Genomic DNA, 71,843 nt, shown 5'->3' with positions numbered 1-71,843 from the left:
CAAACAAAAAAGATGAAAGTGTGAAGATGAGGAGTTAAAAGTGAGCAATGAATCCCTAGGCTGGATTAGGGTGAGGAAGGTGGTAGGAAATGATCAGAATGTACTTACCTACTTAGTTTCAAGTCTGAAAGAAATTAAAAAAAAAAAAAATAGAGGTCAGGATGAGAAGGTGGATCTTGCTCCAGGTGATATAACACAGACCAGTGTGTGAGAGGGAGGTTTGTTAGGTGATCGCAATAGAACAGAGAACACCAGTAGATAAATGTCATCTGAAGAACATCGTTTTGGGACTCAGATGGGATAATACATGAGAAGTGGCCAAGGCTGTAAACCATTTTAGCAAAGCCCATGTTTTTATCTATCCATGATGATAGAGAATAACTTTTTTTCTTTCTTTTTTTGGCCACCCCACTGCGGGCCAGGGGTCAGATCCCAGCCTCCGTTGGGACCAACTTACATTGCAGCTGCAGCAACACTGGATCCTTAACCTGCTGTGCCAGGCCGGGGATTGAACCTGTGACCTGTGTCTCATGCCCTTGCACCACAGAATAACCTATTTTTGGATCTAAGGTTACTTTTGAGCTTTGAAATTTTATGGTGGAAAGGTGAGAAATTAGCCAGAGGATGGCCATGGTTTTGTTGAAAGGCTCTCTCTCTCTCTCTTTTTTTTTTTGGTGCATTCTTTCTATCTTACCAATTAAAATATTACTAATAATAAACATTAAATATTTATCATTATATTCTCCAGATCCTAATTATCTTTCCAATTTATTCTGAGGAAACTGGGATCTAAAGAAGTCTATTCTTTCAGTCAAAGTCTCCCTTAGAAAGTGGGAAGGTGGTTTTCTAAATCATGTCTCTAGTTCTGTAGCCAGCAGTATATGGAGTCTAAGAATGAGTCTATTCAAAACACTAAAACCACTCCAACCACAAATGAAGCCTCATTTGGGGATGATAGGTATTTTGTCCTATACGCTGTATTTATCGGGGAATATTTTAAAAGTTCTCAGGAAATAGCGCTTCCGTCCTCCTCCCCCCGCCCCCCAAAGCATGGTAAAAGCGAGACTAAGCTTCCCTCTTGTGGCCAATAGTAATATAACTTTTTTGACTTTGAGCATTCAGATGGCTTGTGAAAGAGCCAAGATTTTTATTTTATTTTTTAATTTTTTGGCCTTGCCCATGGCCTGTGGAAGTTCCTGGGCCAGGGATCGAACCCATGCCACAGGCTTGAACCAAGCCACTGCAGTGGTTCAGTGCACCAGGTCCTTAACCTGATGTACCACAAGGAAACTCCAATCCAAGATTTTAAAAATCAGGATGTGTTTTTTTTTTTGTCTTTTTGCATTTTCTAGGGCCACTCCCTTGGCATATGGAGGTTCCCAGGCTAAGGGTCTAATCGGAGCTGCAGCCGCCAGCCTATGCCAGAGTCACAGCAACAAGGGATCCGAGCCCCGTCTGTGACCTACACCACAGCTCACGGCAATGCCGGATCCTTAACCCAATGAGCAAGGCCAGGGATCGAACCCACAACCTCATTGTTCCTAGTTGGATTCGTTAACCACTGAGCCATGATGGGAACTCCAGGATGCTTTAACTAATCTTTTTCCTTATGTGCATACTCAAAAATTCCCAGGTGCGTTTGATCTAAACACATTTGCAATTTAAAACCCTTTAGTAGTTTCTGTCATGGTTCAGCGGAAATGAACCTGACTAGCATCCATGAGGACGTAGGTTCGATCCCTGGCATTGCTCAGTGGGTTAAGGGTCTGGTGTTGTTGTGAGCTGTGGTGTAGGTTGCAGACACAGCTCGGATCTGGCATTGCTGTGGCTGTGGTGTAGGCCAGCAGCTACAGCTCCCATTCGACCCCTAGCCTGGGAACTTCCATATACCTCAGGTGCAGACCTAAAAAAAAGATAAAATAAATAAAATAAAAATAAAATAAAAATCTTTAAGGTATTCTATAATGACTATCATAAAGCCTTTTTGAAGCACGTAAACAAAATATGAAATGTGTTTCTTTTGAATAATTTGAAAAAGGAGTTCCTTGGTAGCTAGTGGTTAAGGATCTGGTGTTGTCACTGCTGTGGCTCGGATTGAATCCCTAGCCCAGGAACTTCTGCATGCTATGGGCACAGCCATAAAAATAAATTAATAATTTGAAAACTAAAGGAAGGTTTGATAAAGGAAAAAGTAGCTGCAATCACTTTCATTCTTCTGGGTAAATATTTAGTACCCTTTTTGCTTCTCCAGGGGAAATTTAATCTTAGGCAAATGTTCTAGCTGTTTTTCAGGAAACTTGAGAAGGGAAGGACATCAGCTTAATTTCTAGGCAAGATTGCTTCTGGTGAAAATGACCTTTGCCTGGTAAACTGAATCTTGGCTAGGAGGAACATTTGATGAAGTATACAAGTGTGGGAACCCACATTTTGGGCACCCCTGAATGCAATGACCCTTGTAACTGGGCTTGCACTTACCAGGGGTCTGGAAGCTGTGCTCACGGACTTGCTACAAGAGGCACCGACTCCAAGCGGGTGCGGATTCTAGCCCAGGGGGATGTCACTTCCACAGGTGTGGAGTCCTCTTGCACCTAAGCGGTCCCCCGGGGGGTGTGGTGGCAGAGACAAACAGCTGCTCTGCATTATGGACCAGATCAAGAACTACTAGCCTGCAGAGAATTATCTCCTGCTGCCCCCTTGAAATGCTTCCATTCTGTCTGTTATTCTTCTGAGTGAATCTAAGAGCCAAGTCAATCTGAACATTCACTTAAACCTAAGAAGATCCCCAGGCCTTCATATGTGGACACGGGCAGTTTTTATTTTATTTCCCGCACATATGTGTGTGTATGAGACATTGTCAGCGTTGTTAGAGACCCCCTCTAAGAAGGGTCTGCTTCTACAGACACAGATAAAGGGTTTCCAGTGTCTCATCTTGCTCCTCCCCGACTTTCCTTCGTAAAACCGTAGCCTGAACGCGTCCCCGCATCACCACTGTCTGTGATCCATCAGGAAGAATGGCGGGGAGTTCCTGTCGTGGCGCAGTGGTTAATGAATCCGACTAGGAACCATGAGGTTGCGGGTTCGGTCCCTGCCCTTGCTCAGTGGGTTAACGATCTGGCGTTGCCGTGAGCTGTGGTGTAGGTCGCAGACGCGGCTCAGATCCCGCGTTGCTGTGGCTCTGGCGTAGGCCGGTGGCTACAGCTCCGATTCGACCCCTAGCCTGGGAACCTCCATATGCCTCGGGAGCGGCCCAAGAAATAGCTAAAAAAAAAGACAAAAAAAAAAAAAAGAATGGTGGAGAGTTAGGGGCACGCAGTTCCCCTCTACGTCATGATTATGTCTAATAACCAGTGGGTTTAGTTTCCATATGACATTTGATATTTGTATTTCTTTTGATTTGTCCCAAGCTACATCATACGAAAACACACACACAAAAATAAAAAACAAAACAAAACAATGCTTTTGCAATCAGCATTTGCAATTTTTTTCTTTTTCTTTTTTGGCCACACTCATGGCATATGGACGTTTCTGGGCCAGGGATCAAATCTGAGCCAGAGGTGCAGCGATACCAAATACTTAACCCACTGCTGGGGATTGAACCAGCAACTCTCCAGAGCCAAGCTCAAACCCACTGTGCCACAGTGGGAACTCCAAGATACTATTTCTATTCTTTAGACATATATATATATGTGTGTGTGTATATATATGTATATATATTTGCATAATGTCACTCTTGCTGGCTATCAGTGCTGCTTTTGGAATCAAGAAATTCTACCACTTCCCTTTGTGAACTGCTTTGCTTCTACCAAGATGGAAAATTTAGGTTTTCAGTAAATGTGGGTTGCGGGAAACATGCTTCTCTGTCCTCTGAAAGCACACACTGCCCAGGAGAGCACCTCTTCCTCTGGGGCTGCCCTGTCTGGGATTGTCTTGATGCTCAATGCCAAGGACAGAGGCCACCACTGCGGCCTCTTCCCCAAGTGCAAAACTGGGACTTTCCTTAAAAGGCTCTCTCAAGCCCATGTCAGAAGGCAGGGGGCAGATGACCCTCCATTCCGCACGTGGACTGATGTTCACCTGGACTCTGCAGACGTCCCTGGGGTTCTGGGGAAAGGGGTGGGGAATAGAGTGAGCAGGAAGTCTATGAAAAAGTGAGAGAAGAGTTACCATCGTGAGACCTTTCGGCGGGCAAGGTCCATGATCTGGAAAACCTAGCCTTGGGCAGATGCTTTTATAACCCTCGGTGTAGGTCCCCGATGGTGACCACACATGGACGGTGGAGGTATGTTCCATCCATACCTGCTTGTACCTTGCCACACATGGGTCATGCACCAGTGTACTTGTGCAAAATCAAACAGCCGGGCCCTGGGAGACACTGTTCCCATGTGTCCCCTTACCAGGCTGGTTTCAGTGGCACTCCTGTTGCAGTTGGGTAGATCTTCTGTCAGGCTCCTGTGAAGGTGATGTCACGTATGGGAAAGTAAGGTATCCAGCTGTAGTGGGACCAGAGAGCAAAGTAACTGATGATAACAGTCAGCAGCTAGAGACCCATACCTGCTTATACACAGCCTGGCAGATATGTCTGGAGACCAGGAGAGAGAGGCAACAGCGAAAATCAGGAACTTGATCTGCACAAAGAATCAGAGCTTCTGCTTCACGCTGGCTCCCACCCAGAGAAAGCTAAGGATAAAGTTCCAAGCGAGGATGGCAGTTTCAAGGGGTGCTGGACAGAGCGATAAGGGCTGAAGGAAAGTGACAGGGCTGCCAGTGACCCTCGTACCCACTCAGCCTGTTCAGACTCCAAATCCAAAATCACTAGGATGGGTCTCCCCAGAGGTCCCGGACACAGCACAGATGACACTGGGAAAAAGGTAGGCGCCCTGGGAATGTGTTTTTCTTTCTTTCGTGAACCCTCTGATACTTTGCTGTGAGTTGCCTTGAGAGAGAGGCCAGTTCTTTGGATCATATTCAAGTTCTGGAGGCATCTTTTGCCCCTGACAACTTGAGAAGGAAGAGGGCACTGCCCACGTGCTCCGCAGGCCTTACGGTGCTGGTTCTGTCTAGCTGGAGCATGGTGGTGCAAAAGGTCAGGGCCCATGAGCCTATCCAATTTGTCTCTCGGATTGGCTCTGAGGCGCTAGGGTGCATGCCAGGTCAGAGAGGGTGCTGGCACTTTCCTGACAAAATTTTTGCCATTCCTCGTCTCTACTTAGATGTATTGCTCCCCAGTCCTACCAGTCTTAGCTTCCCAGTGAGAGTTGTCCATGGGGCATGTGAGTCTACCTATTGCAAAATTATGTGCAATGGGAAAAGACTGGAAACTGTCCTGCTGTCCATTACAAGTCACAGTTCCAACACATAAAGTACAACTGCACAATGTAATACAATGAAGCTGTTAAAAGCAATCGCGGAGGCTGGGAGGAGAAGCAGGGAGGAGAAGCGGGGAGGCCCCAGCAAAAAGGACTTTTGCCCTGGGCTTTGCAGCTACTGGTGATGGAAGCAGCAGAAGCCACACCTGAAGACAGAAGCTGGAACTGGTTACAGAAAGAAAGAATGTCACTGGACCCCACAGCCAGCGACACGGTGATCTGCCCGGTTTCACCAACCATTCCTGGATTTCCTCTCTCTCTGCCAGTATCGGGACTACTTGTTATTCTCACATGCCCACAAGTACTTATTTCTCTGATATTGAAAGCTCCGTGTACCTAACAGAAGATGCTCCACCTCGGCCAGCCTCAGCACCCTTGCTTTCCAGCGCTCAGTGAGGTATCAGCTGTGCCCTGTGTTCCATTCCGCAAAGCATCGCCTCCGCAAAGACTTTCTTGACTCCCTCATGAATCCCTGAACGATTCTAATCCAGTGCCAATGGTCTTTCCTCTGAAAACTATAAATGCCCCTGAGAACTGGACTTATAATTTTTTTCAGCGTTGCTTCTTTAAGAATGCCTGGTAATAAAGCTCCGTAGCAATGAATTAAAGATAAGAAAGCATCCCCTCTTTCCAAAATCTTTCCTTTTTCCTTTCGCATACCCCTTCAATCTCTCTTGCTTTCCCTGTCTTTCTTCCGTTCCCATCGCCACCTGCATCTCCAGGATTGTTCAGTCACCAGATTCTCCTGGGGCCCCAGGAGATCGGAGTAGATCCAGCTGCAGCAATTTTCCTATTCCTCCTCCCATTTCGCACAGATGATGAAAGGAAGAGATTGGGAGTTAGGATCTGGGACCTCTTAGGATCCAGCTCTTAGCCCTCCCCACCTCGTTCAGAAGTCCCTAGGCCTCCCTGAAACCAAGTGCAAGTTCTTGGACAAACCTGCCGCCTACAGGTCACATGTGGAACTGCAATAGCTTGCTTGGGAAACCAAGGACGGCAGGGTGTAAGGGTGAAAAAGGCTTGCTAGATTGGTGTGCTTTTCTTTAACTGTTTTCCCCCAAATTCTGAAGGACCTCCTGTTTCCAGTGTGACGCATGCTTGCCTATCTTTGAGTGCACCCCCTGGGGTCCTGGAGAAGCATACAGGAATTAATGCCATTCTGCCGTCCTCCTAATTCCTCGAGTGAGGCATCCGCCCTGGTTTGCTAGTCCGTTAATACGTGGTTCACCAATTCTTCCCATGAACTTCACTCCTTCAGGCTAAAACCCCACAGTGGAATCAATTTTATATAATTATATCGGTTTTGAAAATCATGGGTAATTAGTGATTGTTCCGAGTTTTTTTGGCCACGCCCACAGCACGTGAAAGTTCCAGGACCAGGGCTGGAACTCCAGCCACAGCAGTGACCACACTGGATCTTTAACCCAATGAGCCACTGGGGACCTCCAATTAGTGACTGTTTTTACAATTTAACTTTTTCACAAAGTAAATTTCAAATTTAAATTTAAACACTTCAAGAATTTTAATTTAAATTTTTTAAAATTTAAGCACTTCAGAGGAATTGGTTTGTCAGATATTGTTTTGGATTCTAAGATAGCATTGGAGCTGACAGTCCAGCTCAGACTGTAGGACCATCACAACTAGAAAGTACCTCAGCCCCCAGCACTAAATGTTTGGGTATTTCAAGGACCACTATACAGAAGTTCCTTTTTTTTTTTTTTTTTTTTGACTGATTGCTGGTAGACAATCTATAAGATTGGGCGTTTTTGTTCAGAAAGCTGGATCTGAATGAGAGTCCCTGGGGCCAATCACATTATCACAGTGACCCTATTTTTGTGGCATGAACTTTAGAAATAACCATACTCTTCATGTCATCCTCAGTCTGCAGGGTCTCCCTTTGCCACCGATTCTTTGCCTTCCTTGGGTTTTGGCCAGATGGCAACGCTGTGCTTCTCTTCAATTTGTAGAAACACTCTCATGGCTCTAAGCCCCAGAAGTCTCGGGAGGGGAAGCCCAATTCCATGCCCATTGTGTCACAGTCTGCTGAGGCCCAGGTGACATGGGACAGGCTGTGGTGGAAGGAGGAGACAGACACGCCAAGGAGCCCTCAGAGCTATTTCCTGAGTGTTTATTATCACATCAGCTCCATGTCTATGGACCTGAGATGTCACGGAGGGGCCTCTGATATAACCACAGACACTGGATAACTTGCTTCTATCCCTTCAGAACTCGAGCTCATCTTCAGGTTGTTTATACCGGGGAACACACCCCCCCGTGGGGTGCAACCTTCGCAGAGGTGGGGTTGCTGACTTGCTCCTGATTGTCAGCTTCCTCTTGCACACAAAGCCCCCTACTGACCCTGTAGTGGGCAAACCGAACTCCTCATTTCCAGCTCCCCTATTACCTTAAAGTGAGGGACTCATCTTCCTCTCTCAAAGCCGGTTATCTGTTATCCCGTGTCAGAAAAACACATTTGCGAAAGGAACAAATCAAAAAATTATTATTTTAAACAATATTTCAGAGCTGTAGGCATCTTCCAAACAACAGTGAGAGCCAGGCTTTTCTTGCCTGTAGTTCCAGAGCATCCAGGGCGAAGGAAGAGGGTGGAAGACAAGGACCAGCTTACCCTTCCTGAGAGGCCAGCAGCACTGGGGTCATACTTTTGAAGAGAGGCCACCATCCAACTCTGAGCATCACTGCTAGAGGAATGGTGCCTATGCTCCATGAAATAAATAATTATTACCTTTCTGATGAGACCACCTAACTCTCAGATTTCCACCAGGCCCCAAAATAGAAGCTGATAGCTATCACCGGAATTTCTCTGAATTCATAGCTCGACTCTTGATGTCCTCTGGCCATGATGTATGTTTTTATTTCCATGTATCTTCTTTATTGTTTTCATCTCCCTTCTTTCCGAGACGCTCTACTCCCTGTAATGAAACCTCATACCTAAAGAGGGTTTTTATGTCATGATTATATTATCACAATATATATTTAGGAATATATATATATCTTTTATGGCCGCCCCTGTGGCACATGGGAGTTCCCAGGCTAAGGGCTGAATTGGCGCTGTAGCTGCCGGCCCATGCCACAGCCAGCACAACGCCAAATCCAGGGCGCATCTGTGACTTTCACTGGAGATTGCCACAAGGCCTGATCCTTAAGCCACTGAGCGAGGCCAGGCATCCTCACGGAGACGTTCAGTCCTTAACCCACCAAGCCACAGCAGGAACTCCTTTTGGGACTATTTCAACGTGAGTGGTGCACGATTTCTCCCTATTTTAAAACTAAGGAAATGGAAACCTCAGAAATGAACAGACTTATCCAAAGAAGAAGCTTGCCCAAATTTATAGCAAAACTACAACTATAGTCTCAGATACCCTAAGCTTAGGACTCCTTTGTCAGCTACTAGCTGAGAGAACCATGAATGTGTGGTTCAAGACTGCAGCGTTTGGAGGAGGAAATGTCTGTACGGAATCAGGTCTTCAACAAAAGCCCTCGAGGGGCAGACCCTGAGCATGTCTCTGCTGCCCTCTGGTGGCCGTGGAGATGCATGACTCTCCTCCGTGGTTTCCTCAGTGCTTCGAACATTTGCCTAGTTTTCCTGCCCCTTTCTCCCACATATCTACACGCCCCCCACAAAATGAACATCCGTAATCCACAGCATCAATCAGGTCACTGTTCTTATTTCAAAACTGGTGTGCCCTTGAAAAAAATGTTCTTAAGAGCTTGCATGCCTACACATTTTTTTTAGTTTTAAATGATTTTTATTTTTTCTGTTATAGTTGGTTGACAGTGTTCTGTCAGTTTTCTACTGTACAGCAAGGTGACCCAGTCACACACACACCTATGCATTCTTTTTCTCACATTATCCTCCATCATGCTCCATCATAAGTGACTAGATCTAGTTCCCAGTGCTATACAGCAGGATCTCATTGCTTATCCATTCCAAAGGCAATCATTTGCATCTATTAACCCCAAATTTCCAGACCGTCCCACTCCCCCTCCCTCTTGGTAACCACAAGTCTGTTCTCCACATCCATGAGTTTCTCTTCTGTGGAAAAGTTCATTTGTGCCGTATATTAGACTCCAGATATAAGTGATATCACATGGCATATACATTTAAACAGAGCTTCTTACAGGATCAGTTGGTGATAATGTGACTGACCGTAAACAAAATGCAAAGACAAGTCCCAAGGTCCTGGGAAATTGAAACATCAAGATGATACAGAATATGCGTAATGGGTAGAATATTTTCATACCACAAATTTGAGTGTGAAAAAATTTCTATATTTTTCTATTGCTGATTCTATGTTTTTGGTCTTTTTTTATTTTTAATTATTTTATTTTATTTTATTTTTTTTAGGGCTGCACGCAAGGCATATGGAGGTTCCCAGGCTAGGGGTTGAATCAAATCAGAGCTGTAGCTGCTGGCCTATACCACAGCCACAGCAATGAGGGATCCGAACCACATCTTCGACCTACACCACAGCTCACAGCAATGCCAGATCCTCAACCCACTGAGTGAGGCCAGGGTTCGAACATGTGACCTCACGGATGCTAATCAGATTCGTTTCTGCTGAGTCAAATTGGGAACTCCATACTGATCCTAATTTTTACATCAAGCACTGTGATGTCTTACAGAAAAGGGGTTAATCATTTTAGGCAGCAAATTTTCATTCCAATAGTTGAGTCTTCCAGGGCCCGCCACTTGCCTTGGGTAGCTTTCCCTTTGCGGCTGCTCCTTGGCACTTTTGTGGAAGAGGGATGTCTGTGGCATCCCTGCTGTCCTAGGAACCAGAGGTAAAGTGGGGCAGAGAGAGAACCAGGGTAAAGAAACTTCTTTCCCCAAAATGTGACATAGAGCCATGAAGTGAGCAAATGCCATTTGGAAAAAATGGTGCCAATGGACTTGCTTGACTTAAGGTTCCCCGAAGTTAAAAAAAAACAAAAAAGCAAAAAACAACATAGCATCTGGGAGGCATCTTAAAAGAAGTTATGCTGAATCGGCAGACCCCAGGGGTACTTGCACTCTGATTCAAGAAAAACTGACCTACGGGGAATTTGAAGGAGAAAATCTAACCTAAACCAACGCACACACAAAACATGCCTATAACCTCCATCATTATAATTTTTGTGTCCAAACATTTTGTTGAGAAGCTTATTAAATTTTTTGGTTTAATGTCTGAGGATAATTAAGTTTTTTATTACCCAGTAAAGGAAGATAAAGAACCAAGGTTGAGCAATAAAACCAGCACGGAAGGGACCTTGGCCCGGCGTCCTGATGCTGGAGAAGATAATTCCTTCCTCTGGGCCACTGTTTTCACATGAGTAAAAAGCGGGGGCGGGGGATATATTTGATGATTAGTCTTGCTTCCAATTCTGTACCCTGCAGTGCATTGTGTTCTGGTGGAAACCTGGCATTTGATGGGGATCCTTGGCAGGTAGGGAGTAGAGGGAAGAATGGTCAAGACAGAGGGCAGGCAGCCAGAGCCTGTGAGGACCAGGGGAGGTGGCCTCCAGGGGTCAGATGGGGCCTGGTTTCCTGGGGAAGAATGAGGAGTGTTAAATGTCCCACTTTTGTCCGTGGGTCCAAAGAACTCATAACCAAACCCAGTCAAAGTTCACTTGGCATCTGAGTTTCACTTTTCAGGGGATCACAGTTCTAGGAGGTGAGCGTGTGCTCCTGATTGGAATCTCATCCTCAGGAACGTGACTCTCCCTCCAGTTGCCGAAAGTGGCTTAAATCCTCCTTCACCCAAAGCCTCGGGGGACCACGCTGCCTCCACGCCATCTGGTGGGACCTCAGTTCTCGCCCCAGTCAGCACCTCAGGCTCTGATTGTCTTTGGACGTCTGCTCTGTGGATGAAGGGTACACCTGAGAGCAGGTGATGAGACGGCCCGGCAGCCCTGGTTTCACCCCTAAGGAAAGAGGGAGACGTGTGAGTGGACTGGAGGGTCTCTGGTGGGGGAGCGGGGAGCCGTGGGGAGGTGGGGGACGTGATGGGGAACAGGACGTGGAGACACCTGGCAGGAAGACAAACTCCATCACTTGTCCTATCACCTCCCGCCTGAATTTTATACTCACCCCACTTTACCCTTTCCAAAGAGCTGTCCTAGCGTGTTTGAGCCTCACAGTAGGGCTGCAAAGCCGGCTGGGTGAGGAAGGGGCTCCAGATTAAGCCTCGAGTTAAACCAGGACCACGTCACTCATTTGTCATGTCCGATGTTGGGCTTGTGCCTCTGAGCCTGGCTTCCCCATCTGTCACAGGGCGATGATCCAGCTGGAAAAGCGTTAGGAATGATTGTCTCCTCCAGAGAGGAGAGGTTCGAGGAAATAGGGAGATTTTCAAGTCACAGGGGAAAACACAAAGTCACTGTGTCTCCGAGAACTCGTTACTTTGCTTTCTCTCCAGAAGAATGTGTTTATATTTTTTTAAGTTTGCAAAGATAAGTTAGATTCGAAATTTATGAATGGACTTAATTTATTCTCATTAGTTAATTACTATGGTAATTGGCATTCTGAAAATTAAATTTTGGAGGTTTTTTAAACTGAAAAAAAAAATCTTCTAATGGTCCTGGACATGGAGAAATTTGTAATTTTCTTTGACATGAATCTTAATAGTGCATGCATAGACCTTGAAATTTGGAGTTATTTACCTAATGCCTGGACATAAACCATCACTATTGCCACATCTTAATATTTGCACTTTATCAATGTAACATGGATTTTTGAGAACTTGATGATACACATGCATATTAGATCATATCACTTGACAATATCAAAGTTTACCATATTTAGTATCAATGGCGGGTCAGAAGATTCATGGCTTATATTTTAATGGTAAAACGGAGATGTCAGAGCTTATGATTAAAATGTTTTGATTTGAAGCTTACAATGTAAGGCCAGCTATGTATTTACCCCCCCCCCCCAAAAAAAATGTGCCAGGGATTTTCAGGACACTGAAAGTACATGGTCTATGGCAAGGCTTTTCCTTGGCACTCTTGACATTTTGGGCTGGATGATTCTTTGCTGTAGGGCTTTCCTGTGCACTGGCAACATCCCTGGTTAATACCCATTGTGCAGACTTGCTGAATGTCCCCCAAGGGCACGGCCACTTCCGTCCTGGTTGAAAATGCTGAGCGAAGGCACTTATTCTCCCTGTTTATACTCTCACAAATCTCGTTCTGAGCATCATTGAAGGTTAAGATGTGTTTTCACAACTTTCTTCAAAAGCTTCAATGATTTGAACAACTTTTATCCTAGACTGTATTTGCAGGCTTCCCCAGCTTCCACGTAAAGAGCCTAAAGGAACACAAACCTTTAACTTGTCTGTAGTCAGTGTGGGTCCTTTAAGAAGGTTCACCCGAATGAGTGATGATGTTTGCATGGGCTTTGTGGGTTTTCTTTGCTTTACTGGGTGGAAAAACATGTTTCTGCTTTTCACAGGAGGAGTCAAGGCGTGAAGAAGGCAGGCTCCTTCCATCTGAGGCGAAGTGACTGACGCATTTCAAGTGGCAAACTACTACGGGTCTGTGCTGTCTTCCAAAACTCAGGCTCATTTTCTGTAAATATTTGAGTGCTCTTTCAGGTATTGTGGTATTGTGAAGGGGCGTGTCTCGGTGTCCCTAGATTATTTGTTTTATTCATTTCTATATATCTTCAAGAGAGTCCTGAAAGGCCATTTAAGGTAATTTCCTTGGCCATCTTCTTTGTATGACCATTTCTGCCATTCTTGCCTTGCCTTTCCAAGGCATCCCCTTGCCTTTGAGGTCTTCCGAGGCCCTAGGGATGGCTTCCTGGATACACGGGAAGATACAGAGCCTTCCTGCTCTTTTCTGTACATCTAGGAGAATGTAGTGATGAAAGACTTTGCCCGAGGGACTGGAATGAGGACGAGAAAAATTATTTGAATCCTGCTCTGCAATTCAGCATGTTCAGAATAGATAAACTGAAGGAGATTTAAAAAAATTTTTTAAATCTAAATATTGTTGCCCCTTTATCCCAGAAGATATTTTCAGTTCTATTTCATTTCAGTCAGAAATTTTTCTTCTTTCCCAAGTAGCTTCAGGTACCACATATTAAGAGGTTGGAAATGATCCCTAAATGCAGTGAAAGAGAGCCACATCATTTCATCGTTTGATTGTGGAAGGTGTTGATGTTGGTTCCTTGTTTTTTCTACATAATCACAGGAAACCAGGGCAATGCTTGCAGCTTCATTTACATACAATAATATTGTCCCTATGTTTGCTCCAGGGAGGATGGTGGATTTTCCAGGATACAGTCTGTCTGCTTTCGCTGCCTCCTTCCTCTTTATGGTGTTCAGCATGAAGCAGTCAGGTAAGAGGTCCTTCTTGTATACTTGAGTGTTTTTAGAGGTCCATCTGGGTGCAGAGTTCTAAATCCAAAAAGGCTAGTGCAAATATTAAAAGTGCGCACCCAGGGGCCAAAGCACCTGTGTTCCAGAAAGGGCTTCTCCCCCCTCCAGCTGTGTTACCTTGGAAAGTTACTTGAATAGCTCCTGCCTTGGTTTTCTCATCTTTATGGTAACAATAACAACCTTACCCATGTCTCATAGTCTAATGAAGGCTTTACAATTCAATGAGTCTGGCCATGGAAGGCATTTAAATCAGTACCTGGAACACAGTAAGTTATCCACTCTCCTGCTTCTATTTAGGACAGCACTTTGGGGGCAAGAAAGGCAACTGCTTCTTGCCATAAATCAAACAGCATAAAAATGCTTGGAAATAAGAAGTTAGAAGGAGACTTCCAAGAAATGGGCTTGGAAATCTCAATAGCTGAATTTTCTTGGTTACAGTATTGTCCCTTGAAAAAGGAATGTGAAAATTCAGTGTCAGCAGGTAATATCAGAGCTCCAAGGAAAATGCAAGGTGGCCATGTGGGAAAAAACACTGGACAAGACATCAGAAGACACAGGGTCCAGATTGAGGCTGCCAGAAACTACATGATGTGCTAAGGATGCACTTTCCTAACCTGTAAAGGAAGTCAGCCAGGTGGTATGGCTTCAGTTCCAGCTTTATATTCAGGTTCCATCAATGCAGACTGCAAGCAGATCTCCACCTATGTACCATAGTGACCTTTCGAGCACCATCTACTTAACGCTGAGCAGCAATTAAACAAGATCAAGTTCCTTCTTAGGAGAATTGGATCTGCACAGAGAAAGTGCAAATGGCCCTGGAGCATTCAGGATGGAAACAAAATAATATACATGATATATGAAATTATTAAGCATAGAAACACACAGAATTATTAAACACCTTTTCAATTTTCATATAGTGAAGAGGTCAAACATGACTTAAAATTTGATTGGAAGGCTTGAACTCTTTACACAAGGCACTGCTCTTAATCCATCACAAAATGTCCTTGCAAAAAACTGCATTTTGCATAGCATGGGTAACTGGAGTCTTTGTTTGCTCCAGACAAAAAAAGAAAACAAACAAACAAAAAAGACCCAAACAACAACAACACCCCCCCCCCAAAAAAAAAAAACCCCAGTTCTTTACCTAGGACAAGACAACACCAATCTGAAACGCTGAAAAGTCTATCGAATAAATCTATTATCTAAATTTTAGAAAAAGTGATTATAGTGTCAGTCACTGAAGTGAAATTACTCACTATAAAATAAATCACTGGAGTTCCTGCTGTGGCACAACGGGATCAGTGGTGTCTTGGGAGACCTGGGACGCAGGTTCGATCCCTGGCTCTGCTCAGTGAGTTAGGGATCCAGCGTTGCCACAGCTTTGGCTTAGGTTGCAACTGCAGCTCAGATCTGATCCTTGGCCCAGGAACTCCAGGTATCCCAGGGTGGCCAAAACAACAACAACAAACTACAAATTATAAAATATAAAATAATCACTAATCTATAAAGTTCCCAATTCCAAAAAATCAATTTACACATTAACTTATTTGAGAATTAAAAACAACTCAAAGACAGTGGTTTTACAGTCTTAAAGATGAAGGAATTGAGATGCCAAATCTTAAAATTTCATCAAGAATAATGGATTTGCCCCCCAAATCATACAGCCGGTAAGTGGCAGATTCAGCACTCAAGACACGCAATGTTTTGAACTGCATGCTCTTTTTGGTACATAAGATTGTTTCTGTAAACAACCCAACATGCAAATCTTAATGCGGAGTTTCTTAAAACATTGAAAATAAAGCATTCCCTCCTCCAGGTGCCTCCATTTTGATAGACTGGCCATTCCAAAGTACCATATTGATTCTCTAGGTGGCATTTCCTGGTTTCTCTCTGTCATTCTTTTGTAGATGACTTCAGAGTGATTGGCTCTGTTTATCCTGTCCTGGCCATGGTTGGGGAAGATGCCCTGCTAACCTGCCAGCTCCTCCCCAAGAGGACAGCAGCGCACATGGTCGTGAGGTGGTACCGCTCAGGGAGCAGCACACCTGTGTTTGCATCCCGGGATGGATCCGAGGTGACAGAGATGCAGATGGAGGAATACAGAGGCCGGGTGGAGTGGATTGAGGACCACCTTGCCGAGGGGAAGGTGGCTCTGAAGATTCATAACATCCGACCATCTGATGGTGGGCAGTACTGGTGCCAATTCCAAGAGGAAAACTATTATGGAGAAACAAGCTTGTTGCTCAAAGTAGCAGGTGAATATCTGGGAAAAGACATAGGGTCTCGGAAGGAGAAGTATATTAATTTGTGGTGAACTTCTTGCCAGTCGGAGAATTCCTCTTTATTCATCAAGGCCATTGCTAATGTTCCGTCCTTAAACCTGATTCATTTGAAGATGAGTGTTTTGAAGTCTTCGAAGTGAGCTCACTTGTCAGTAATTTCCCTCAATTTAACTTACAGTTTTGACTCTTCTTAAGGATGACTTAAACTTGATGACGTGTAGTCATTAGCAATTTTGCTGAGGCAAGAATTCCTGCCACATAGGTTAGCGTGCAAGAGCAAGTTTACTGCTGAGCAAGATGCTGCCCAGTGGATGTGTTCTCTGCTCAGCCTCAAACGCAACTGAGAGGTGAACACAGAGTTTCTTTGTCTGATGCCTCCAATTAGAAAGCTACTGGTGGAGTTCCTGTAGTGACTCAGCTGTTAACAAATCTGACTAGCATTCATGAGGATGCAGGTTTGATTCCTGGCCTCGCTCAGTGTGTTAAGGATCTGGTGTTGCCATGTGTATGTTGCAGATGCAGCTCAGATCCTGCGTTGCTATGGCTCTGGCATAGGCTGGCAGCTACAACTCCGACTGGATCCCTAGCCTGGGAATCTCCATATGCCTTGGATGTGGCCCTGAGAAGAAAAAAAAAAAAGAAAGCAAGCTAGTGGTGTGACTGAAGAAGATAAGAATATTGTGTTTTTAAGAGTTCCCTGGTGGTTGGAAGTTAAGGATCCAGCATTGTCACTGCTGGGGCTTGGGTTTGATCCCTGACCCAGGAACTTCCACATGCTGTGGGTGTGGCCAATGAAACAAACAAACCCACTGTGCTTTTATGGAGATGATTGTATACTGGCATTCAGTGAACTGGAGGCTTGGGGGAGCTTTTGGACATACCCTCTGGGAATGGTAAGGTTCTGCTTGATGATTTTGAGTTAGCACAGTAGCAAGGAGTTGGAAGAATGGAATGACCGAAGAAAGGATCTCTCTGTAGGAAAAGAAATATCTGAAAAGGAGACGACCGCATGGTGCCCTGGCAGGAATAATTCCTCCATGTGCTACAGAGAAAAACAGGCTAACCTGTGTACTTTAGCAGGGAAATAGTTCTCTGGGGATGTTATCTCCGGCTGATGCTGCTTCTTTCTTTGCTCCCCCATGAGGCTGTTTCCCAACATCTTTATTCCTAACACTCGTTGCAGTGATTCTTGCTCTTACTATGTTCAAGTTGATTCAAGATGGATGAATGAATCCACATGCTTCTGAGATAGCAAGTGGGGAGGCCACATCCTAAGGCATTTCACTACTAGGGAAATTTGAAAATAAACCGTGCATTTCAATTTCTTTTCTTTTTTTCTTTTTCCTCCCTCCCTCCCTTCTTTCCTTCCTTTCTTCTTTTTTCTCCCTCTTTCATTCCTTTTCTTTCTTTCTTTCTTTCTTTCTTTCTTTCTTTCTTTCTTTCTTTCTTTCTTTCTTTCTTTCTTTCTTTCTTTCTTTCTTTCCTTTCGCTCTCTCTCTTTCCTTCCTTCCTTCCTTCCTCCCTTTCTCACTCTCTCTCTCTCTTTCTTTCTTTTCCTGTGCCTGTGGCATGCAGACGTTCCTGGGCCAGGGATCAAATCTGTGCCAGTAGTGACAATGCCGAATCCACTAATCCACCAGGGGACACCCATGCATTTCATTTTTGCTAAGATTCTAGGGAAAGTAAGTGAGCTTCTGTCCCCCAGCAAGTGATAGAGACAGAATTACCATCTATGGAAAATATAATCCCCCTTTTTTGGGCTTGAGAGTTGTGTTGAATGGAAAAAGAATTTCATGATTATATAAAACTGGGATGTCTCAGAAATATTTTCCTATGGAAGGGATTTTTTTTTTCTTTTTAGGGCTGCACCCACAGCATATGGAGGTTCCCAGGCTAGGGGTCAAATCAGAGCCATAGCCACCTGCCTACACCAAAGCTCATGGCAATGCCATATCCTTAACCCACTGAGTGAGGCCAGAGATCAAACCCGCATCCTCATGGATACTAGTTGGGTTCTTAATCCACTGAGCCATGAGGGAACTCCTGGAATGGAATTTTTAGAGACAGAAACTCCTCATGAAGTTTCCCTTTGACATACACAAGGTTACCTATTTGCACCCCGAAATCATAACCACCAACAAAAAGGAACGGGAAGAATATTCTCCCAGGAGATGATTTCTCACTTTATATTAAATATTATGTTTGAAGTGGAGTCAAGGTATCATCCAACCTGTCAGAATCCCTGATGCAATAATATTATGATGAAAAAGGGAGAGTTTGTGGAATGAGGGATTTTATGAATCACTTATAACACATCTCTGTTTGCAGTACTAGAGACATAAGCTTGGATCTGAATAAAAATACTGCTCACATGCTAAAATTTAAAGATCCAGACTGGCATAAAAATAAAGTGTATATGACCTCCAATTTGAATGGGAAGAAACCTGGGGGGGGGGGCCCTTTTGCTGCCCAGAACCTTGAACTCCTGCTCTCCTTCCCTCTGAGCAATGCCACTGGACTCCCAGCCTCGGTGGGCTCCAGGCCTCGGGTCTGTGTCTTTGCTCCACAGGTCTGGGGTCCGCCCCTTCCATCCACCTGATGGGATCTGTGGAAAGTGAACTTCAGCTTGTGTGCACTGCCAAAGGCTGGTTCCCAGAACCTCAGGTTTCTTGGCAAGACATCACAGGAGAAGAGTTGCTGACTGCCTCTGAGCATCACTTCCAAGAGGAAGATGGCTTGTTCTACGTGGAAAGCATGCTTGTACTCTGGAATACCTCTGCAGAGATTGTGTCCTGCTTCATCCGCAACCCAGAGCTCTCTGAGAAGAAGGGGTCAAACATCTCCATCCCAGGTCAGTGCTCTGCCTCTAGGACCAGATGCTCAGATTTAACAGGAAAGGTTGCAGGGACTGTTCCATTTCACATAATATTTTTTAATCAAGAAAAATATCTAACATTTAGTAATATGCATTAAAACTATAAAACATGTATGGCTATAAATATATATGTATATATACCATATAGCTGTTGTTAATGACATTCCAGTTATTTTCAAATTCTGCCTTTATTAATTCTCTTTACTTACAGTATGCACTACGTTGTAAAGGAAATACATTTATATTCTTTCAACAGAAATGTTTTCCTGTACTGTTATTTGTGTCAGTTACTTCTAGGAACTAATTATCTGAAGACAATCAGAGATGGAGATAACTATTTGCACAGTAGCATCTGAATTATAATCTCTTTTATAAATAGTAACAAAAATAATGGGCCCCAAACCCAACACAGCAGTGGAGTTCTGAGTGTCTTATGTTACTATACATTATAGCATTGATGAAAAATGATATTTTTGAATAATTTAAAAGGTTGAAAAAATCCTCACGATGGACTACTCAATGATAAAGATCTTCCATCTATCTATCTATCTATCTATCTATCTATCTATCTATCTATATCTGTCTATAAATAGACATTTCCAATCATGTAATAACTTAAAATGGCACTAAGACTTCTGGGACACCCTTTATATTTAGATATAAGAATATAAATATACAGAGTTCCCAGCGTGGCTCAGTGGAAACGAATGCAACTAGGAACCATGAAGTTGCAGGTTCGATCCCTGGCCTTGCTCAGTGGGTTAAGGATCCGGTGTTTCGGTGAGCTGTGGTGTAGGTCGCAGATGCGGCTTGGATCCCGTGTTGCTGTGGCTGTAGCTGTAGCATAGGCTGGCAGCTGTAGCTCCAATCTGACCCCTAGCCTGGGAACTTCTGTATGCCAAGGGTGCAGCCCTAAAAAGGAAAAAAAAAAGCAAAAATAGAATATAATTATATATGGTTATGCATACAAATGGATATAAGGAAAAATGTTTAAATAAATATTATAAGTTAATGTTAGAAGGATCCAAGTATATATATTTGTATATATATGTATATGTGTGTATATATGTATATGCATATATACATTTATACAATTGCAAAACATGTACATATATTTATCTCTCAGTTTGTAATTATGGGTAATAATTGTCTGTATCCAAATATTTTTATACTTTGTATGCATTTATAAAAAGAATATTATTTTTATAAAATGGGTAAACATTGATATGTTAAACATAAGCAGAAACAAGCGGAATCATGGGGTGGCAGAACTGGGAGCATTTTTGTTGTGCAGGAAGTGGATGGGGAGAAAGAGATGGGCAGGGTAAAAATCATTATTTTTCTACATTTTATTTCTTATGAATCAAGCATTTCAATAAAATGTAGAATTTGGGTTTTTTTTTTTTTTTTTTTGAAAATTTTCCCTCCTTTCTCTTAGACCAAATTCCTTGATATATTATTTTCATTCTTTTTCCAGAGAAACTCCAGACAGAGCTGGGTAAGTGGCTGTGGCGGCTTGCATGGGTCCAGGTGAGGCTCTGCGCTGGCGGAGGAAGGTGCTTCTCCCTGGACAAAGTGCGCAGGGAGCACCTCATGATCTAGAAGAGAAACCGAGGTGTGACCTTCAGGTTCAGTTAGTACCAGAGGGACCAGCAAAGCGCAGCCTCCAGCAGGCACCTTTGCACTTCATAACCCACCACTTTCAGTGCCCATGGGGATCCCATGAGCCTCAGACGGATGCCTAAAAAGTGCAGACCTAAGCTCTGACCTCCTGGGCAGGAGGAAAGGGAGTTGGCGGGGGCGGGTCAGGGGGTTGGGGAGGGCACAGGACAGCTGGCCCAGCCCTTGAGGCCCCAGCATGAGTTTCTAGTGTAAGTGCAGTGTCATCATGAAATGACACCACCTACTGTTTCTGCACTTGCTTCTCAGCCCCAAAGGCCAGACCTCATCACTGTGGGAGGGGGCTGTTACTTTCCTTGATGCAGCCTGGGACCCTGTGCTTGGGGGTTATATTTCCCCTTTTATTCCCCCACTTAATAGTTGGACTGCAGGTATTATTTTACTGTACCTAAGGTAAGTGGTTTAAACAATAACCAACTGATTTTTGAGCCTCTTTCGGTTTCTCCTTTGTTGCTGTATTATCTTCCTCCCTGTCCTCCTTTCTGTGACCTCTTCTCCCAGCCCACAAGGAACAGCCTGCCCCTTACCTGCTCTTTTTCTTGTCCCATCAGTACCCTGCTGTCCCTCAAGTCATTTGTTACAGGAATACGTGCATGTGTGTGTGTGCATACGCATCCCTAGGCACAAATTAGGTGAGTTTAAATACACTTTTCAGCCCAGGTAGGAGACCTTGAGGAAAATTAGGGTGGCAAACACACCCCAATCTCTGCCAGAGTCTAGTGTGACACTTTGGACCCCTTTGGGCCATAAAGATAAAGGGAAGGACCTTGAGATGGTCAAAGGTAACCCCACAGTCTGAGGACAGCTGCACACCTCTGAGCCTTACTTCCCAAGTCAGATCCCCTCCAGGACAGCAACCTGGACTGGCAGAGCTCCTTAGTCACAGCTCAGAAAGCCCATCTAGGGTCTGAGCAGGTTGACGCCTGGGTCTGTCTCTCCGGAAAATCTTAGGTGAAGAGTCATTTCTCTGAGTTAGCGGAACCAAACGGACATGCCCATTGGAGAGCCAGCACATAAAATACAATCTGATGTCCTATCCGTTCTAAGTTGTGCAGACCTTGTGGGACCAAAGCTAAACAAGGTGAAAAGACAGAGCTCCCCCAGGCTCTCTGTCGGAAGGAGGCTGTAACCTCAGGAGCTTTGAGGTTGCGCTGTTCATGGAGGAGCCGACCAGGAGCCACACAGCCACCTCTGCATTGTTAGAGCTTGTGAATTGGAGCTCAGAGGCTGCTGGCAATCCAAGATTTCTTTTTTGTAATTTAAAAAAATTTTTTAGTGAAAACTTTTATTTTTATTTTTTTGTACTTTAAAAAATGTTTCTTATTCTAGTTGATTTATAATGTTCTGTCAATTTCTGCTGCACAGAAAAATGACCCAGTTATGCATATATACATACATTCTTTTCGGTGCACCTGTGACATGTGGAAGTTCCCAGGCCAGTGATCAAACCTGCACCACAGCAATGACAACGCTGAATGCGCAACTGCTAGGCCACCAGGGAACTTCTGGCAAGCTGAGCTTTCTATAGAGGTCCTGAGACTGAAGTCTTTGTTCCTACTAAGGCAAATAATGTTATTGGTTATAAAAATAATGGCTAATTTTAAAAAATAGTAATTCTATGCCCAGTAGGACGCTTTTCAGGAATTTTTTTTTCTCACAGTAATTTTTAAAGGTGAATAGATTTATCACGATTTTATATTTGGGAAATAATGTTAGAGACATGTGTGATTTGCTGAATAGCACAAAGAAATCGTGATAGGTGCCTTCTAATTCATGTCTATCTCACTTAAGAGTTTTAGTTCTTAATCACTTATGTTTGATTTTAGTAAATCTTGGTCTCTATTTTTCTCACTTTGAAGTGAACATTGTTGAATCTAGTCCCTAGTGTAGTGTTAGGTTCTGAGAGTCTATAAATGATATAAAATAATGAAACATGATTTAGCATATTTGGTGAATGAGATAGCCCACTTAATGGAATATGCTGATTGAAGGAGGATTATGTAGGGAGTTCTCATCATGATTCAGCAGAAATGAATCTGACTAGCATCCATGAAGAGGCAGGTTTGATCCCTGGCCTTGCTCAGTGGCTTAAACATCCAGCGTTGCCATGAGCTGTGGTGTAGGCCACAGACTCGGCTCTGATCCTACTTTGCTGTGGCTGTGCCGTAGGCCAGCAGCTTCAGCAGCTCCAATTCAACCCCTAGCCTGGGAACCTCCATGTGCTACGGGTGCAGCCCTGAAAGAAAGGAAGAAAGAAAGAAAGAAAGAAAGAAAGAAAGAAAGAGAAAGAAAAGAAAAAAATAGGATTAGATAATATGATGATGAGATTACCAGGTTTCAAGGAATTCGTGTACAAGTCTGCAACTTGACACCCCAGAAAGGATTTAATTTTTCAGTGGATATTCAGAAACTATTTTGGAACATACATCCCAATAAAGCAACACAATAAATGTAAGCACAAATTATGTGGAAGGCTGGGTACAAAACTATATAGAAAAAGCAAATTAGGCAGAACTGTTCTCAAGGAGTTCTTATTCTAGTAGAGCATTAATTGACAACACATAGGGCTGCATGATTTTTTTTTTTTTGTCTTTATGCCTTTCTTCTAGGGCCGCCCCTGTGGCATATGGAGATTCCCAGGCTAGGGGTCTAATCGGAGCTGTAACCGCCAGCCTACACCAGAGCCACAGCAATGCAGGATCCGAGCCACATCTGCAACCTACACCACAGCTCATGGCAACGCCAGATCGTTAACCTACTGATTAAGGCCAGGGATCAACCCCGAAACCTCATGGTTCCTAGTCGGATTCGTTAACCACTGAGCCACAACAGGATCTCCCTGCATGTTTTTTAAAAAACTTTGTTTTTACTTGGATTCTGGAAAAACAGAAGTCTCATATATTTGGTAACACGGCTAATTTGTTAAATTTTCATACTGATATTTTGCTTTCTTTAGTCCCTATTAAAATCAATTTTAAGTCCTAATTACCAGTCTCTGGCAGGGTAATCTAGTTTGAAACTTGATATGCAGGTCATGGACAGGAGAAAAAAATATCCTCATATGGATAAAGAGATGAGGAGACAGTCTGCTTTATACCTATAAGACACATGGATTGAGAAATAGCAGCAAACGAATCCCTAGTTATTTTTTTTTCTGACTCCTACTTTTGCTCTTCAATTTTAACAGATCCATATGAACTAGAGATAATATGTTCCAGGTAAAATTGCAGAATAAAGCAAGCGAAATGCTGGAAATAACTTGGAGTCAAATTTTAGCAAGAATAGAATGGAATAATCTGACAGAATGATGCTGGCAACAAGTTTCCTGTCTTGAGAAGTACCTGGCAGATTTTGACTAAATATATAATGAGAACATTTTGCCTTTGGTCATTGACTCCTATCCAGACAATATACAGATTTATGCCTGTAATTCTATTATAAATGATGGTAACATATGTGAAAACATTCTACTATTTAATGGGAAAGGATGACTCTCAATAGAGCATAGAGCAAAGTCAGCACAGCCAGGAACTGATGAGAACTGAAAATGCAGCATAGCTTGGATTCAGGAAAGCCCTCAGAGAGTTCTCCTTTCTCCACAATGAGGGAATTAGACTCCTTTTTACAAAATTCCTTCTTGTTTTGTGCTTTGTGTTTTGCTCATCTTCCCAGGTCTTGATCTTATAACATTTCTCAAAATCGCCTGAAGACATTGACTAGTGTGTGCTTAGAGCCCCACATATAAGTTATTATAATGCAAACTGGCAGAATATTTCTTCAAATTTCGTTACTTAAAACCCACCTGACTCACTTTGATTCCCTCCCTGTTATCAAGGTCTAGAGTGTAATTGATTCCAATGACCTTGAGTCTTACAATCTCATGCCTCCATTCACACTGCAGGTCCTCAAGCTCTTTATATGGATTATTTTGTTTAACTCCAGTATGACCTTATGATTTTTATAGTGATATAAATTGATATATAGTATTTTGTGGTATAAGAAGCTGAGACAAGAGTTCCCATTGTGGCTCAGCAGGTTAAGGACCCAACATAGTCTCTGTGAGGATGTGGGTTTTATCCCTGCCCTTGCTCAGTGGGTTAAAGATCCAGTGTTGCCTCAAGCTGCAGCATAGGTCACAGATGCAGCTCGGATTTGACCCCTGCCCTGGGATCTTCTGTATGCCACAGGTGTGGCCATAAAAAGAAAAGAAAAAAAAAAGTAAGCTGACACATACACAGATTAAAAAGTAGTTTAGGGTCATGCAAATTTGAAGTGATAAACTGTTAATTTGATTTTAACAGCAAAATTATTTTCTTATTGGCTGCGACTGAATAAGATTATAGGTAGTGGCTGCAGGTGTGGGTTCAGTTAGTGATGATTTTCAGACAGACACATGTCGTGGGATGGTTCTGTTTTGAACAGGGACAACCTCTATCCTGATTTCACTAAACTTCCACTTCTCCAAAGGATGACTTTAAACCTCATGGCTCCCCGGGATGCTCTTAGGCTCCAAACCTTACTGGAGTTCTTGCTGATGATACCATTTGCTCCAGTTTGAATATTTCATTGGGTTTCGTTTGCTCTATTTAACAGCTTCCTTAAAAGTGATTGGACCTTCCCAGCCCATCCTTGTCAGAGTGGGAGAAGACATAGAGTTAACCTGTTACCTGTCCCCAGAGACTGATGCACAGGGCATGGAGGTGAGGTGGGTCCAATCCCACCGTTATCCTGCTGTTTATGTCTACATGGATGGGGACCATGTGGCTGGAGAGCAGATGGCAGAGTATAAGGGGAGGACTGCACTGGTGCGTGATGCCATCAATGAAGGGAGGCTGACCCTGAAGATAAGCAATGCCAGGACTTCAGATGATGGGCAGTATCAGTGCCTTTTTGAAAAAGATGGTGTCTACCAGGAGGCCCATTTGGATCTGAAGATTGTAGGTAAGGATTCTATACAGATGTTTTGAATGCAACATCTACTCCTACTGCTTAAACTTGCTAGTTCATGGAAAATTTCTCTGGCACCTGAAATTTTCTTAATGTCCATTCACTCATCAAATTTATATTAAACTGTCCCATGTGCAGGAGCTGTCATAGATAAAGTCCACAAATGCAAAATGACCAGATTTAATTTTGTGTGTAGAATTGGTATGCTTTCCTGGATCTCCATAAAGTGAAACTCGCACACCTAGTGAAATGTGAGAATTTTACTCCATAACTATGGAGGACTCATTATTTCAGTATGTTCTTAAAATTCTGGGAACTGTGTAGGTATTAAAATTATGATAATCTGAGGGCTTAAACTAGATCCATAATATAAGCAAAAATCATAAATATTGACAGTATTGGCAGGGATGGAGGAGAAAAGAAAAAAACCACTCCCTGCCTCATGATTTCCCACTGCCTATATTTGTGGGTGAGAATTGATTTTCCAAGGTCAGCAAATGCCATTGAGGACATCGTCTAAATTGTAGATCATCTACTTGTCTTTCCCATTGATGGTGTATTCAGATTAACAAATACGTGAGAAAACATCCCTAGGAGCACACACTGAAAGGTAAGATGAACCCCCAAGTTTTCTGCCATTGGACACATATATTTATAAGCTTTTGATCTTTGAGCATATTCTCTTATTCTTTTTTTCCTGGCCGTGTGACTCATGACCTGGCCAAAGTTCCTTTCTTTCAGGTAGAGAAGAAAGAAAAATGGATTTGAAATGCATGCCTCAATCTGCCCCAGAAAGATTTTAGGAATACAAAACATAAAGATATGCAAACAAAAGGAAACAATGAAGGCTCCAGATAGTCCCCTTCCTAAGTGGGATATTATTCCGCATGAGCTTGGCTTTCTTCTCCAAGGCCCTGAACCCCTCTCTTCCTTCTCAGTGGCCATGTAACTACTTGCAGAGATGCTAGGTTGTCTTCCTTGATCTCTCTCCCAGGTCTGGGTTCTTACCCTTCCGTCTCCTTGGAGGAACTGAAGGATGGACAAATAAAGCTGAAGTGCACTTCGGAAGGGTGGTTCCCACAGCCCCACGTGCAATGGAGAGACAGGGATGGAAGGCCAAGACCGTCTTTTTCCCAGGAGGTGACTCAAGGCAGCCATGGGCTGTTCCATGTGCAGGCGTTTCTATTGGCCACAGACACCTCTGTTGTGAATGTGACCTGCTCCATCAGCAACCCCCTTCTAGGCCAGGAGGAGAAAATGACAACTTTTTTTCTTTCAGGTTAGTGATTCCATGAGTTCCTCTCAGCTTTGGGAAACACATACAAAGCCCAACCGAAGCTTACTCATTTTATCACGCTTCTATTTTTTTGTTTTTTATTTTTTCTTTCTGATGAAGTCTTTTACTGTCTCTGGAAAGCTGGTCTTGGGAACACCTAGAAATTCTACTCTTTTTAAGTTTCTCCCTTGAAATCCCCAACCAAAGCCCCAAGGTTATATGGTTACACTGTTATATATTAATTTCCAAGAATGGACTCCATCACCACGACATCTACAAACTCTTTTCTTCTTGTGAAAACAATGACATTATTTGCCCCCCCTCCCCGCCCCCACCACCATGATGGGTTTTCTTCTGGATTAGAAGGCGTCATGGCTGTGACCTTGGTAAATTTATCTTTTTACTACCTTTGTGGTTCAACTGATTGTGGTGATATTGTTGGAAAAGAGAAGGGGGGAGAAATGTGTGTGTGTGTGTGTGTGTGTGTGTGCATGTGTGTATTTGTGTTCCTGAGAAAAGCAAACAGGAAAGCCAGCATAAACCTCTAGTTTCTCCTCAGCTTCTGCAGAGCAAGGAGCAGGGAGGAGCAGACCAACTTCCTTCTTTTATTTATTTGTTTTTTGGCTATACCCAGGACATGCAGGAGTTCCCAGGCCAGGGATCAGACACATGCCACAGCTGGGACCATGCTGGATCCTTAACCCATGAGCCACCGGGGAACTCCCCAACTTCCTTCTGGACAGGACCAATTCTCATCCTCCTCTCCAGCCCAGGAACTGCTCAGATGAAAAGGATGATCTTGAAACTTCCCAGTTTTGTGATTTAATGTGATTCTGGGGTTTCCATTTTAGAGTATGGGATGACTTTTCCATGGAAGATACTGCTTGTGTTGGGATTGCTTCTTGTTGGGACTGTGGGCTTGATCTGGTGGAACAGCTGTAGAAAAGGTAAGTTAGGAAAACAGAAACAGCAGTGTGGAGTGTGGTTTGTGTTGGGAAATTTACTGTACACTTTCCCTAGCCTCTCTTTTCAGAGGCATTCCTTGGATATTCAGTAATTAAGGAAACATGAGAGTCCATGGCTTACATGCATGGAATCGAGGATCAGTGCTGAATGAGATCAGGTTACAGTGATGGAAGAACTAGCAAAAGAATTAAATGACAATAATTTCATGCCCCAGTGCACATTCCCAAGTGATCTGGTTGAGAGAGAGGAAGAAAAACAGTGGCAGAGCCATCTCTGCTTTGAAGGCTGAGAGCTGAGACTTAATGGGGATCCTGTTGGCATGAACATTTCACTCAGATCGTTACTAGTATGGTGACTTGCTCAGTGCTGTTTTTGCTCTGAAGGAGGGAGTTCTCGTATATTGATTATTTTGTGTGCCCTAGAAAGTTCCTCTACAGTAAATTTCTAAAGTCACTGTAACTTTTGTTTTATTGTTTGGATATTAATATCAGGAAATTAATATTTTAAAATATTCCCATGTTCATTATTATCAGAAAGGATTTTCTTTCTCTGCAGTGGACAAGACATTGGATCCAAATACAGCTCACCCACACCGGATCCTTTCTGAGGGAAATGGACTGCCAATCATGAAGCCAGCCAGACGGAGAAAAGAGGGACTTCTCAAAACTCCTCAAAGCTCAAAGCTCCAGAAGGGGCTCAACTCATGAGGGTGGTACACAGAGGTGGTATTTGGGGACAGGAAAATATGTGTCCAGAATGTTGCCAAGGACAGTTCTTCAAAGAGTCTTCTCTGTGTTACTTGAGGATGGTTTGGGCAATGGGTTGCTATGGAAATGAGTACTGGGTCATCAACCTGCCTCCCAGCCTCCTCTCTCTGAGGATGTCTCCAGGACTGGTTAGACTGTCCCTTGACTATGCCCGTAAATGCCTCTCCTTTTATCACATGAGCAAGGCTCTATCTACATCTTTCCCTGAGATGTTTTTTTTCTCTGAAATTCTGTACCCCCTCTTCATTCTTTGGTCCTCTAAGGTAGATTCTCCTGACATCTTTCTTGTACCCAAGGCTTCCAAGGAAAACAATAACCTTGGATTCTGAAAACCAGGATTATATTCTAAGTCCCAGCTCTTTTATCTTTTCACCAGTTTCTTGAAGGGGCTCACAGGATCACCCATTCCCCTAATCAAGAGGCTTTAACTTCACTGTGGCATCAAATCTGACCTGGAGGCTGATGCATTCAGTGACCTATCATATCCCAGTGTCTCTGATATCCTGCCTACTGATCATAATCTGATACTGGTGACAAAAGACCCTTAGAAATGACAAATGCAATTTAGCCAAGAGGAGGAGGAAGTGCAAGGAATGATCAAGTACTTAATTGGTTTCTCTAGGAAAGTGGGGCTGAGAAAACAAGCAAACAAAAAAATACAGTTAAAATGTGGAAGAGAAAATACAGCTGAATCTAAGGAGAAAAGTCTGGTCACTAAGCTATATCTTGAACATCCCATGAAGTGTGTGATCCCTGCACCAGACTTTTCCAGAAAGTTAACTGAGAATGGGGAATGAGGAAGTTTTTCAGATATTCTAGTCCAAGAGGAAAATTAGTTATGTGTTATATATATGAAAACGTCCGTTTTATTTTTAGAGTGAAAAAAAGCATACAATTTAAAACGAATAATTATGAAATAAACATAAGCAATAAATGCAACAGATGTAATAAAATGCAATGGAACCAAAAATAAAATCACAATGAATTACACATAGAGGAAGAAAGAATGCGAAGAAATAAAGATTCAGAAAAATAAGTCTTCAAATCTTCTGCAGTGAGGATGAGGAATCCCTGCAAATGACATTCTGCTCTTTCCAGGAGGGCAGGGATTAGGGACTTCACTGTACTTTGTAGGTTATTCATCTGTAGCATTCTGGATTTTTCTCTTTGGGTCAGAATATTTGTCTCTATTTTTAAACTCCTAAATTTATGCTTGAAACTATGTATTGTTTTTCACAAGTGGTTACACACTTACTTTATTTAGTTTTAAAATTTGTCAATTGTGGTAAAATACACATAACATAAAAGTCATCATTTGGGCCATTTTAAAGTGCACCGTTCAGTGGTATTTTGTTCCTTCACTATGTGTACAACCATCATCAGTATCCAGTTCTAGCATATTTGGATTATCCCAAAAAGAAACGTCATCACCATTTATCAGCCATACTCATTTCCCCCTCTCTCCAGCCCCTAACCTACTTTCTGTCTTTATGAATTTGCCTATGTCGGGTATTTCATAGAAAAGGAATCATAAAATATATGGATTTTTGTGTGTCTATTTTTTTTTTACTTAGCATAATGTTTTCAAAGTTCCTCCACGTTGCAACATGTATCAGAAATTCATTAATTTTTTGAAATTAAAAGACTTTATTTTGTTAAGAAGTGTTTTAGGTTTACAGCAAAATCGAGTGTATAATTCATATGCCTCCCCTCTCACCCCCTCTGTTATGAACAGCCTGCCTTGCTGGGGTACATTTGTGACACGGATGGAATGATATTAAGACATTATTTTCAATTAAAGTCCCTAGTTTACATCAGGGTTCACTTTTCTCTGGGGTTTGATTTAAACATTTCGGATACATTGATATATCCTTATATACCCTTTATATTTTGAAGACAAATTTATTAGTAAATTACTTACATCCTTACCTTGCAGCCCTATTTTCTACCCCTAGACTATAAGACAACTTTCTCTCTCGCTCAAGGGAGGGCACAATCTCTCTCTCTCTTTTTTTTTATTGTCTTTTTGCCATTTCTTGGGCCACTCTCGCCACAGCCACAGCAACTTGGAATCTGAGCCGCGTCTGCAACCTACACCACAGCTCACCGAAACGCCGGATCCTCAACCCACTGAGCAAGGCCAGGGATCGAACCCGCAACCTCATGGTTCCTAGTCGTATTCATTAACCACTGTGCCACGACCGGAACTCCGGGAGGGCACAGTCTTGAGGGCACTAGTCTGCTGTGGCGCCTTTGCCTGGGTGAGGGCACCCACCTCACCTGAAATTCTGTCTCTGAGTTTCTATTTGGCACCGGTGAACAGAGGCTGAGTTTTAGTAACACTTAGATGCACTAAAGGCAAAGGTGACCCTCAACAGTGAGAGGAACTTGGTTAGAAAGAAAAAAAAATGCCAATTTGTTTTTTTTTTTTGTTGTTGTTGTTGTTTTTTTTTTGTTTGTTTTTAGGGCTAAACTTGCAGTTTATGGAGGTTCCCAGGCTGGGGGTTGAATAGGAGCTGCAGCTGCCAGTCTACACCACAGCCACTGCAATGCCAGATCCAAGCCGCGTCTGCAACCCACACCACTGCTCATGGCAATGCAGGATCCCAACTGAACAAGGCCAGGGATCAAACCTGAGACCTCATGGATACTAGTCGGATTCGTTACCACTAAACCACAAGGGGCTCCAAAAAAAGCCAATGTTAACAATGACTATTTCCTCATGAAACCTATGTGATGATTTTTTTCTCTGAAAACATAAACTGCAACATTCATTTTTTTTTAATTTACATACAATTCTGGACTTGCTGATCAGTGAGAACTTGTTTTAAAAAAATGAGCTTGCAGGTTGGATCCCTGGCCTCTCTCAGTGGGTTAAGGATCTGGCATTGCCGTGAGCTGTGGTGTAGGTCACAGACGTGGCTCGAATCTGGTATTGCTGTGGCTGTGGTGTAGGCCAGCAGCTCTAGCTCTGATTTGACCCCTGGCCTGGGATCTTCCGTATGCTATGCATGTGGCCCTAAAAAGAAAAAAAAAAAGTTTCTTCCTTTCCAGAAGGCTTGGTCTCCTGCTCAAATGGTTTATAGTTATTTATCATATTTCCCCACCTCTTGGCAAAGTCCAAGTTTTAGAAGTTAATGGACACTAAAGTCTGAAGAGGGAACAAGCTGAGCTACTAGCTTTTAAAAGACTCGAACAGGAGTTCTCTGGTGGCCTAAAGGTTAAGGATCTGATGTTGTGACTGCTGTGGCATAGGTTTGATCCCTGGCCTAGGAACTTCCTCATGCTGTAGGTGCAGCCAAAAAAATTTTTAAAAAAATTAAAAATTAAAAAAAAAAAGATGAACTGGGATTTCTTGTTGTGGCTCAGCAAAAACAAATCCAACTGGTAACCATGAGGTTGCAGGTTTGATCCCTGGCCTTGATCAGTAGCTTAAGGATCTGGTGTTGCTGTGAGCTGTGGTGTAGGTCACATACACGGCTTGGATCCTCCATTGCTGTGGCTGTGGTATAGGCTGGTGGCTATAGCTCCGATTCGACCCCTAGCTTGGGAACCTCCATAGGCTGCAGGTGCAGCCCTGAAAAGAAAAAGAAAAAAGACGAACTGATTTCTGTGCATACGTCTTGCAGTAGCACCGTGTATTGAGAATTTACTCAACAGGGACTCTTCCCTTCAAACTCCACTCACTCCTCCAAATTTGACGACACATGTAAGAAGAGAGATTTTTCTCTTTAGATGTAACTTTAAACGTATTTACTTTGAAACACACTAAGTACCTGAACTGAAGAAAGGTCCATGTGTTTACAAGGAGTTTTCCTGTGACAAATCGTGGTTGCCCACAGAGAGTATTTCCGCAAAGGTAACACGAGAGGAAATTCTCACAGTCATTTTCCAGCTGTCGCATTTCTCTCTCTCTCGCGATGAAAGGGATTGAACTTATACCTAACGAGAAGGACCTACTCTTCAAGGACAGCTTTCTTGGTGGACACACCCATAAGAAGCTCCTGCAGAGGCAGCAGGGGCGCCGACTCGCTGCTCAAGGAGGTAATAGAGAGCTTCTTGGGGGACACTTAGATCACGATTTGAGTGGGTTACCAAGGGCTTTGGAGACGAATCAGGACGAGTTTCAGTGTGATCTGAATCTAAGCAGATGGTCAACGATGTGCCAGCACCCCGAAGGCTAAAATAAGGATAGAGAGGCTCATGGATGGGGATTCCGGTAAAAGAATGGATGTGGGACCCGTCAATCATGTTGTAAAAAGACACTTGCCTAGCATCCCAGTCCAGGAAAATGCCTATCCTGCGGGGCAGCTGCCTCAGTGACAGCGACTCTTTGTGGGAGGCGGGAACACTGACTTTTCCTTCTTTGTACATCACCACCCAGAATTTCTTCTCTGGACTTTCCACAAACCACCCCTTTCTCAATGCTGTTTTGGAGCAAACACCCAGAGCCCACTTCGTTCCGGATCCATCGTCTGTCTTTGCCTTTGCTTCTACCTCCCAGTAATGTCTCCCTGCAGAAGGGTATTCCTGGCCCAGAACATTGAGGATGTCTTCAGACGCCCCTTGGTCTTGGAGTGCTGGGGTGTCACCATTCGGAGGAACATTCTCTGTGAAAGACTTTCCGTTTTCAGATAAGCTGAGGTTGCGATGAGCTGTTCGGATCCAGAGTAACAGCCACTGCAGGGATAAGGGGAAAAAATAAAGGTCATTCCCCAATGGAGACTGGCTGGCTTTAGGAAAGACATAAATTACTGGTAAAGGAGAATGGAGAAAAACAAAGAGAGAAATGAAAGATTAGGTAAAACAATTAATCTGCTTTCCTGTGTCCATTCACAGGAGATACATGACGTGTAAATCAGAGAAGGCCAGGGTTGGGCAGGCCCGTGGGTAACTGGGTGTTCCAGACAGGCTGAGACCATTTAGTTAAGAAGGCTTCTCCTATCCTGCTGAGTAGCATTGAGAACTTTGTCTAGATACTCATGTTGCAACAGAAGAAAGGGTGGGGGAAAAAATGTAATTGTAATGTATACATGTAAGGATAACCTGACCCCCTTGCTGTACAGTGGGAAAATAAAAAAAATTATTATAAAAATAAATAAATAAATAAATAAATTTTGGAATGATAAAAGTAAAAAAAAAAAAAAAAGCCTATATACTGTTTTCAGGTGAACGGTTAGATTTTCCTCTTAATTCAATACAAGATGTTTTTATGATTCAGGTCCTTGATAAGGTTGTCCTTTTGGCACAAATACCCAATAGAGAATGTATCATAACAGCTTTATTCTGATGATGGAGAAGATTCCTTTGCAGAGGATCAGATTGGGAAGCATTCTATCTAGGCTTGATTATTTGTTGTTTTTTTAATTTTCATTATTTCCTATGTATTCATTAAAACAACATTGTCTAGAAAAAAAAAAAAAAAGAAGGCTTCTCCTCCAAAAATCCCCAGGGTCATGTGTTTCAAGTTGGGGTCTTGCCAACCTCCTGTAAATCCTGGCTGCTTTACTGCCTGCTCTTAACCATTAAGCCACATCGCATTTCCAATCGCAAGGCACCAATTCTCATGTAAGCTTCTTTGGTTCCATTTTTCTGTGGACTTAGGTAAGAACTAGGTCATCTACTGCTCATGTACTCTTACTGTATTTCTAATGTTTGAAATCCCAGGCTCTATGGTCAGAAAGATCTGTATTTTGATAACCATCCTTTCTTTAGTAGCTGTGAACTTGAAGTGACTTTGCCTCTTTTGGTCTCACTTTAATCTCATGAAGATGACACCTCAGCATAGGACTGCTACGAGGAGTAAATGACAATGTACTATATTTTGTCCATGATGAACACTTGGTAAATTTTAGTTTCTGATAGTTATAGTAACACTACTACCAGTAGTAGCAGTAACAAGAGTGCTAATACTAGTAACAAGCAATCTGCTTCTTACCAAACCAAACATCTTAAGTAATTACAATTTTTCTCCTAAAAATTTGTATGGGAGAATGTATTTTAATTTTTTTTTTTTTGCCTTTTTGCCTTTTCTAGGGCCGCTCCCTCTGCATATGGAGGTTCCCAGGCTAGGGGTCTAATGGGAGGTGTAGCTACCAACCTATACCAGAGCCACAGCCACTTGGGATCTGAGCTGCGTCTGCAACCTACACCACAGCTCATGGCAACGCCGGATCCTTAACCCACAGAGCGAGGCCAGGGATCGAACCCGCAAACCTCATGGTTCCTAGTCGGATTGGTTAACCACTGAGCCATGACAGGAATTCCCTTTATTTTAATTTTTGGAGGGTTAAGTTAACAAGGAAAGGTTGGCAGATGCAGGGATATTCAGAGTGAAGTAGCGTGGAGTAGAAATAGATGTTCGACTCAAAATTCTGGGAAGACTGTAAGATCTCAGGGGCTATTTTCCATTTGTACTGAGATGCAACTTACTTGCTTTGAACTGTTCCTTTCTCCAGTCTAAAAAAGAAAAAATATCATATGGAAAATATGCCACGGACATGTCCTCCGAACTATTGAGATGCTTATCCCTTCATCCCTTGTATTTTTTTGGACTCCCCAGATTCAAGCAAAATCTCCGGAAGATGGCACTTATGTGAAAAATGCCCTGGAAAAGCCTCATGACATCCTAAAGTCCCTGAAGCCCCAAAACAATATCAGTTACTCACCAGCATATATCTCTGCTTTTCTCCAGTCTGAAACAAAACAAAGGAATTAGACTCTCCCGTTCATAGACCTTCAGAGTATGCAATTGCTGTGACCATGGGAAACCCGAGGGTTTATGATTGTTCTACATTTCTGTGCTCATCTCAATACAATTCGGATACACTTGTCCTCTTTTATGCCTCCTGTTTTATTGCTCACATTTCCACATTCTACATATGAAATAAAAAGGAGGGTCTGGTTTTTCCTGGGTGGAGAAAGAGAAGGTAGGCTTGAATTATGAGAGTGTGTGGGAAAGCCTAAAATGTTATGGGCTGCCTTGCCGGCTTTGAGCTCACAGGACTCCAAACGCCTAGTTCTCTTGCTCTCACCAGATGTGCCCTCCACCCAGCAGGATAAACTCCCCATTCAGCTAATTTCCCTATGGGCCAAGACAGCTGAACCCCACTTGTCATCAACGTAATGAGGTTTACCTCCCTGTCAGCCTGCAAAATTATTCCCACAAGCCGATTACAAACTTCTACAGAAAACAAGGGCACTTCTTCCTTTTGTTACTACAAAGCCCACAGACCTCGCTAGTTCATTCTGCTCCCAAGTGCAACCTCCATGTGGTCCTGTATGGTGCGTGGTGTCCTTCTCCCCCAGGGTGCAAATATATGTGATTTAAAAACTGCTGCCAATCCCATCTGTCCAGAGTTGGGTGTTGTGTTTTATACGCTTTAAGGTAGGGGACCCATCCCCCACCAAGAAGGTAAATTGGAGGCAGCCAAAATATTGGAGGCAGCCAAAATAGAGGGGCAGACGAGACGGTTCACCCAACCCTAACATCCATAGAACTCACCTTGCTGATATAATTCCTTCCTTCTGGCTGAAAAGGAATTAACAGCCTGTGAGATTCCAGGCATTCAGCAAAGTATAAGACTCTTTCCTCTGTCAGATCAAAGGAAATGGAAAACTTACCAAGCTCTTTCTCAAAGGATACTAAAAAGGAAAGAAAATAACAAAATGGACTTAATGGCTTGTTTTCTAGGCTATGTTACTTAGCCCAGATCCTACTTCCATATGCCCAGAACCAAAACTACCTTAATTGAGAATTATGATTTATTTATACCATATACCATACTATGTCTAAACCAGTGATGTTCTCTCTCTAATGGACGCCATCATTTTTCTTTTTTTCTCATGGAGGTCCTGGGCTCCATGTTTTGTTGGAGGTCTTGGGACTGTGACTCATTCTTACCCGTAGCTCTGTGTTCCCCAAAGATGCCATCCACACACACAGCCACGTTAACAAACCCATACATTCACAGATCCCACCAAGTCTGATTTACAGGCTTACCTTTGGCATTCATTTCCTCCTCCTTTTCCTTCTGGGCTTTGGATAATTTCTTCCTTTCCTGTTGTTCTTTCCAAGCCAAATACACAACAGCACCAACGAAAATCCCAAGAATCAGGAAAGTCACAAGGAATGGTACCTTCCAAGGAGAGGTCCTAGGGAAGAAGGGTTCTGACACAGAGCCCCCAAAACCTCGTCAAAAATATACACCCGGAGTTCCTGTTGTGGCTCAGTGGTAACAAACCCAACTAGCATCCATGAGGATGCGGGTTCGATCCCTGGCCCTGCTCAGTGGGTTAAGAATCCGGCAGTGCCGTGAGCTGCAGGGTATGTTGCAGACGCAGCTCAGATTTGGTGTCGCTGTGGCTGTGGCTTAGGCTGGCAGCTACAGCTCCGATTCAGTCCCCAGCCTGGGAACTTCCATATGCCATGGGTGCAGCACTAAAACAAACAAACAAAAAACAAAAACAAAAACAAAACCATCTGCCAAGTAAGCCTTCCCATTCCCATTCCAAGTCCTGAAGATCCCCTCCTTATTCTTGTCCTATCCCCCAAATGCCTCAGACTGACCTGGAATGAAAATGGTTTCTACTTGCTCTTGTCCAAAGAAGGGGTTCTTCATGGAACAGGACACTTCTGACTGTGAGCTGTCTCTCACAATGATGGAAGCCTCAATCTGAAACAACCCATCATCGTCTTGTGTCTCATCCTCAGAGAGAGATGGGATCTCTCCTCTTGCATCTTTCCATTGTACCTCTGGCTGGGGAAACCATCCCTTGCCTGTGCACTTCAGCCTTATTCCTTCATCTTCTGGGCCCACCATGAAAGTATGAGGACCAGAACCCAGACCTGGAGAGGAAAGTCATTCATCTGAGACTTGGATTTTTTTTTTGACCCAGAAGTCCCCAATGTTTCACAGTGTGAGGGGTGGGGGGTGGAGATGGACAAAACATCATAGTTCTCAGTGGAAGGAGGGGGTTTCTTTACTTTTCCCATGAAGTATCTGAGGTTCAAAAATTAAAAGAGCACTGAAGGTGATCCTGGGACTTCCACCAATGCCCGTCAGAGCTCCTTTACACAAGCATATCTGCAATTGGCTGTAGAAGGGTGATAGGGAAGGAATTGAGTGAAATTTGCCAGTGTTAAATTCTTTTGGAAAAAAAAACCCCACTATACCTATTCTATATCTGTATCATATGTCTATTCCATTTATTGCCGTCTCAAGAAAACTATTTTCCTGTGCTTAAATTGAGACTTCTTGTGGTCTTTTCGTTAAACAATGACCCTTTGTAATTTTTCCAAATTTTCTTTCTTCCACTGAGGAAAGATTATCTAAAAGACAGAGGTAACACAGTGAGGTGAGTCCATGAAGGAGTCAAGGTGTTTTTACTTTTCCACTCTGACCCCTTCTTTTCCCTCCACCACCCCTGCTCTTTTTCACCTCTGCACAGGGGGGCTCTACTAGTTATGTAAATAACTGCCACCCATATCAAGATGTAACCTGCCAGAATGCTAGATGAATCCACTGTCTCTTCAAGAATAATGGCTAGTCTGACTTCTAAGACTACATATTATTTTGATTTCAAATTGATATCATAAGGTACAGATCTTCTTATGTTTGCTCAATCTTCTTACAGTTCTTTTTTTTTTTTTTTGGTCTTTCTGCTATTTCTTGGGCCGCTCCTGTGGCATATGGAGGTTCCCAGGCTAGGGGTCAAATCGGAGCTTCAACCACTTCTGATGCTTTTCTTGTCCAGAACTTTCTTTTTCACTTCTCCCCCCCAACACTGGAGGCATATGGAAGTTCCTTGGCCCTAGGAAGCAAACCTAGAGATCCTAGGGATCAAACCCGTGCCACAGCATTGACACGAGCCATTGCAGTGACAACACCAGATCCTTAACCCACTGAGCCAACAGGGAACCCCAGAACTTTTTCTTTGGCCTTTACACTTCATGTTAGTTCTGCTGCTCAGATAATTCTATTTCTTAATTTTTAAAATTTTATTTATTTATTTATTTGGTCTTTTCTAGGGCCGCTCCTGCAGCAAATGGAGATTCCCAGGCTTGGGGTCCAATCGGAGCTGTAGCCACCGGCCTACACCACAGCCACAGCAACGCGGGATCCGAGCCGCGTCTGCGACCTACACCACAGCTCACGGCAACGCCGGATCCTTAACCCACTGAGCAAGGCCAGGGATTGAACATGCAACCTCATGGTTCCTAGTCGGATTCGTTAACCACTGTGCCACGACAGGAACTCTGCTCAGATAATTCCAGTTTCCATTCTGGAAAGTGATGAGATTAAATTTATATTTTAAGGCAGGACAAGAAAAATTGAAGCATAAAATTCCCTCTCTGTTTGGGTCCCCTTCCTCCCCTTTTCATGTGCAGGGTGCATCTGCATTACACAGTAACCAGACCTCAAAGGTGGGGATGCTGGCTTGACTATAAAGATCAATTTTTCTTCTTTTTTCTGACACCAGAGAAATCTGAAAATTAGAGAGAAGCAACAATAATAGAAACACCCATATTTGTCCCATTCAGAGATCAGTAGTCTATCGTCATTTTTCTGTGACTTTGATGTCTATCCTTCTCTCCTTCTCAAATATGTTCAAGCTGTTTTAAAAACTGCTTTTTTTGATATCAATAATATCTTGCCAGTTTCTTTCTCTCTCTCCCCCTCTTCACCTTTCTCTTTTAAACACACGAACACTGGTGTGTACTCAGTGTAATTCCCTCCAAATGTTTTTCACAAATTAATTAGCTTTACTCAAAATAGATAAGATAACATATGTAAAATTTTCAAACTTATTTTTCTAGCTTTGTTGGAAATATATACTAATCTATTTACATTTTGAGAGCGAATACACACAAACATACATAATACATTTCAAAATAAACAAAAGAGGCATGTAGTCTCTTCAGCCTGGCCCTCTTCTCCTTCAGTTTTTGCTTCCCATTCCCCCTATTTCAGATCTAATCCCTTAGATGCATGTCAGGTTCCAACTGAGACAGGAGGGCTTTACGGAGAAGGTGGAGGGCTGCCCAGTGTGGTGTGAAAGAGTAGAAGAAGAAGAAGGGGACCCTGCTGCACAGCACTGGGAGCTCTATCTAGTCACTGGTGATGGAGCACGATGGAGAACAGTATGAGAAAAAGAAGGTACGTACATATGTATGTGTGACTGGGTCACTCTGCTGCACAGGAGAAAATTGACAGAACACTGTAAGCCAACTGTAATGGAAAAAATAAAAATCATTAAAAAAAGAAAAGAAGAAGAAGAAGGGCATAAGGGTGAGGTGGGAGGCAGCCCCGAAGACAATGGCAGAAGAGGATATTGTCCTATATGCAAACAATGCACTATTATGCAGCAATAAAAACTTTTCAGTGTACTGATAAAATGTGGTTGAATCTCAAAAAAACATTTTGTTTTGAAAGGATGAAAATGCAACCTGACCCTCCCAGAACCCAGGAAGTTAATAAGAAGCTCTAAATGCCAGACCCTGTTCCCTATAAGTAAAAGATCATACTTTTTGCTGTTTTAGGGCTTGCTTTCTGTTCTGTACAAAACTATGTGGAAAGGGAAAAACAGGCCCCTGAGAATGTGCCTCTATGCATAAAACTTACTAACTGCTTGTTTGGCTTCTGTAAAGCTGCTTGCATAAGATAAAAAGAGGAGAAGTTAATCGCCTAACCGACCCCAGTAAGATCGGGTGTGCCACAAATTGTTGAAAATCCTGATAAATATATCTTGGTGACAATATGTCTCCCCCACCCAAAGGGAGGTACAAACAGGTAACTCCAGAACAAGTTTGAACTAATTGGTCCACAAAGCGCGGGCTCTCAACATTTTGAATTGACTGGTTTGTGATATTTTAAAATGATTAGTTTGTAAAAGCGCGGGCTTTGTTGTGAACCCCATAAAAGCGGTCCTGACTCCACACTCAGGGCCGCAGTCCTCTACCCCGGCGTGGCGTATGACTGTGGGCCCCAGCGCGCTTGGAATAAAAATCCTCTTGCTGTTTGCATCAAGACCGCTTCTCGTGAGTGATTTGGGGTGTCGCCTCTTCCAAGAGGGGGATTTTCTTTCTACTGGCCTTTCAGTTTAGCCAAAGAAGCCAAACACAAAAGCGTTATATACTGTGACTCCATTTGTGTTGTCTTTGAAGTTTGAGGACAGGCAAGGTTAAGCTGTGATGATTTACAGCAGAATATTGTTTGCTTTTTTGGAACAGACCGACTGACATGGGCATGGGGAACATTTGGAAGAGACGGAAATGTTCCCTATTTTGATCGAGATGGTAGTTACAGGCCTGTAAGCTTTTGTGAAACATCATTGAGATGCATGTTTTCAAACCGTGCTTTCATGGTGTGCAAATTATACCTCAATGCATTTGATTTCTCAAAAAGGTGAATGTACCTTACCGTCTCTGGAGAATATTTATTTAAGATCGTGGTATTCATTTGGCCAGACTTAAGGGCTTACATGCTAATGTTTATGGAATTGCTCTTTGTGTCCCCGATTATCTGTAAACCTTGTGTGACATGAAGAAACATGAATTAAACGTGGAAAGAGTGTGAAATGGAAAGAAACTGCCATTTGAGCTTTCAGTATCCAGCACTGAGCAACTGTGTTGTTACATCTGTTCTAATGTGGGGGGCCCTGAGGTTTTTGGAGCACAGAGCCCTCTATCTCTGACCTCTTGTTTTCCCTTGTGCAACTCTGCACGTGGCTTCTGATGGCAGTCACGGTGTGGGAGGAGGAAACACACTCCTCTCGGGTTTATTCTCCAAATCACTTAACTTTGTAAGCTGCGCACTTGGATAACCAACTGACCTGAAGATTACACAGCAAGATGCTTCCTTCCCCCTGAATAATGTGATTTCAGCCCTTGGCCGGTGGGAGGAGGGAGCTCTGCTGAGCATTCGCCACCAAAGTGACTTCAGAGTCTCTATCATCCTACAGCTCAGCCCAGTCCAAAGTCCCCCCGGGATGACCTCCATTAGTTCCACTTTCAAAGTAGCTAGAAGAGCTGAAGGTAGGCTGCGACTTTCTTGCTAAACCCCTTCTAGGAGAGGCATTGAAATGCGAGTGCCTCTTGGCAGCCCTGTTCGTCCTCCTCCCTGAGAATTTTTTCCCAATCCAGGAATGGGTTAGGAACCTACCGTTTCCAGCCCCCTGCAGCCACTCCCTTGGATCCTGACCAGGAGAACAACCAGGTACAAATTGTCTCTGCAGCTGGGCCTTGTAGGTGCACCGTGGAGACCAGGACTTTCAGGATCCCCCGGCCCCGTGGCTCCATCTGGCTGGTGAGAGAGAGAAATGTGTGGCGATGTGCAGGTGGGTCTGTGGAACATGTGGGTCCTAAAAAAAGAAGGGCTTGAGTTCTGGGTCATGTGGTGAGAAAACTCCCATCTCTTTCAGGAGTTAAGCCATGAGAGCATTTGTGGTCAAAATAAATAAATACATGTGTGAAAGAACTAACAAATGAAGGAAGGAAGGAAAGTAGTCTGAGAGGAGTGGACAAATTCTGTGTCTGCCTTCAGTTCTCAACATTGAGTTTTCAACTTCAGCAGAGCCCTGGGGAGGAAGTGAATCCGCAGATAAGCGGGAAAACCCACGGGACACAAGAAGACAGTTTAACAATTTTCCACACCTGCTGGGGAAACAGTTGGTTTTCAGGAAAAAAATAAAAAAAGGGTGGGGGGGAGGGGTGGGAGTTAAAAAAAACACAAAGACCCACTGGGAAGGGATGGGAGTTGGTGGTGTTTGTTTCAAGATCTGTGAGGGCAAACAGCCAAAAACTTGTGTAGAAAGCATGTCTTGGAACACAGCAGTTTTTTTCTAAGAACAGTCAGATGGCTTCTTACCACCTTCTCGTGCAGGCGACCTCCTCCTGAGAATGAATGTTCTGTGCTTCCAGCTCGTTCTGCTTTCTGCTCCGAAGAAGATGGCGGATTTTCCCAGCTTCTTTCCTACTGGCTTTCTCTCCATTCTTGCCCTTCTCCAGATGTCCACGTGGTGTTCTGCGGGTCAGTGTTGTCCCTTATGCTTTTTTTTTGTTGTTGTTGGCTTGTTTTCAATGGCTCTTCTCATGTAATGAGTCCATCAGTCAGAGCTCGGCACCTTCTCAAAGGAAGTTATATTGGGGCGATCTCCTTCCCATGCGCACCCCTTACTCCTTGAGCAGACCCCACGAAACTCAGAGCTGGAATATTTATCCACATCTTGATTAAGTAGGAGTGATCTTAGCCTGTTTAAAGTTGATGTAACTGTTTGGTAAAATATACTTTGTAATGTTTACACTGCCAAGAAAACCCGAGTCTGAGTCCAGATTCTTTGGACTCAGGATGCCTGAGCTCTGTCTGGTTATAATCTTGGACACACAATTCATTCTTTCTGGGACATGAGTTCTTCCTTCATGAAATAAAAGGTGCCCTCATGATGAAGTTTTCAGACTCCAGGTTTGAAGAGAAACCAGCTATGACGTTGCAATAATATTTTCTGTTATTGTCTCTTTAATGTGAAGTCAGGCAATGAGTATCAAAATGTTTAATACCTATACATGTTGGCTCAGCAGCTCTATAATAATGTATCCCAAAGAAAGCTCTCCCACGTTTATATGCGTATTTGTATAACATGCTTATTGCAGGAATGTTTGTAGTTAACACTGAAGTGGAGGCAATGGAAATATTCACCAATATAGGAAAAGCTTAAACAGTGACCAAGACAATCAGTAGAGCTGACTGCATGTCTTACAATGGTTGGATGTTCCTTATTGGAGAAATTTATATGTAATGATCCCGTTTTCATGAAACAGAATTACTTCTTTTCATTGGTTGTAGCACTACATATGTACATAGCACATATAACTTTTTTCAAAGTAATGCAAAAAAGAAGGAAGTATGTTTGGGTCCCTACAAAATGCAGGTGCGTTTGCCATCTCATTCCCCCTCACTCTTTCCCCCAATGTGCTTCTGATTTTTGTGCAGTGTCCAAGTTTTCCGTGAAGGGACCAGCTCAGCCCATCCTGGTCCTGCTGGGGGCAGATGCCTCTCTGCCCTGCCAGCTGTTCCCTGAGCAGAGTGCAGCCCACATGCAGATCCGGTGGTACCGAGCTCAGTTCACCCCAGCTGTGCTTGTGTACCAGAATGGGCAGGAACAAGGCGGGGAGCAAATGCTGGAGTACCGTGGCAGGACAGAGCTGGTGCAGGACTCCATTGGCAGAGGGACCGTGACCCTGCTGATCCAACAGATCCGCGCCTCTGACGATGGCCAGTATCGGTGTCATTTTAAGGAGGGTTACATCTCCCAAGAAGCCATCGTGGAGCTGCATGTTATAGGTATGTTAACATGGCATAGAGTGCATGTGTCACGGTGCACAGCAAACTATTACGTTTAGAAGGGACAAACGACAAGACCCTACGGTACACGGCACAGGGAACTATATCCGGTCTCCTGGGATAGATCATGATGGAAAAGAATATAAACAAGAATGTGTGTGCATGTATAACTGGATCACTGTGTAGCAGATTATGGCACAATGCTGGAAGCCAACTATACTTTAATAAAAAACTTGTTTGGTTTAACAATTTAAAAATACATAACTTTTTAAAAAGCAAAGGGAAAGGTGACACTATCTGGATTCCCAAGCTGGCCTTTCTTGCGATCTTCCATATGTTGATACTCTGCTTTCCCTTGCAGAACGTCAATTTCCTAAACTGTACAGCGAGGATAAGACCACATGCTGTTTGCCTTTCAATAGCAATATTTCTGAAGATATTCTGGTATCCAAAAAGATCTCAAAATTAATTAACCAGTAATAATTCACATGGGTCCTGACACCTTCAAGTATTTTTTACCCAATCAGGAGAGAAAAACAACAATAATGTTAAACTCCTTTTTTTCTGTCTTGAATTGTCCCTGTTTTTTTCTCTTCTTGGAATGACCTCAAAGCTCTCTCAGTCCACGTAAAGCACAAAGGCATTATGTTGACTTAAAAACTGAATCACAGGTAAGCCTAACACTGGCTGTGAGTGGTTTTGAATTCTGAGCTTCAGTTTGCTCCTCAGCCCAGCGAAGAGCAGTTAGACCTTCAGCCTCAGGGACTCTGGAATTCCAAGGGCCACAGGCTGAGCTCCAGCACATGCTTTCTCTTCTCAGGCTTGGGTGCTGCCCCTCACGTTCACATGATGGGGCCCGAGGATGACGGGATCCGAGTTCTGTGCTCCTCAGGTGGCTGGTTCCCCAAACCCAGGGTGCAGTGGAGCGACATGGCAGGAGCGAAGCTTCCTTCCCTTTCTGAGTCCCAGACCCAAGATGGAGATGGGCTCTTCCATGTGGATGCGTCTCTCGTGGTCACGGACAGCTCTCTGGGCAATGTGACCTGCTCCTTCCAGAACCCCCTCTCTGGCCAGGAGAAAGTGTCAGCTCTCTTCCTCCCAGGTCAGTAAAGCACAAACCCCAAGGCAGAGCTGGGGTGTGTTAAGGGCAGGGAGGAGTGAAGAAGGGCTGAAGGGAGCCTTGGAGAAAAGCTTCCTCCAGATGAGTCTCTCACTGTGTCTCCACATGCCTGTGTCAGAGCCCTTCTTCCCCAGGACGTCACCATGGAAAAGAGCCTTGGCTGGGACACTCCCTGTGCTGGTGCTTCTCCTCATCGGGATGAGCTACTTTGGCTGGAGAGAACATAAAGCCAAAGAGCGAGAAGTCATGGAAAGGAAGAAGGAATCTCAGGAAAAAGAGGAGATGAGCAGCAACAAGGAACGAGCACTTGCAGCCAGAGGTAAGTCAGGGCAGCAGGTCAAATCAGAGGTTCCAGATACAGGTTGTGCAGGGCGGATGGGGAATAAAAGCTTGCCCAAGAACTGCAAATAAAACACAGGGTACCAAGAATTCCACAGAGCTGGGGGATGTGTGGAAAGGAGAACACCGAGTGGGAAGTGTGGACATCTGTGCGCCGTGGTCATGAAGCCTCCAAATTGCAGCTCAATCTGCACTCCGCCTTTTTGTGCCTCTGTGCCCTAACCTGTTTTTCTTTGGGGAAATGTCTTCCCTTATCTTCTCTTCCATTTTTGCCCTTCAAGTATACATTTTGGAAACACCGAAGAAATCTTAAACTCCCATGAAGTATGGGCTTTCCTTCCCAGGTGATCCCACGTTATTTCCCATGTAACTTTTCTTAGCACTTGTCCTTTCACATTTGACATAACATGTTTGCTAATCTTTCTCACCTGCTTCGCTATGGGACCCTTAAGGGAAGGCCAGATTGAATTCATTTAGCTACTCCCCAAAGTCAGGAGCAGCTAGACCCCAATTTGATGGATTTTATATCTTCTCCTTTCAGAGAAACTCAAGGCAGAGCTCGGTAAGTCATGCGTCTTCTTGTGCCCTGTGTAAATCTGTTCCCATTTTTACCCTGTTCTGGGTCTCTCACTGAATCTTTTCTTTTTCCAGACCAGCGAAAGGCATTATACAAGGAAGGTAAGAGACCCTGTCATGTCAGTTGATGTCCTGATATCCACCAATTGCTCAGCTCCCTATCCTTAGAGGAAAAGACTAAATGACCTGATGATTAGTAGAAGAGAAATAAGGGAAAGGAAGAGAAATATGAGCCTCCAGATCATTGCATCTTGTCTTACCTGTATTTGTTCTATTTTAGATTGGAAAAAGGCCCTGCTATATCCTGGTACGTAACTCTCTGGCCCCTGTCTTGTCAAGCGCCTATGGTGTTCTGAGCATAATAAGCAGAGTCATAAACACTCACAAACACACACACTTGAAAATTTATTGTGTATTACTCTGTAATATTTTGTATTTGGAGGCTCAAATAATCACTTGTTTTCCAGAGCTAATGATAAAGGAGAAACAACTGCTAACTGGTCAATTCTGTAACATATCTATGGTAGAACCTGACATGAATTGTCAGCCCATCCACTATGGAGAAAAAAAGGATGGAACTCAGAGTGATTTTGATGAAATGTGGGAAGAATAAAGAATTCTTTTTTTTTTTTTTTAAGGTCGTACCCTTGGCACATAGAAGTTACCAGGCTTGGGGTCGAATCAGAACGGAAGCTGCTGGCCTACACCACAGCCACAGCAATGAAGGATCCGAGTCACGTCTGCAACCTACACCACAGCTCACAGCAACGCCAGATCCCTAACCCACTGAATGAGGCCAGGCATGGAACCTGTATCCTCATGGATCCTAGTCGGGTTCGTTAACCACTGACCCACGAAGGGAACTCCAGAATAAAGAATTCTGGGAGTTCCCACTGTGGCTCAGTGGGTTAAGAACCCAACACAGTCTCTGTGAGGATGCAGGTTCAATCGCTGGCCTCGCTCAGTGGCTTAAGGATCAGGCATTGCCACAAGTTTGTAGATGCAGCTTGGATCTGGTATTGCCCTGGCTCTGGTGTAGGCCTCAGCTGCAGCTCTAATTCACCACTAGCCTGGGAATTTCCATATGCTGCATGGGTTATTTTCTCTTTCTTGACCTAAGTGTCCTCATCACTAAGAGGAAGAGTCTGGAATACATGATCTCAGAGGTCCTCTGCAACTCATATTCATAGATTCTGTACCTCCAAGTGTGACACTTCTTACAGGAGGGCAGTTAGTGAGAGACCACAGTGCTGCTCCAATCAAGAATTATGGATATGTCTTTATCTGCCTATTGTCCCAAGACCCTCTGAGAATGTACAATCTTTATATAAAGCCCACAAAGTCACACTGGCAGTAAGAGACATGGCCAAGGCAGAAGCAGATGCAGTTCTATTTCCCAAGAGGAATTTGTCTCTGGAGAAAAATATAAGTAATTTGATCATAATCTGGGTCAAACTAATAAGGGCCGTAGTCGTAATCTTAAGCTCTATTCTGAGGAGGTCATAGGCTAGAAAAACTATAAATACAATAGAATAAAATAAAGTAAATTTAAAAATACATTATCAATGAGGAGGTCCATAAAGTTTTGAGAGCGTAGTAGGGCAGCATGCAGAGCATTACAGCCTGCTCCAGGTGTTCCCAAATCTGGCTCAGACTGGAGAATAGGCCCCAGTTTGGGGCTGAATTATGAGACAGTTCTAATCTGAGACAGAGCACAGAAAACATAGTATTTGTTTTGTAGTTTCTGAACACTTCCAGAATTTGAGGCTTTTAGAGGAGGAAGAGAATGTTGAGGGGAGAAGGTGATGCGGATGAGTCAGAGAAGAAAGTGTCTTACCTCCTTTTCATTCGATGAGTATGCTTCCATCTCAATTTGTATTTCTCTTTTTCAGACTGGAGGAAGGAACTTTTCGAACCTGGTAAGCAGGTCTTTATCTTTTTGGCTCCCTTCCAGCCTGCTCTCTAAGACCCCATTTTTCCTTCTTAACATTATCTCCCAGTTGAAAAGACAGAGGCGCCATTGTTCTGGTAAAGAGAGGGAAGAACGTGAACATTATTAAATATTATCCCGAACTGAAAATTGCTGCTAGGATTAGCTACTCTGGTCATGCATCCACTCTCACACACTGACACAGCTTTCTTGTCTGTGGGGTCCACTTGGTTCTGAAACAGAAATTAATATACATCTCAACTGAGGAGACCCCAAACTCAGTTAAAAAAATTCAACTGCTGTTGAATTACTCAAAACAGCAAGAGTAATTCTGTCGTTCTTTGTAGAGAGGTCAGCTTCTATGGAGACTGTTACTAATTGAATAACGTAGGTCTAATTTGTAGAGAACGTGGAAAGAAAACTCTTCTCCAGTAAACACTTCAAGGCCCCTTCTCACTCTGGCACTCTGCCAAGACACTGACCATAGCGGAGATAAGATAAGCAGCATGGAACTCAAGACAGAGTACATCAAAACCCCCAGCACCACCTCCCCCAGTACACAGGCATTCAGAGGAGAGGTGTTTTTTCACCATTCCTTACACATTTGCTCTATTTTGATGACTTCCCCTGTACAATAGTTATCTGAAATATACAACATTGGCCCTTTCATCCCCCCTCCTTTTTTTTCTTCCAGCTCTTATAACTCTAAATCATGAAAACTCTTCTGAGGGCGATTCTGACCCAGTGAGAGAAGAGAACTTCGGAAAGGAAGCACCTAGTGATACACAAAGAGACTGCAACCTTATCACACTTGAACAGGAAGCATTCACTTCAGGGAGACATTACTGGGAAGTGGACATTAAGGACACTGATGAATGGACTCTAGGCATTGATGAGATGCCCATGCAGGGGGAGGGGGAATGCAACAATCTACCAAAGAAGTTCAGAGTCTTAGAGAAGAAGGGACCGGACTACAGGGCTCTCATCTGTTCCAACCAAGACATTTCCCGAGAAGAGCTTGACCAGATTGAAAAGGATCCACAAAAGATTGTGATTTTCTTGGATTATGAGGATGGTGACATTTCATTCTATAGCATGACTGATGGTGCCCACATCTACTCCTTCACCCACTGTAACTTTTTTGGGAAAATCTCTCCTTATTTCAAGCTTAAATCCTATCTGCACCAATTTAAGTGACTTAGAAGAAGAACCTATAAACCGTGAAGACAGTAGCCCATTCTCTGTAAACTCTGACTCCAGACCTAGAGTATCTTCAGGACCACTAATTAGGATGCTTCTTGGCTTAAGGGTCTGAGTCTGCATGACCAAAGTTTCCAACCACATTAAGCAGTGTTTCTCAAACAATCTACAGAGAAGAATCTTTTTTTTCCTTTTGTTTATTGCTGTAAATGTTCCTTGATTTATAAATTATATATCACAGATTTATACTTTTCTGAAAAATTACTGGAAACAAAGAAGTGAATAAAAAACATTGTGGTAACAAGTGGTAATTTTATTATTAGATACAATATACCTAAAAGTTTCTGTCCATTTGCTCTAAAGTTTTGTAATCCTCTATTTCTGTATTTGTTTTGTAAAGAACTAGTAGGAAACAGTTTATAATTATGCATGGGTCACATTTTAGTAGCACTGTTTAAGGAATAAAAATTAGATATACCTCTTCACATTTCTCAACAGCAACATGAATAAAATGACAAAAGAGTTCAATTTCCTCTTTCTTTCTTTCTTTCTTTCTTTCTTTCTTTCTTTCTTTCTTTCTTTCTTTCTTTCTTTCTTTCTTTCTTTCTTTCTTTCTTTCTTTCCCTTTTAGGCTGTACCTGAGGCATACTGGAGGATGTTTCCAGGCTAGGGATTAAATCGGAGCTGCAGCTGCCAGCCTATGCCACAGCAACACTATATTAGCACGGAGGATCTGAGCCATGTCTGTGATTTACACCACAGCTCATGGCAGTGTTGGATATTTAACCCAATGAGTGAAGCTAGGGATCAAATCTGCATCCTCATGGATACCAGTCAGGTTTATAACCCGCAGAGCCATAACAGGAACTCCCAAAGAGTTCTATTTTCAAATATGGAAGGAGAAAATTTAAACTATAATTTGATAATGAGCTAAGCTGTATCTTAAATGCAAGGATAATCTGATAAAGCAAAAATATATATCAATCACAATCTGATTGATTCTAACAAACATACTGATCTGATGTCAACATGGTAGAGGTCTGGGGAAATCAGAATCAAATGAGAGAATATTTAGGTATTATCTTATTGAATGATGAGAGAGAAATTTGATTGATTAGTTTAAGATGTTAATAAGGAGAATTACTACTTTGAATTCTTGGGAATTCTAAGTACATCTCCCAGCAAAGATAAGGAAAGACCCTTCTTTTCTCTCTATTATTGGAGCTATCTATCATGTTAAAATGAAATGATTAGAGTAAAACAGTAACCAGGGCTTCAGCAGGGATGAGAAGAAAGTGTGATCCTACCAGCCAGGCTGGAAAACCTTGTAAATGCAGTGGCCATGGTGTAGAGTACCCAGAAAAGTCTTGCCTTAGTAACCGGGAATAATTAGCACTAGACTAAAAACTGATCCAATATTGATGAGGAGATTTAAAAGCAAGGTTCAACTCAACCATTTTTTTTTGTCTTTTTAGGGCCAGGCCCATGGCATATGGAGGTTCTCAGGCTAGGGGAATAATCGGAGCTGCAGCTGCCATTCTACACCCTAGCCATAGCAATGCTGGATCTGAGCCGCATCTGCGACCTACACCACAGCTCATGGCAATGCCAGATCCTTAACCCACTGAGTGAGGCCAGGGATAAAATCTGCATCCTTATGGATGCTAGTTGGGTTTGCTAACTGCTAAGCCACAATGGGAACTTCACCAAATTCTTTTCAAGTATCTAAACTTCATCTCAGAGCAAAGCTCAACAAAGCAAAATTCACATTGTCTGGCATTCAATCAAAAACTCCCAGCCCAGGAAAGAAGCAGGAAAATATGACATACAGTGAACCAAAAACCAATAAATTAAAATTGACATGGAACTGGTACAGGTGTTCAAATTTATAGACAAGAATTTTTTTGGTTTTATTTTTATTTTTTTATAATTCAACAAATTTTATTATATTTATAGTTGTACAACCATCACCATTCACAACCTAATTTTAGAACATTTCACACCAAACCCTCAGTATAGACAAGAATATTAAAACAGAAGTTATAATGTATTCCAAATGTTCAAATAGTTCATTAGAGATAAACATTTAAAACAAAGCCCCAAAATGGACTTCTAGCAATGAAAAGTTCAGTGTGTGAGATGAAAATTTCTTTGGATATGAGTAACAGTAGATAAGTCATTGAAGAAATAAGTGATGAGTGACCTTGAAGACGTAGAAATTCAAACTACCTAAAGTTACAGGAAGAAATAATTTATAAAACGAAGAGTATCAGAGATTTGATGGAAAACTTTAAAGGGCATAAAACAAAGGTAATTGTAGACCTTGAAGAGAAAGGTGTGTGGATAGAAAAAAGATTTGAGAAAAATGAGAACCTAAAATATATTCTAAATTTGACCATTATAAGCTCCAGATCCGAAAATTAGCCTTAGTCTGTTCAGATTGCTGTAAAAAAACGTTAAAGACCCAGTGGCTTGTAAGTAGTATAAATTTATTTCTCACAGTTCTAGAGGCTGTTCATTAAGGTGAACAAGAATGAAAGTTGTACAATCTCACAACCACATGTTGAGACATTGTCACATTTAAATGTATGGAAAATATCCATGGTCACCAACTGAGACCTCACAAAAACTGCAGAGTCTAAATGACATGTGTATTAAATATAAGAATTCTTTAAATTCCTTAAGTTAACTTTGAACGTGCATTTTGTTAAGTTGAATGTATTCAGAAATGTGTTAGGTATCACCTGTGCTTTATGCACTAAGAAGGACTGCAGAGCAGCTGCTGACACACGAAAACACTTCCTGAAGTCTACATCATCTATAGAGTCAAAGCCTCTTATGTACAGAAAATATATATTGTATACACACACACACACACACACTCAGAGATAAAACAAATTCGGCAAAGTTGCAAGATCGACACGCAAATTTCAGTTGTATTTCTACACACTATGAACAATCCAAAGATAAAATTAAGAAAAAAGTTTTATTTATAGTATATCAAAATAATAAAATACTTAGGAATGAATATAATGAAGAAAGTATAAGATTATAAATGTAAAATTACAAAATATTGTTGGAAGAAAGTATCAAAGACATAGATAAAGACATTCCATGAACATGGATTGAAAAACTTAGTATTTTTAAGATGGCATTACTAGGCAAAACTTACATTTCTCAATTTCAAAACTTACTACAAATCTGCACTGATCAATACAGTGTGGTTCTGGCATAAAAGTAAAATATAGGAGTTCCCATAGTGGCACAGTGGTTAACGAATCCGACTAGGAACCATGAGGTTGAGGGTTCGATCCCTGGCCTTGCTCAGTGGGTTAGGGATCTGGTGTTGCTGTGAGTCATGAGCTGTGGTATAGGTTGCAGACGAGGCTTGGATCCCGAGTTGCTGTGGCTCTGGCGTAGGCCGGTGGCTACAGCTCCCATTCGACTCCTAGCCTGGGAGCCTCCATATGCCATGGGAGTGGCCCAAGAAATGGCAAAACCCAATATATAAATAAATAAATAAAAATAAAATAAAATTGTATTTAAAAAACAGAATAAAATATAAATCAGTAGAATTTCTTGAGAATCCAGAAAATAAGCCCATATTTTTATGGCCAATTGATTTTTGACAAGGATCAAAAAAAAATCAATTTATCCATATGATGGTAAAAGAATAATCATTTCAATAAATGCTGAAGGGACAGTAAACATCCACATGCAAAAGAATGAAATGGACCTCTATTTCACATCATATATAAAAAGTTAACACAAAACATATTAAAGATCTAAATGTAAGCACAGGTGTAAATCTTGCTATACTATACTGTGTTTTTTTTTCTTTAGATATTACAACAAAAACACAACCAAACAAAAATAAATAAACTTTGCTTTATTGAAATTAGAAGTTTTGTGCACAAAAATTCACTATCAAAAAAGTGAAGAGGCAGGAGTTCTTGCTGTGGCACCGTGGATTGAGGATCCAGCATTGCTGCAGCTGCGCCTAGGCCACAGCTGTGGCTTGGATTTTATCCCTGGGCCAGAAATTTCTATATGCAGGTGTGGCAAAAAAAGAATAGTGTAGAGGCAATTCATAGAAAGGGAAAAAATCTTTATAAATTATCGGATAAGAGTTTAGTATGAAGAATATATAAAGACTTAATAGTAAACAATGAAAAGAAAAGCAATTCAGTTTTTTTTTAATGAACAAATGATGTGAAAAGACATTCCTCTGAAGAAAATATGCAAATGGCCAACAAGCGCATGAAAAATGTGAAACACAATTAGTCATTTGGGAAATGTAAATCATAGTGTAATATCACATCATTCCCTCTAGGATCGCTGTCCTATGCCCTCCCTATACCCCCCCCACCGCCAAAAAAATAAATAAATGGAAAAATAACAAGTGTTGGAAAGGATATAGAGAAATCAGAAACTCACACATTGCTGGTTGAATGTAAAATGACACAGTCATTTACACTCTCACAAGTTAAATGTAGAATTACCGTAACTCTGCAATTTCAATCTAAGTTATATACAAAATAAATAAAGCTATAATATTCATAAAAACGTGTACACAAACGTTCATAGCAGTATTTATCATAATGGCCAAAGAAGTGCAAACAACCCAAATGCTTATCAATGGATGAACGGATAAACAAAATTTGGGTACTGCCACATGATGGCATATTTTTCCACTATGAAAGGATTGTGGACCTAGGTAAGGATTAGAAAGATACCAAGACGACTATAACAGAATCTAGGTTTACCTTGTCAGGCAGAGTTCAGAAAGTCACCAAATTTGAGAAAAATAGAAGCTAGTACTAAATTTGGATGGCAGAAGTATAGTCTTGGAGCAAGGACTGGAATCAACAAGTAAAGAAACCCAGAATTATTGCCTACTCTGTAACAATCCTGGCTTAAGTTTAATTGGTTCTCACAGATTGTCAAGTGAACATAAAATTTCTTCTTTCTCCAGCACTAGACAGTCTCACTGGGGTTTATCTGCTTGAAGAAAAACAAACTAACTAACCACGTAGCAATTGAACTTTGTATGTAAATGTGCATTCAAGTAAGAAAATTTATGGTCATAACTAAGATAATATCGTCCCATGAGGACAAAAGTCCAGAGTCTCCTTCCCTGCTTCTGAGATAACTATAATCTACCTGGCTGTAGAACTTGGGAGCCAGAACCCTGGTTCCTGTGACTGAAGCGGGCTCAAGGATACAGCCCTGGGTGGTACTGTGCCTCCCTTCTGTCCTGGCATAGGAAGCACAAGGGCACTTCAAGCTCTACAACCCAGATCAGCATAAATCTGGGAATTTCTTGTGGACCAAGAGTGACAGACGTGAAACAAACTCACTTCTCAGCTGGTAACTCAAACAATGAGTTGGTTTCAGAGACTATTTAGAAACTCTAGAGAAGGTAAGTTTTATTTTTGTTACTGCTATAGTTTGTGTTTATATGTGTAGGTGTGTTTGAGTATATTTGAGCCTCAGAGAGAGAGCAGACCACAAGGTACAAAGCTAGGGGTTGGGGCTGTTACTTTTAGATCTGCCCAAACTGTCTATTCATTCCCTAGTTAGTGATCTCTAAGCAGTTTTTACCTCACGAATCTATTTCTCATTATATGTTGATTTTTTTCTTCCACCTCGTTCTTCTATCTCACTTCTTTCAGTACACTTTAATTTTTGGATACTATCACTCTTCCCGTATTTCTTTTCTTTGGATCTGTGATACTTTTAGTAATATGCTTCTTGCATATTCTGGGTCTTTTTCTCTTTACTCCAAACTCACAATTCAAACTCCTTGAGTAATCTCACTCTAATCCATTTATTTTTATATTCTAAAAATATTGAAAAATCACCTTGTAAAATTGAAAACCAATACTCTCATGCTGGGCACAGTAAAGAAATCAAATCTTTTTTTTTTTTCTTTTTATTTATTTATTTATTTATTTATTTATTTTCCCACTGTACAGCAAGGGGGTCAGGTTATCCTTACATGTATACATTACAATTACATTTTCCCCCACCCTTTCTTCTGTTGCAACATGAGTATCTAGACAAAGTTCTCAATGCTATTCAGCAGGATCTCCTTGTAAATCTATTCGAAGTTGTGTCTGATAAGCCCAAGCTCCCGATCCCTCCCACTCCCTCCCCCTCCCATCAGGCAGCCACAAGTCTCTTCTCCAAGTCCATGATTTTCTTTTCTGAGGAGATGTTCATTTGTGCTGGATATTAGATTCCAGTTATAAGTGATATCATATGGTATTTGTCTTTGTCTTTCTGGCTCATTTCACTCAGTATGAGATTCTCTAGTTCCATCCATGTTGCTGCAAATGGCAGTATGTCATTCCTTTTTATGGCTGAGGAGTATTCCATTGTGTATATATACCACGTCTTCCAAATCCAATCCTCTGTCGATGGACATTTGGGTTGTTTCCATGTCCTGGCTATTGTGAATAGTGCTGCAATGAACATGCGGGTGCACGTGTCTCTTTTAAGTAGAGTTTTGTCCGGATAGATGCCCAAGAGTGGGATTGCGGGGTCATATGGTAGTTCTGTGTATAGATTTCTCCAAACTGTTCTCCATAGTGGCTGTACCAGTTGACATTCCCACCAACAGTGCAGGAGGGTTCCCTTTTCTCCACAGCCCCTCCAGCACTTGTTCTTTGTGGATTTATTAATGATGGCCATTCTGACTGGTGTGAGGTGATATCTCATGGTAGTTTTGATTTGCATTTCTCTTATAATCAGCGATGTTGAGCATTTTTTCATGTGTTTGTTGGCCATCTGTATATCTTCTTTGGAGAAATGTCTGTTCAGGTCTTTTGCCCATTTTTCCATTGATTGATTGGCTTTTTTGCTACTGGGTTGTAGAAGTTGTTTATATATTCTAGAGATTAAGCCCTTGTCGGTTGCATCATTTGAAACTATTTTCTCCCATTCTGAAAGTTGTCTTTTTGTTTTCTTTTGGGTTTTCTTTGCTGTGCAAAAGCTTTTCAGTTTGATGAGGTCCCATGGGTTTATTTTTGCTCTAATTTCGATTGCTTTGGGAGACTGACCTGAGAAAATATTCATGATGTTGATGTCCGAGAGTGTTTTGCCTATGTTTTCTTCTAGGAGTTTGATGGTGTCCTGTCGTATATTTAAGTCTTTCAGCCATTTGGAGTTTATTTTTGTGCATGGTGTGAGGGTGTGTTCTCGTTTCATTGCTTTGCATGCAGCTGTCCAGGTTTCCCAGCAATGCTTGCTGAATAGAAAGCATTTTCTATTTTTCCCATTTGATGTTCTTGCCTCCCTTATCAAAGATTAATTGACCATAGGTGTCAGGGTTTCTTTCCGGGTTCTCTATTCTGTTGCATTGGTCTGTCTGTCTGTTTTGATACCAGTACCATACTGTTTTGATGACTGTGGCTTTGTAGTATTTCTTGAAGTCTGGGAGAGTTATGCCTCCTGCTTGGTTTTTGTTTCTCAGGATTGCTTTGGCAATTCTGGGTCTTTTGTTGTTCCATATAAATGTTTGGATTGTTTGTTCTAGTTCTGTGAAAAGTGTCCTGGGTCATTTGATAGGGATTGCATTGAGTCTGTAGATTCCTTTGGGTAGTATGGCCATTTTTACAATGTTGATTTTCCCAATCCAGGAACATGGAATATCTTTCCATTTCTTGACATCTTCTTTGATTTCTTTGATTAAAGTTTTATAGTTCTCGGCATATAGGTCCTTTACCTCCTTGGTCAGGTGTATTCCGAGGTATTTGATTTTGTGTGGTGCAATTTTAAAAGGTATTATATTTTTGTATTCCTTTTCTAATGTTTCATTGCTGGTATACAGAAATGCAACTGACTTCTGAATGTTCATCTTATATCCTGCTACTTTGCTGAATTTATGAATCAGTTCAAGTAGTTTTGGGGTTGAGTCCTTAGGGTTTTCTATGTATAGTATCATGTCATCTGCATACAGTGACAGTTTGATCTCTTCTCTTCCTATATCGCCCAATATCATTGATGAATATAGATGCAAAAATTTTTGCCTTTTATTTCTTTTGTTTGTCTAATTGCTGTGGCTAGGCCTTCCAAAACGATGTTGAAGAGCAGTGGTGAGAGTGGGCATCCCTGTCTTGTTCCAGATTTGAGTGAGAAGGCTTTCAGTTTTTCCCCACTGAGGATTATATTTGCTGTGGGTTTATCATAAATGGCTTTGATTATATTCAGGAATGTTCCCTCTATACCCAGTTTGGCGAGGGTCTTGATCATGAATGGGTGTTGGACTTTGTCAAATGCTTTTTCTGCGTCTATTGAGATGATCATATGATTTTTGACTTTTTTTTGTTAATGTGGTGTATGATGCTGATTGATTTGCGTATGTCGAACCATCCTTGTGAACCTGGGATGAACCCAACCTGGTCATGGTGTATAATTTTTTTGGTATGTTGTTGGATTCGGTTGGCTAAGATTTTGTTGAGAATTTTTGCATCTATATTCATCAGTGATATTGGGCGATAGTTTTCTTTTTTGGTGATATCTCTGGTTTTGGAATGAGGGTGATGGTGGCGTCATAGAATGTCTTTGGGAGTATTCCTTCTTCTTCAACCTTTTGAAAGAGTTTAAGGAGGATGGGCACCAATTCCTCTTTATATGTTTGATAAAATTCACCTGTGAAGCCATCTGGTCCTGGACTTTTATTTGTAGGGAGTGATTTTATGACCTCTTCAATTTCATTTCTAGTGATTGGTCTGTTCAGTTGGTCTGTTTCTACTTGATTCAGTTTTGGCAGGCTGTAAGATTCTAGAAAATTGTCCATTTCTTCCAGATTGTCAAACTTGTTGCCGTATAGTTGTTCATAGTATTCTCTTATGGTTTTTTGTATTTCTGCTGTATCCGTTGTGATTTCTCCTTTTTCATTTATAATTTTGGTTATTTGGGTTCTTTCTCTCCTCTTTTTAGTGAGTCTGGCCAGGGGTTTGTCAATTTTGTTCACCTTTTCAAAGAACCAGATCTTGGTTTTATTCATTTTCTCTATTGATTTTTGAGTCTCTATTTTATTGATTCCTTCTTTGATCTTTATAATTTCCTTCCTTCTGCTGACTTTAGGACTTTTTTGTTCTTCTTTTTCTAATTCATTTAGGTGGAGGGTTAAGTTGTCCATTTGGGATCTTTCTTCTTTTTTGAGAAAGGCCTGTATTGCTATAAATTTCCCTCTGAGCACTGCTTTCGCAGCATCCCATAGATTTTGAGCGGTTGTGTCTTCATTTTCATTTGTTTCAAGGTAATTTTTAATTTCCTTCTTGATTTCCTCATTGACCCATTGGTTTTTTAGTAGCATGTTGTTTAGTCTCCATGTAGTAGGTTTTTTCTCTTTCCTTTTTCCATGGTTGGTTTCTAATTTCATGGCATTGTGGTCAGAGAAGATACTTGAGATAATTTCTATGCTCCTAAATTTATTGAGGTTAGCTTTGTGTCCCAATATGTGGTCGATTCTTGAGAATGTTCCATGAGCGTTTGAGGAGAATGTGTATTCTGCTTTTTTTTGGATGTAGTGTCCTGAAGATATCAGTTAAGTCTAACTTTTCTATTGTTTCCTTTAGGATCTCTGTTGCTTTATTGGTTTTCTGTCTAGAGGATCTGTCCATTGATGTGAGGGGGGTATTAAGGTCTCCTACTATGATTGTATTCTCATCAATATCTCCCTTTATGTCTATTAATATTTGTTGTATGTATCTGGGTGCTCCTATATTTGGGGCATATATGTTGACGATAGTAACATCCTCTCCTTGGATGGTTCCCTTAATCATTAAGTAGTGTCCTTCTTTGTCTTTCTTTGTCTTTTGTTTTAAAGTCTATTTTGTCTGATATGAGCATTGCGACTCCTGCTTTTCTGTCATGTCTATTGGCGTGAAATATTTTTCCCCACCCTTTCACTTTCAATCTATATGTATCTTTTGTCCTAAGGTGAGTTTCTTGTAGGCAACATATTGAAGGTTTTTGCCTTTTTATCCACTCAGCCAGTCTGTGTCTTTTGATTGGGGCATTCAGTCCATTGACATTTAGGGTGATAATTGATAGATGATTATTTATTGCCATTTGAACCTCGTGTTCTAGTTGATTCTATGGTTTTCCATTCTTCCTTTCTTTTTTTTTTTGGTTGGATGGTCTCCTGTTATTATCTGCTTGAGTGTATTTTTTTTTCATTTTTTGCAAATGCAATATTTGGTTTTGGCTTGTGGTTGCCCTGTTTTTTAAGTATGCTAACCCCTTCCCATAATTGTGTTTTAGCCTGATGGTCCTGTAAGTTCAAACACTTCATTACTATATTAAAATTAAGAAGAGAAACATACAAACAAACAAACAAAAAGGGTTATTTACTTCCTAACATCCCTTGCCCACATTTTATGGTTTTGATGACTCTTTTTTATTTTTTTCTTTTTAATTTTATTTTGTTTGAAGCATGTTCATGATTAAATCTGTATGCTGGCTTATTTGAGTGACTGCCCTCTGATTGCGGTTTCCTCAGTCCTAGTTCTTCCTCTTCTTCTTTTTTCTTTTCTCTTTTCTTTTTTCTTCCCTTTCCTTTCTTTCTTTTTGGTTTAGACAAGCCCTTTCAATATTTCCTTTAACCTGGGTTTTGTGTTGCTGTATTCTTTAAGTTTTTGTTTGTTGGAGAAAATTTTTATTTCCCCTTCTATTTTAAATGATATTCTTGCTGGATAGAGTATTCTAGGTTGCATATTTTTTCCTTTTAGCACTTTAAATATCTGCCACTCCCTCCTGGCCTGTAGTTTTTCTATAGAGAAATCAGCTGATATTCTTATGGGGGTTCCCTTGTAGGTAACATTCTGCGGGTAGCAGGGCTGTTGGAGACCCAAGAGGCTCCTCCCCAGGGGCAGCCTGACTCAGAAAAACCGTCTGAGATCTTTTCCTGACTCGGCCAGGCTTGTTGCAGCTTCTCTGGACTGCAGGGGGTCCTGCCTGGAGCTGGAAGTCCTATGCAGCTGATCCACTAGGGCACCCCCTGGGGACTTGGGCGGGTAGCAGGGCCGCTGGAAATCCAAGAGGCTCCTCCCCAGGGCAGCCCGACTCAGAAAAACCATCCGAGAATTAGGCAGATCTATTCATGGCCTGGCTAGGCTTGTTCTAGCTTTTCTGGGCTGCAGGCCTTTTCTCGGGGGCTGGTGGTGTTTGGTGCTGCTCTACGGAAGTGTAGCCCCTCCAAAGGGCAAGCAGGCCTGTGCAGGGACAGCCCCTGCGGTGGTAGGCTTCAGGCAATTGTTGAGGCCAGCCCTCCTGGATGGCAGGCAGCCCCAGGTTGGGCGAGAGCGTAGGGGGTGGCGGGGTTGGGGGGAGGGGATGCACTGGGAAGCACAGCTTTCAGCTAGCTAGTGGGCCTGTAAACTTGCTGTGGCGTGGGGGGTATTCTATGGGGACCCACCCCTTCTTCTCTCCCCTCCCCAGCACGGGCGCAGACCAGGCTCTTCTCCCAGGTTCCCTCTGATGCGGCTTTCCACTTCCCCGCCCCTAGAGTATTGCTCCCTTCCTCTGCGACAGCTTTGTTTTCTAGTCTCCCAGGCAGTCTCTGCCCCGTCAAATGGTTTCTAGACCTCCCAAGCAGTTTCCGCTCCACCCCGCCCCCCCAGCCCAGGGACTAATCTCTGGAGCGGAGGTCTCGGTGCCCAGCCCCCACCCCGGCATCCCCTGGCCCTTTCCCGGGGACTAACCTCTGGAGCGGAGGTCTCAGTGCCCAACCCCCACCCAGGCGTCTCAATTTTTGGTGACTGTGCCCGTAGTTCAGATGGTCCATTCGGTTCTTGATCGGCTTTTCCGTACTCCAACTTACTGCTATACTCTTCTCTGCATCTGGAGATTGCTCTGGTTCGTTTGATCTTTCCCCCGTGTAGGTGACTTTCCAGGGTGCGGGATCCCTTTCTCCTCCGCAGTTCCCTTTTGGGAGCGCTCGTCCCGCTCGGATTCACCTTCTCTCACTCTCCTCTTTTCTCCCGTTCTGCCCCGTAATGTCACGAACTTCTTGCCGTTATTGGAGTTTAGGTTCTTCTGCCAGCGATTGGTTGCTGTTCTGTGCGAGTCATTTATTCTGTAGACGTGCTTTTTTTGTTGTGTTTGTGGGAGAGGGCGAGCGTGTCCCCCTACTCCTCCGCCATCTTGTCCTCTCCCCCAAATCTTTTAAATAATACATTGACAAGGAATTATAGGTGGGTATTATACCTATGTGCATGATCAAAAATCATAATGTGCATTTATTTGGAGGTTCTGAGAGGGGAGTAGAAATCCAGTCTCTAGTGACTATAATTCTGATTCCTATTAAGTACTGAGAAATATATAAAATGAGACTTTGGACAAGTGATGAACCTTTTCTGTCTTGAAAAATAACAATTTGATCAAGTGTGTAAGTCACCAGTGTATATTCACATACAACTGGTGAATGAGGAAAAGTTCGCCCCAATAAGAAAAACTATTTCTTGCCATTAGTGGGGTATATTCAAGTTACCCTCACATAAGATTTATGTACCCTTTCCACCTACAGAGATACGGTTTTCACTGGGAACTGCTTGAAGCTTCCTCTGAGAGTAGACATGCTGTCTTCACTTGCTCTCATTCATGTGAACTAACACAGTCAGGGTTCACCACGGAAAGATCCTTCCTAGACCCACAAAGTCCTTTATCAATTGACCCAAGCTCTCTCCAGTATCAATTCAGTATTTTCCTTTCTGGAGAGAGATGGGGGGTTGTCTGAACTCTGGCGAAGGCCCAAGCTTGTCTCTGTATCTAGAGTGTCCTTGAAATGAAGGAACAAAGAAGCTGCAGTGGTTGGTCAGTGAGTCATAAACATATCAAGAGTGAATATTTTCCAATCTCTGTCTTGGAATAATTTATGCAATATCAGTCAGGCCATATGTATTTCCATCCTGATAGTAATCATATATTATCATTTCATGTGTAAGAAACCACATGAAGATAGTCAGAGTCATCTTGTGAGCTAAAGGGAGCATCCCCCCCACTCCTTAAGAGTTTACCCTTGAGTTGAGAACAGAGAAGAGCACACTCTGAGTTTCTCAGTGCAGAAGTAATCTCCAAGCAAGAGATGTCAGTGTGCTTTTCTGTGGTCATGTTTCAGCTAGAGTTCTCTGCTTAGTGCTGGGATACTGAATTTGAAAAAAAAATTAAATAAGAGGAACATGTCAGAGGTATAATATACAGAATTGTGAAGGGTCTAAACACTTGGAATAAGATGGAATTTTCTAAGGACATTTAACTTTGAATGGAGACAATTTTGGAGAAGGTAAAGGCTGTTTTAAAATGTTGGAAGTCCTTAATATTCAGCAATCAGAATAAGTATTGAAAATTTTGGAGTTCCCATTGTGGCACAGTGGAAATGAATCTGACTAGGAACCATGAGGTTGAGGGTTCGATCCCTGCCCTTGCTCAGTGGGTTAAGGACCCAGGGTTGCTGTGAGCTGTGGTGTAGGTCACAGATGTGGCTCAGATCCCGCACTGCTGTGGCTGTGGCATAGGACGGTGGCTACAGCTCCGATTAGACCCCTAGCCAGGAACCTCCATATGCTGGGGGTGTGGCTCTAAAAAAATACAAAAAGACAAAAAAAAAAGAAGAAAAATTTAAAAGGCCATCTTTACCTTTCCACGAAAAAGAAACTCATGGACCTGGAGCATGGAGAACAGACTTGGGGTTGCCAAGGGGGAAGGGGCAAGTGGGATGGACTGGGAATTTGGGGTTAATAGATGCAAACTATTGCCCTTGGAATGGATAAGTGATGAGATCCTGCTGTATAGCACTGGGAACTAGATCTAGTCACTTATGATGGAGCATGATTAACGTGAGAAAAAAAAGAATGTAAACATGTATGCATGACTGGGTCACCTTGCTGTACAGTAGAAAATTAACAGAACGGTGTAAACCAGCTATAATGGAAAAAATAAAAATCATTATTAAAAAAATTAAAAAAACAAAAGGCCATCTTATTTCAAATGGTGAATAACTGGAAAAAAAAAAGAACCAACTTTTTGTTTCATTGCCTTTCATCATTACTTTTCTACTATTTTGTTACTCTTCTTTCTAATCTTTATTATTTTCTTTCTTCTGAGAGTTTTTTTTTTTTTCCATATCCATGGCATGTGGAAGTTCCCAGGCCAGGAAACCAAACTGTGTCTTAGCAGCAACCCAAGTCACAGCAGGGAAAACACTGGATCCCTAACTTGCTGAGTCACCGCGGAACTCCTAAGAGTGTGTTGTTTAATTTCCACATAATTGTGATTTTTTTCAGATTTCCTTTTATTATTGATTTCTAACTTCATTCCTTTGTAATCAGAAAAGATATTTTGTATTGCATCAACTTTAAAATTTATTAAGACTTTTTCTCTACAGCCCAACACATGGTCTATTTAGAGAATGTGCTATGTTCATTACAGAAAAAAGTACATATTCTGCTCTTTTTCAGTAGAATTTAATGTATAGGTCTGTTAAATCTGATTGGCTTAATGCTGTTCAACCCTCCATTTCTCCGTTGATCTTCTATTTGGTCATTCTATCCATTATTAAAAATGGAGTACTGAAGTCTCCAACCAATAGTGTAAATCTGCCCATTTCTCCCTCTGCTTCTGTCAGTGTTTGCTTTGTATATTTTGGGCATCTGTTATTTGGTGTATACAAGCTTATATTTTTTATATCTTCTTGGCAATTTGCCCTCTTATGAATATACAATGTCCTTCTTTGATTATTTTTAACAGGTTTTGTCTTACAGTCGGTTCTCTGATAATAGGATAGTTCTCTCTTGGTTTGTATTTGAATGGAATATCTTTCTCCATTGTTTCACTTACAACCTGTGTGTATTTATATCAAAATTATTTACTTTTAGAGCATTATTGGATTTTTTTAATCTATGTGCCCAATCTGTGTCCTTTGATTGGGATCTTTGACTTATTTGCTTTAAATATAATTAGTGATTGAGAAAGGCTGTAGCTTCTTACTACTTGCTTTCTGTCTTATAGCAGTTTTGTCCTTCATTTCCTGCATTGCTTTCTTCCTTTGAATCAGTTGGCCTTTTTTTTTTTAAATGGCACGTTGAGATTACTTATCATTTCCTTTTCTGTGTAGTCCATGGATATTTTCTTTGTGGAAACCATGGAGTTGTACCTAATATCCTAAAGTTTTGACAATCTATTTTCTCTTGACAGCAATGTGACTTCAAATGCATCAGAAATACTCTACTTCTGTGAAGCTCTATCTCCCCTTTTGTAATCAGTGTTAAACATTTACATCTTTCTACACTGTGTACTCATTAACACAGACTTATTATTTTATGCATTTGCTTTTACATCTTGTGGAAATATCTTTAAAATGAGTTACAAACCAAAATTATAAATAATGCTAGATGGTATATTTTCCCTTGTAATTACTTTTATTGGAAATACTTACAATTTCATATGGCTGTGAATAAGTGTCTAGGATCCTTTCATTTACAAATATATTCATAATTCTCCTCACTTTTGAGAAAATATCCAATCATAATACTTATAATTAATTATTTTGTATTTTTTGACACAGTTATCACATTGGCAAACTCTATCCCTTTTAAATATTTGTAGTGGCCCATATGTCTTAGGGGAAGTCCAAATATAACATAGCTCTTGATTCTGAAAGTTTTATATGAGGGATGTTTATAACTATGGTCCCAGGATGTTTCTAAAAGAAAACCTAATACCATCATAAATTTTAATATTCTCCTTTTCTAATGATATCTTCATATCATATTCTTGTTTCCATCCGGAATATAAGAGTATCTATTGTCAATGTATAATACAGGTTTTATGTAACTACTGCTACATACCCAGTTTTGGACAAAAGGGTGCCTTTACTGTGTGCTTCCTCATCACTTTTTGTGTAGTAACTGTGTCATGGATGTGTGCATATTTGCTCTTTATTCTGAAAAAGGCCAACAAAAGAGGAATGATTGACATCATTTAACCCAGCAGAAGTCCTGTCAGTCTTCCTCTCATGTTTCCCGTCTTAGCTCTTTTTGCACCAAGGAGTGGAGTGATGATGCAAACAAACAAATGCATGCATGCACACACACACACACAAAACTTCTGATTGTTGAAATGCCCTTTGAAATCTTAAGGCACCAATTCTCATAAATATGGGTCAATATGCGCCATAGAGTAAACTATAAAAGGGTTTTAAATTTTGTCCTCCTCCATTCCTGACAAAATACATTCATTTGGAATGGATCGTTTCTTCCTTCCTCCTACTTTTTAGAGGGCAGTGACCATGAGAAAGGCAAGTACCGATAGCGTATTACACTGAGGACCTTGTCATTATTTCATCTGTTTCTTGTACCCTTGCCTTCAACAAGTTAGGATCACCTTCCTCAAGTCGCACAGACACATATTTTTATTCTCTATTATCTTGTTAATTTATCTTTCCGACTGGGGTTACCCATCTTTATTTGCCATTCAGTTTCCCCCATCATTATGTCTTTGATTTGTCTTCTAGTTGCAACAGATCTTTTCTTTCTTGTAAATTTTATCAGAATACTTTTGAAATTTGGGCATATTTAATATTTCTGACATGTACGAGTTCTCCCAGAAAGATTAAGGTCATTTGATTTAGAACCTCCTTTACTGTCATTTAATACTTTTTGCCCCCCCCACCCATGTCATTTAGTTGAAGATAAGCTTTATTCAGGCCAGGTTAAAACAGAAACTTAAATTCAATAAAATTGTATATTAATTGATAGACAAAAACTTTTGTGCATAGAGGCACCCAGCAACATAACTGTGTATTAGGAATCTATAGAGCAGTGATTCTGTTCACTCTAATAAAGTGTTTGAGGTGACTTTACACAATGTAGCTACCACAGTACAAGAATTGATTGTATATATTTAACTATAGCCAAAGACTAAATTGAAGATAACAAACCAAATAATAAGTGAGCTTGTATTCACTGTCTGTGTGAGTTGGTTTCTGTGTGTATGTGAGAGCAAGCCTCTGCATTCTGAGAGTGTGCATTTTAAATACTAATTTTTTTAATAAATTTGAACTTCACACTCTTTGTCTAGTTCCTGAAATTTACTTTGATCTTTGCATTTCTATTTTTCAGAAGAACTTCAGAAAAAAGTTGGTAAGTTTTCTGATACCCCTTTCCCCAAAGCCCTTTAAAACAACTGGTTTCTTGATGTCTTTATGATTCCCTGCCTTTTGAAAAATGTATAAGCCATCTGTTGGCCTCCAGTGCTCCTGGATGTCTATTATTCACACCCAGACTTTATGGTGTTGGACTTCCGTTGTTTTATGGTTGTATGTAAGCATAGTTAAAAGAGAAACTCTTACACAATGTTATATATTAATTGGCTAATGAAAATATTCTTAGTAATGGAGCCCAGGTTATATACCCTACAGTACCTCTAGAAGCAATGATTTAAGATCCTGCAATTCAGTGTTTGCAGCTATTTATGTCATTTAGATATCATAATAAACATACTGAATATACATTTTAATTAAAAGGAAAAATAGTTATTACATCCTATAAACTGAATGATAAAAGCCTAACTGTATCAAAAGGGATGAGGAACATTTCAAAGGTTAGCATGAGAAATTCCAGTTCTAAAAAGTTCACTCAAATCAGAATACTCACTCATTTTATGCCCATTTTCATTTTGAGAAAAATGCTCTTCAGATAAAACTAAGCTCTCAGCCACTGGATATGTGTATATGCGTGGGAGTGTGCGAGTGCTTTCATGTACATATGTTTATGTGTGTGTGCATCCACGTGGGTTTAATTTGAAAGATGAATATTGCATTAAATTTGTATTACCTTCCCATTTTTTACATTACATTTACATTTTTATCTCCATTTTCTTTTTCCGAAAGACTGGAGAAAGACTGCAGGTAAATTTTTAAAAAATGCATTGCTCCTAACCCCATTAAAATGACAGTTTTCTCCTGGCATTATCATTTCCTGCCTTTGAATCTACATCTATCCTCTGCCTTGCTCTTCTCCTGGATGTTGGCCCTTCCCTCCCCAATTATATGTTTATGCATTTCATTCTTAATTACCTCAATGTAACGTCATCTCCCAACCATCCATAATTTCCCATTCCTCCTCTTTTCATTCCTTACCTTTCTTTCCCGATGGACACTGGCTTTTTCTGTTTTCTAGAGCCATGCAGTTGTTTCCCTGAGAAGTTGCTGGGATGAAGGGCATTAAGTTGACAGGCACATTGTTTGTCTTCCTGAAACACAATCCAAAGATAGGAACTCTGTCACATATGCCAAGTTCAAGAGAACATTTCCCTGCCAAAGATACTTATTCAAACATGTAGAGATGAGAGAAGATGTCTATCATGTGAGTGATGTTTGTCCATCCACTGTCCTCTCCTTTATAAATATCAATTATTAATTAACATGAATTTGAGGCTCATTTTTCCACTGCTCTTTAATATGTTATCAAACTATGCAGTTGATGTTGATCCGTACCATAAGTGAAAGAAAAACTCCAAATTTGCTGAGTATATTTTCTTCATCTTCTGCTCTTCGAAGGATTATAAATTCAGATGTCCTTCCAATGTCAAATGTGATCTCTAAGCTAACTTTCCCCTTCACCTTGATCATATTACTCAGTTGTTCCAGGTATACAAATGATTTACATCATGTTGTACAACTTTTTTTCTTTCAAAATCATTACTTCTGCAAACAGATTTTTCTTAATGTATTTAAAAGGTCATCACTTGTTAAGGGAAGATCATTTGATAATATATCTCTCATTATATTAGTGAAATGAGATGTGATTTTCCTTGGGAAACTTTGAGAGTTCTTTAGAAAACCCTCATTCAAACACTAAATTTTTACCCTCTCTAACCTCTTGATAGTTTTCATTTACATTTTAGTCTCATGGAAAATGGAATTTCGCATATATCTCCTTTCAGCTTGGAGGCTAAACATGGCTGCTTCTCCATTAACCCACGTGTACAGAAGGGTCCCTTTACTGTATTTCCTCATCATTTTTTAATTTTCTCTTTGGTATATCTGTTCTGGTTCATTTTTATTTTGAGAAAGGAAGAAAGACCTTCACAAATCCAATAATAGATATTAGTTATCCCAGAGGAACTCCTATTCTACCTCCTCTGATGGGACAGCTTCCTATCTTAGATTCTTTTGCAAAATAGGGTGTATAGAATTAAAACTGTATTACTTCTCATTAGTGAGATATATTTGAAACTTATGCTGTGGATTGTCATAAATGTGGCTCCATTTGAACTTGAGGGGAAACTAAGGAATTTTTTCAAATTTTTGACCTCCACTCTTCCTGATACTGTCCTGATACTGTCCTGATACTGGTATTTTCTTCTTTTCGTTTGTTTGATTAGTGTGAAGAGGAAAAAATGCATGTCTCATAATGTATTTCATGGTAAACCTAAGCATGGCTTCATCTGTTTCTTAAACCTTTGTTTTCAACATTCAATTTTCATCTTTCCTAACAACATACAAATAACTTACATGGCTTCTCTTATTATTTAGTCTTTCCAGATGAAGTTTGCCTTCTGCATTTGTTATTCAGTTTCTACCATTAGAATTTCTATGATTTTTCTTCTTGATGCAATCCAGACAGATGTTTCTTTTTTGCCATCTAAATGTTAGTAATGATACTTTTCAATGTTTCGCTATTTCCTTTTTTTGTTTTTTCTTTTTGAGGGCCATACTCATGGCATATGGAAGTTTCCAGGCTAAGTGTCAAATCAGAGCTGCAGCTCCCAGTCACACACAGTTTCAGCAATGCCAGATCTGAGCTGACTCTGAGACCTACTCCACAGCTTGAGGCAAATCCTTAACCCACTGAACGAGGCCAGGGATGAAACCTGCATCACCTCATGGATAGTCAGGTTCTTAACCCACTGGTCCACAATGGGAACACTAGTTTTGCCACTTTCAAGCTTCTGAAGTATGAGTTTTCTCCACGACATGTTCAATTGTTTTATTTACACCACTTCCACTCACTTTTAGTACTGAAATCCCTTCTTTTCATGTGATTTCATTAAGATGCGCCACTTAGGCATTAGCTTACATAGAAATTCACATCACAGGAATTTACCCATCACAGGACAAAAGTGTGAGCAGAATCATCCAGGAAACAAACCTTGCACTTCCTCTACGGCACAGTTTCTGCCCTGAATCAATTCTTTCTTTATCACAGAGGTGTTACACTACCTTTATAGAAGCTGCTTATGACTTTACATTAAGTCATTTATAATCTTAGTTCTTTTCTCACCAGGATTCGTGGACAAGTGGGAAGTTTTGTTTTTTGTCTGATTGGTGAGGTTGCATTTGAATCTTGTGGTCCACTTCTCAGAAGTGTGCATCAGTTTTGACCACCCAGAAAACTATGGCAGCACTGAAATTTGTGTCTTTCTCCCTCCCTGACATTGTATCTTCTTTGGAATTCTTTCTCCCTTCCTTCCTTCCTTCACATTAACGATAATAGGGAAGAAGAAGTTAAGTCACATGAATGTATTTCCCTGTTTAAAATCAGTTTCCTTTCTTACTGCACTTTCTCCTTTAAATCCCATTCGATCACCTTTTTCAACGCCAATAAATGCATATTTTTACATGAGTTTCTTGGAATCTTACTCTTCCAACAGAATTGCCATCTTTGTCATTTATTTATTTCTCAAAATTGCTTCTTTGATTTGTCCAATTGGTGCAGTCTATGCATATGTTTTGTCAGACTCAAGTAAATTCTGTTAATCATACACCTCTGGGTATTGGCATTTTCTCTGTAGCCTGTGTGAAGATTTTGTCCAAGATTAAAATCATTTGACTTAGACCTGCTTCCCTACAAGCTAAGCTTACTTTCCTTCCTTTCCTTTCATGGGGTTTAACTGAGAAGACCTTCACTTGGGCATTAGCTGAAATAGAAATTCACAAAACATGAGGTTATATATTGTCAATGGATGAAAATATTGCAGATGGAAGAGCCCAGAAAACATGTCCCTGTGTGCCTCTGGAAGCAGTGCTCAGGATGCTCTAATTTAGTTACTATTGCTACTTTATACCCTTCGGCTATCAAAAAACTCGATTTAACTATACATATTAATTAAATGCCATCAATTGATTCAATCTTACAAACAATAATAAATGCCTGTAGCTCCAAGGGATCAAGAACATTTTTAAAAGGTGATTAAGAAAACTACTCTTCCTAAATTTTTTCTCAGTGAAATCATTCATTTTATGCCCATTTTCCATCTGAGGAGAACACTTCTTTGGACAAAATTGAGCACTCGAGCACTGTATTTGTGTATGTTTGTGAGTATTTGTGTGATGATAAGATATGTGTTTGCATTGCATGTTTGTGTTTATACTTATCTGCTTCCTGATGGGTTTAATTTATGTATAAATTTTGCATTGCAATGATTTTTTGTTGTATTTCTCTTCAATTTTCAGAAATATTTCAGAAAAAACATTGGTGAATTATTTCTGATATTCTTTAGCCTCAAAATACTTTGTAATGATGGTTCTTCTGTTGTCTTTAATATCCCCAGCCTTTTATCAATATGTTATTCATTGGCTTACACTTCCTTGAGATTTCTACTATTGTAACTCAAATTTTTGGTTACAGAATTAACTCCTATTTCTCTCCTGATTTTCCTCATTTTCTTATTTGTAGGATATTCTCTGAATAGAAGAGAGCAGTCTTCAGCCATTGTTGGTAGGTTCATTAAATGTGTAAATGTCTTTGTCTGCTGCCAATATATTATATTTTGCTTTCATGTTTTTCAAAAAATTAGATTTTTATTCATGCTTGTTTTCAGAGGTATTTAACTTAATCTTTCCATATTATCTTTCAGATGATCTCCAGGGAAAAAATGGTAAATTTCTGAGAAGTGTCCACTCCAGTAACTCTTCCAGTGACTGCTTCTATGATATCTTTAACATTATGTGCTTTTTTTTATCATTATGCTACCCATTGGTTCCTCCTCTCCTGCATGTCCGTTCTTCTCTACCCAATTTTTGGATATGAACTTCCTCCTTATTCTCTTATTTCCACTCTTTTCCCCAGTGTCCCATCAATTCCCATTGCATCTTTTTTTTTTTCTTTTTAGGGTTTTAGGGCCATACCCACGGCATATGGAGGTTTCCAGGCTAGGGATCAAATCAGAGCTACAGGTGCCAGCCTACGCCACAGCCACAGCAACACCAGATCTGAGTCATTTCTGCGACCTACACCACAGTTCATGGCAATGCCAGATCCTTAACCCACTGAGAGAGGTCAGGGATTGAACCTGTGTCCTCATGGATACTAGCCGGGTTCCTTAACTGCTGAGGCATGACAGGAACTCCCATTGCATCTTTTTAAATCCATACCTTTCCTTCCCTACAACATTGGTTTTCTTTATCTTCCAGAGACTTGCCACATTTGTATTGTGAATTTGTAGACTAAATGGGTTCAGACTAATAGGCACAGGATTTTCACATTCTATATATTTTTCCGGAAACTGCCCATGACCTTAGGACCTTTTCAAGTATCCAGGTTGAAGGGGCCATTACTATGCTATTGATACCTCCCCAAACCTGAAAAGAAAAGAGGATTCCAAGTTTGTGGAATAAAGTTTCTCCCTCCATCTCACTGTCAAAGAATGTATAAATTCGGATGTCATCCACTGGTGAAAGATGACACTGGTCTCACTGTTTAAGTGTTCTTTATCATATTAACCAAGTGTTGCTAATTTTACAAGTACTTCATCATATTTTCCTGGATTTTTTCCCATCTACAT

The 71,843-nt window shown here is 41.5% G+C and overlaps 3 protein-coding genes across 3 annotated transcripts; 2 read left to right on the top strand and 1 right to left on the bottom strand.

The window, feature by feature from the left end:
* Positions 1-13,628: 13,628 nt before the first annotated feature.
* On the top strand, positions 13,629-26,815 carry BTNL2 (butyrophilin like 2). Its single transcript, XM_047797011.1, has 6 exons — positions 13,629-13,707; positions 15,655-16,002; positions 18,599-18,880; positions 20,382-20,402; positions 25,178-25,525; positions 26,526-26,815. Exons 1-6 carry the CDS (start codon positions 13,629-13,631, stop codon positions 26,813-26,815), a joined length of 1,368 nt encoding a protein of 455 aa, XP_047652967.1.
* A 5,688-nt stretch (positions 26,816-32,503) lies between these two features.
* Positions 32,504-42,532, bottom strand: LOC125136591 (butyrophilin-like protein 1). Its single transcript, XM_047797447.1, is given in 9 exon segments — positions 32,504-33,200; positions 33,202-33,220; positions 34,973-34,999; positions 35,209-35,235; positions 36,045-36,071; positions 36,164-36,184; positions 36,543-36,710; positions 37,110-37,388; positions 42,409-42,532. Coding segments are annotated over 9 exon segments (1,389 nt in total).
* A 911-nt stretch (positions 42,533-43,443) lies between these two features.
* Positions 43,444-49,043, top strand: LOC125136590 (butyrophilin-like protein 1). The gene is made up of 9 exons (XM_047797446.1): positions 43,444-43,468; positions 43,531-43,881; positions 44,702-44,983; positions 45,120-45,320; positions 45,882-45,902; positions 45,992-46,018; positions 46,197-46,223; positions 47,809-47,835; positions 48,541-49,043. Exons 1-9 carry the CDS (start codon positions 43,444-43,446, stop codon positions 49,041-49,043), a joined length of 1,464 nt encoding a protein of 487 aa, XP_047653402.1.
* The last annotated feature ends 22,800 nt before the right edge of the window (positions 49,044-71,843 follow it).

This window comes from Phacochoerus africanus, chromosome 9 (assembly GCF_016906955.1).
Source record: "Phacochoerus africanus isolate WHEZ1 chromosome 9, ROS_Pafr_v1, whole genome shotgun sequence".
NCBI classification, from domain to species: domain Eukaryota; kingdom Metazoa; phylum Chordata; class Mammalia; order Artiodactyla; family Suidae; genus Phacochoerus; species Phacochoerus africanus.
Note: the sequence above shows the minus strand (reverse complement) of the source record. Positions and strands in the feature narration are given on the sequence as shown.

Bases quoted from the DNA above. Each gene is read 5' to 3' on its own strand.
- BTNL2 (XM_047797011.1), top strand. From the start codon at position 13,629: ATGGTGGATTTTCCAGGATACAGTCTGTCTGCTTTCGCTGCCTCCTTC. The intron at 18,881-20,381 runs GTCAGTGCTCTG...TTCTTTTTCCAG, and splicing joins GTCAAACATCTCCATCCCAG to AGAAACTCCAGACAGAGCTG. The intron at 25,526-26,525 runs GTAAGGATTCTA...TCTCTCTCCCAG, and splicing joins TTTGGATCTGAAGATTGTAG to GTCTGGGTTCTTACCCTTCC.
- LOC125136590 (XM_047797446.1), top strand. From the start codon at position 43,444: ATGTTTGGGTCCCTACAAAATGCAG. The intron at 43,469-43,530 runs GTGCGTTTGCCA...ATTTTTGTGCAG, and splicing joins TGGGTCCCTACAAAATGCAG to TGTCCAAGTTTTCCGTGAAG. The intron at 45,321-45,881 runs GTAAGTCAGGGC...TTCTCCTTTCAG, and splicing joins ACGAGCACTTGCAGCCAGAG to AGAAACTCAAGGCAGAGCTC.